Source organism: Lathyrus oleraceus, chromosome 6 (genome assembly GCF_024323335.1).
Source record: "Lathyrus oleraceus cultivar Zhongwan6 chromosome 6, CAAS_Psat_ZW6_1.0, whole genome shotgun sequence".
Taxonomy (NCBI): domain Eukaryota; kingdom Viridiplantae; phylum Streptophyta; class Magnoliopsida; order Fabales; family Fabaceae; genus Lathyrus; species Lathyrus oleraceus.
The window spans coordinates 212,933,276-213,005,364 of NC_066584.1; the positions used below are offsets into that span (position 1 = coordinate 212,933,276).

The window sequence follows — 72,089 nt, forward strand, 5'->3', positions numbered from 1 at the left end:
CAAACCACCAAGTTCCTTTGATTACCATATCCTGATTATGGCTTTGGAGGCCAAGATGAGGCCTAGGGAATCTCCAAGATATTCTGCCTTGAGAAATTAGGGTTTTGAATGCCCCAGTTTGTCTGGTCACAACTTTGTTGAAGTCAAACATTCACCATCATCATTAGGGTTTCACATGTTGTGCTGATGATGTGACCAACCCATGCCTTTGGATCCTTGATACCTGTGTGAAACCTGGCTTCCTGGGCCCAAGTTCCTTTTGAAGTCACGAGGAATGATGCATGTGGATGAGTTATGGATGTATGCAAGTCATCTCTTGGTCAAGTGATTAGATACATAGGTGAGAAAGGGGAGGGCAAATTTAGGGGTACAACAGCTGCCCCTATTTAATCTTCTTGGACCTGAATACAAGAATTGCGGCAGCTTTTCAGGTATTCAAGGTAAAAGAGGATTAAATACTTACGTGCCCGAAATTTGCCGGACCAAATGATTGGCTTTATTACCAGTGTGGAGGATATGTTTTATGCTATGCATGGGGTATGCTTATTTTTTATGATGCATGCTTTTGTAGGGGTGAGTATTTATTATGGTCGGGGTTTCGACTCGTCATTAAGAATTAGAACATGATAGCCGAGGAGTTTCAATTGGTGCCAACGTTGCCATCACGGAACCCCCTGCCTGTCAGGGAACAATGAAAGGATGGAATCCCCAGGGTGCCCCAGTCAATTGGATGTAACATGCACTCAAGCAACACTATTGTTGAGTCACCAATCACCTATCAGGTTTATCGGATCTAAATGATAATGCAGATTGTTTCTCTTTTAGCGTAGCTTTTTATTATTCCCTAGAATTTTAAGGCATTATGTGATTAAGACAAGTCAGTTATTTGCATACAAAACATAGAACAACACATTGGATGGAATAACTGAATTTTATTGATATGGAATCTGTACAATATGTTGAGTACAAAGGATGCAAACGCCCTTAATGAGGACGTTGCAAAAAGTTGAAAAAATAATTGAAATGGCAATGGGAAATATTTTGTATGATTTTCTCCATTGATTACAACATCGGCCTTAATCTACCATATAATCGGAACCCCAAGGCCTTGCTTCGGCTGACGGTGATTGGATCGGTCTTTGACCCTCTGATAGCTAGCTTGTAGCGTGTATACTCAAGAATCACAGTCAATGCCTTTATCCCTAACTTTTGCCTGGATTTTTCAATTCTTTTTGTCCACCGAGATGCTCCTTTTTTGCCTAAGCCTCCCTTTCGGGTTTTCGACTTAGCGAGCCTCAAATATATTCCCTAACTTTTGCATGGATAAATCATTTTTTGGTCCATCGGGATAGCCATTTTTGCCTAGCTTTACCTTGTGGATATTAACCTAGCGAGCTTTTCATCATTTCTTTTTAGGCATAATATTTTTTGACTATGTCTGCATTCACTGGCGAGGGCAAATCTTCCCCATCCATTGTTGTGAGGATTAGAGACCCACCTGAGAAGGCCTTTTTGACTATGAAAGGTCCATCATATCTGGGAGTCGATTTGCCTCGCGGGTCTGAGTGAATGGCGAAATATCTTTTGAGCACGAGGTCTCCAGCATGGTACGACCGAGGAAGAACCTTCTTATCAAAAGCTTGTTTGAGACGCCTTTGGTACAACTAACCATGACAAACGGCCATCAAACGCTTCTCTTCAATTAATTCAGCTGGTCATACCGAGATTGAACCCATTTAGCTTCATCAATATTGGCTTCCATGATGACCCTGAGTGAAGGAATCTCAACTTCGATTGGTAGGAAAACCTCAATCCCATAAACCAGAGAGTACGGAGTTGCCCCAATGGATGTGCGGACCAAAGTTCTGTAACCGTGCAAAGCGAAAGGTAACATCTCATGCCAGTTCTTGTATGTCTTGACCATCTTCTGGACGATTCTCTTGATATTCTTGTTAGCTGCTTCTACGGCGTCATTCATCTTGGGCCGATTTGGTGAAGAGTTGTGGTGCTGGATCTTAAATTCTTCGCACAACTCCCTCATCATAGTGTTGTTGAGATTACTAACGTTATCAGTGATGATCTTGCTAGTGTAGGGGGTATTCGTTACCATTAGAGATATTGACTAAATCCAAGGTAAACCATACAAGTCGAGTCGCCACCTCACTTCTATTTATCCAAAGGAATGGTTAGAAAGCAAACAAAAACCTAAAAGTTTTATCGAATCAAAAACTAGTAAAAAATGTCAAAGATCTGGGTAAGGGGGTTGGTTATGCAATGGGAAGGTTTTAAGCACCAAAAACATCATAGGTACTCCTAGGGAGCCCTTTTCATACTTGTTGTAAGGTTGGTATTTTGTGAAAATTTGTTTGTGCAAACATGATTGGAGAGAGGAGAAGAGAATATACAAGTTATTTACATTTTGTGTTTGGATGGATAAACCATTGCCTACGTACCATCTTAAAAAAATATTAGGATCAAAACCTCGTAGTTCGGGCTAAAAATCTCAAAACAAGTGGGTGAATTGATTGGTCCAAAAGCCTTAAGGTCTTTTGTTATCCAAGGGAGAAAACTCAACCTAAAACCACAAATCCACCATGTGAGGATAGCTTTAACATACTAGTGAGGGGTTATCCCTATAATAAGCATGGAAGACTCATTGTCCATCACTAAGGATATAGGTGAGTTTTACATCTACCTCAAGGATAACTCAAACCTAATAGCTAGAGGTTATGAAAAGTTTTAATAAGAAAGGTGGCCATTGAAACCACAAAACATTTGAATGAGTTGTATTTACCAATGAAAAGTGTTTACAAAATATGGTCAAAGTTGACTTAAAGATTCAATTCAAAATAAGTGTTATGAAAAGAAAGTTTGAAAATCAAAAGCATAAGGCTTAGGTTTCTAATGTTGAAAAAAAATGTTAAATGTTTGCACAAAAGTTTTGGCTTGGGTTAGAGTGGAGGGAAGAAGAAGAATGGCTAAAGTCCTAATCATACAAGAGATGAAGGATAAGAAACAAGACCACAAATGGAGTTCCTCTCTTGAGATCACATTGATGATCCAAGTAGCTCCCATCCTTTGGAAAAATATGCAAGCAAAATAAGTGTAAGCTCAAGCAATCAACATAATCAAACAAACTCTTAGAAGATCCTCAATGTCCCTTGCATCTTTCACTTTGGATGAACATGGCAATGGTTCTTCACTTTGTCTCACATAGGATTTCCTAGCATAAAAGCACACACATTAAAAAGTTCCAAGAAGTAAATCAAGCATGGACAAGAGTGAGTTTAGAGGTTTGGTCCTTCTAATCCATCTTCAACATTAAGGTCCTTTTACTCCAATTTTGCATAGGGAATGTCCTAGAAACTAAGTCCATTTGTCCATTTTTTGCATTTGATCCACAACAATCAAAACAAAACACAAGCACAATAATATATACACAATTATGTGCTCAAGTGAGCAAAAGGCAAATTGCATTAACATAAACATGTACTCAAGTGAGCCAAGAGCAAAACAAATGAATAATATGTACAAGAATAGTAAATTGCATAATTGTAAAGAGCAAGAATTAAATGTTAATGGTTAATGGTTAGTGTTAGAGTTAGTGTGCCCTAAGGCAAATTTAGCGCTATGTTAAGTTTAATACCCCAAAATTTACCCTACAATTTTTCTTGGAAGCATGAGATTTTGTTTCACACTTCATTGGCATCATACTAGGTCATACTCATTGCATACTGCATTAGTGACTTGGGAATCAGGTTTTGATTGATCACTCATTAACAGAAGGAGCCCACACAAAGAAAGATTGATAATTGGACTTCATTCTCTAGTATACAAGTCTCAAGGGTCTCAGGGGGCTCCAGGTATCTTATTATGGTCCTCAGTTCATCAGTGAAGGATTCAGAGCCATCAGAGTGTTCATCTGGATTTAATCAGGAAATTAGGGTTTCATGGCTACCTGCAACAGGCAATGTTTGGTTGGAAGTAGAGGAGCTCATCTGTGTCATGATTGGAGAGGCATCTTGGCCTAGGAAGATTCACAATTATCTCAGAAAGATCCATTGGCAAGCAGTGCAATCAGTTCCCGATCAATTTTGCCCTAAAATTCGGGTTTGGTATAAAATCAGTCTATTTCTGATTCTTTGGGTGAAACTCTTTTCCACGGCCCTCCATATGTCCACAAGGGTCTACATACAAAAAATCAGTTTTTTATTTGAGCCAAAAGTGCTTCAATTGATCACTGGAATCGAGAATCAGACAGTTTGGGAAGAGTCAACTATGGGGCCAGAAAAGTCAACTCCTGACTTTTTGAGAGTGGAATCTCAAAATTCATGCCTAGGGGGGCCTACATGTGAAATTTGATCAAGGTTGGATCATGGATTCATCATTTAATCAGGAATTGGAAAAGTTACTTAATTTGGAAGTGGTTGACTTTCCATTTAGGGCAAGTTTTTATGATGTTTGCACTCACTTTAAACCCATTTTCCATCAGGATAAGAGCTCCATTTGAAAATTTCTCCAACATGAAAGTTGTTCCTCTTGTTCCAAGATTTCTAGAAATATAAAGTTTGCTCCATTTGGATAAAAATTGAGAAAGTTATGCTTAGTCAAAGTGGGGCATATTTTTAGGACACTTAGAAAAATTTCTAAGTCTCAAAATCTTCAAAGCTTGTCAAGACTTCTTGGCCAGTTTTCTTGCACTTCAAGGCATCAATTGAAAATATTTTCTTCACAACAGTTATACCTTTCCATGTCCTCTTTCACCTCCTTTTGAAATCATCTCATTTGGATCCATGGTTTGAGAGATACATTCACCTAAAGTGGGCACCATGACTTGAATCTCTAGGCAGATTTTATGCCTAACTTGCCCAACCAGTTTTGCATGGTGTGATCTGAACTTGAGGCCCATTTTTCACCTTCTTCCACTCATTATTTCTACTCATTCCCAACATGAAACATGCTATGCTCCATGAGATCTTTCTATTGTTTGCATTATCTCATCAATTGATGGCTTGTTCATCAAGTTATAAAGCCACAAAGTCACCATCTTGGACTGATTTCATGTTGCACAAGCCAAGCCATGCATGCTGCACAAACCAACCCATGTTTTACTTTCCTCATTTGGCCATGCATTGTATTTCCACTCACTTAAGTTTTGCCCAAAATAACAAAAACTCTCACGTGCCCTTTTCCTTTTCTAACACCACCTCACCAAATGCACATTTTATTCTCATGGACAGATCATTTGTAAGCCCATTGTAGCGGGGTATTCGTTACCATTAGAGATATTGACTAAATCCAAGGTAAATCATACAAGTCGAGTCACCACCGCACTTCTATTTATCCAAAGGAATGGTTAGAAAGCGAACAAAAACCTAAAAGTTTTATCGAATCAAAAACTAGTAAAAATATCAGAGATCTGGGTAAGGGGGTTGGTTATGAAATGGGAAGGTATTAGGCACCCAAAGCATCCTAGGTACTCCTAGGGAGCCCTTTTCACATTTGTTGCAAAGGTTGTTGTTTTTTTTTGAAAATTTATTTGTGCAAACATGATTGAAGGGATGAGAAAAGCGTGTATGTTTATCTAATGTACTACTTACTAAAAGAAGGGTCAAAAGAAAATGACTCGCACGGACGTCGCATCCACTGCATACGTATCTCATCTGAATCTGAGAATCAGAGTCTTCGTAGCTCGGCTACCTATGGGTTAAAGAGGAGTGTGCTCGCTAAGACATCGCGTCTTATGCCTACGTATCTCATCTGGTATGAAAATCAGAGCAAAACGTAGTTCGACCACCTATGGGGTAAGGGTTGTGTTTTGGGGTGAACGACGTTACTACGCAATCTACCGGATGCTCGACCTTTGGAGACTTACTTGCCTGTAGTAGAAGGAGATAATGTTTTCTTAGGAGAAGAAAAATCAATGAGTTTGGGGTGTTTAGGGATGCTCATGCAAAAAGGCAGTCCTAGATGAAGGAACCGCGCTACCTTAAATGACATGCCACGAGAGGCTATACAAAACCTAAGAAATCGGTAACATGCAAATGCGATGTTATGATGCCATGAGGGATCTTAGGGTCAAAATTGGGGTCTTACAGATGCCCCTATTTAAGGTCATTCTAGCCGGAGAAGTGAAGGTTAAAATCTTCGTCTCGACGGGGTAGAATGGGCTTAAATAATAACAAAGAGACGAATTTTGGTCCCTAAGAGACCTCATGATGCAAATGTAGGTATGAAAAATGGTAGCACTCTGTGGAGATATGTGTCCACAAAAGCAAAGAAAACAGAAGCCACTGATAATCCATATGAGCAATTCACTCCATGGGACCAAGACCTTGGGAACTCTCCTGGGGATAGAAAAGGGATAAAAATGCGCGAGCAGGTCAGGACTCAAAGCGTGGGGAACAGAATTCCAAAGGGAAAGATCCAACGGAAAGACTCGAGCTGACTCGAAGATGCATGTATTGGGGAATATGCCAATACAGCAAAAAACTATCCACAGCGGATACTTCGGATAAAATTCGGATGAAAACAATCCACTAAGGGACTTCGCTGGGGATGTCCATAAGGACACTCCTGGGGAAGCAGCGGAACGAGGTATTACCGGTTACTGGGCAATAAGCTCAAGGAGACATGTGATCTGAACGCCAGGTATGAGGCTGAGAGATATAACATGCTCAGGAAGAGATGAATATCCAAGACCGGTATAAGGGTGAGAGATATCAAAACTTCAAAACGTCTGAGGAAAACCTAAAAGGTATACTTCAACTCAGGGATTCTGACTCCACAGGGGACAAAAAGACATAATAGGGAGCAGAGAGGAAGGAACACCAGGGATACCGGTTACTGGGTATATAATAGGTGACCAACCAAGGCGTGAATTGGGGAATATTCCCAAAACACTCATCATCCAAAAGAGGGCTAAAAGCAAACTCGATTACAGGATGGATATTCGACTCCACAAAGGGGATACGAATCTTACTCAACTGGGGAAGAACAAAAGGCTTCAGACCCGAGAGTGCATGAGATATACTATCTATTACCGTCAGAACATAGATAATATACTCGCATGGACGATTATCCACAACCGGTTACTGGGTTAATAAAGGATAAATCGACCGAAAAGAAAAGGCATCGGGATACCGAAACTAGGTATATAATGATGACCAATTCAGGGGAGAAACAATCGTTACCAACAACAACAAGGTAGACGAGAGATGACCCGCTGGGGATAAATTGCGTAATCAGGGCAATTATCCAAGCAGATGAGGGGATATCATCACCGAATATTGGATGAAGATAACTGTCACCAATTAAAGATGAGCAAAAATAGTTACTCTGCAAAAAGGGAAGAAATAGGGTTTACAACTACCGGTATGAGGGTAGAGAAACACAGACTCCGCCGGGGATAATAATTACTAATTATTAAGCCATTATTCATTTACCACGTGGAAACAGGAAAAGAGTCTCAAGAGACCGATCTAGGATCAAACTAGATAGGCACACCAAATCAAGACTTGTTCCGGTGAGGATATAACTCAATGGGGAAAACCATCCCAGTATATGTTTTGGGAAGGAACAAAAACAATCAACATCCACGAGGATATAACCCGGTGGGAAATATGGAAGAAAGGATAGACGCTTTCTGCCTATGGAGCTGACTCTATATGGAGAGATCAGACACACACGTCTGCTTGGGGAAGTATATCACCAAATAGCAGGAGACAGCAAACAACGATATATGGAAAAGAATGCAACATGAATATCTGAATGTTATAATTATGCATGTATATGCGTGGTTTATGTATGAGGTATGCTGACAAACAGACATATTTAACACAACCAGGTCCAGGAATCAACCACCCGGTACTACATCTCGAGAGAGAAAGCCAAGTTCACTGGAGAGTATCCAATCTGCTGGGGATCAGAGATACCAGGAAGCAAAGAACTCTGCAGGGGATGAATCATCAATCATTCCAGCTGGGGACGAGAGTTATCACAGACAAGGTCCACCACACCAACAACTCTACTGGAGAATCTATCCGAGGAGATAAAGGATTTATCGGGATCAACCACCAAATACCGTTCTTGCCCAAAGAGATCCAAGCTGCTGAGGAAGAAAGATTGCTACTCTGCTAAAGGGAAGAGAGGTGACTCTCAACAAGCAATCCACTTGGTAGGATAAACCACAAGGGGTTCCGGAGGGAGGAGATACAGTCATGCCAGGAATATGGACAAAAATCTTACCATGTTGGGGATCGTACCACCCTTGGGAGAGCACTGAGGATCTCTTAAGTATCCTTTCGTCATTGTGAATGTTCACTTTGTTTAAAAACAAATTATAAAAAATTTGATCGTTTAAAACAATGATATTTTCTTAATCAAAACATGCAAAACATTTGTTGAATAGAAACAGATAAGAGTGCCAATAATTTGATAAAAGGCTCAAATTTATTTGATAGAATGGTAGTCTGCGAATTGCAAGACTCCATAGATCTTTACAAATTTGAATTTGGTGATATATATTGGAAAAGGGCTACATTAAACATAATGACCATTTCTCCACCAATTCTGAATCCGATGTATTTGAAGCTTTGGCTGATAATGAGCAAGGATCTCTGACGGACGACAGTTGTAGAACAAAGTCTTGTCAGGATGCAGTTACTTGCCAAATCCCTAATTTTTGCCTAGATTGCCCCAGGATGAGGTACTCAATCTAGCGGGATACATATATCATTATTATATATTTTTTGTGTCTCTAACTTTTGCCTAGATCGCCCTTTCGGGTTTTCAATCCACCGAGACGCTCATTTTTGCCTAAGCCGCCCTTTCGGGTTTTCAACTTAGCTAGCTATTTAGTTTTTATTTTTTTAGGCGAAGTATTTCTTAACTGCATCTGAATTCACAGGACGAGTGGAATCCTCCCCATCCATAGTTGTAAGTATCAAAGCACCGCCTGAAAAGGCTCTCTTAACAACATATGGACCCTCATAGTTCGGAGTCCACTTGCCCCTGGAATCGGGCGCGAAAGACAAAACTTTCTTGAGCACAAGGTCACCTTCTCGGAACACACGAGGCTTGACCTTCTTATAAAAAGCTTTCTTCATCCTCTGCTGATATAACTGACCGTGGCACATGGCAGTCAATCTCTTTTCTTCTATCAAGTTCAGCTGGTCATAACGACTCTGAACCCATTCAGCATCAGTCAACTTGGCCTCCATCAAGACTCTCATTGATGGGATCTCCACCTCTAGTGGGAGTACAGCTTCCGATCTTGACTTAGCGATCATATCATCAACATATACCTCAATCTCCTTGTGCATCATATCATGAAACAAGGTGGTCATAGCTCGTTGATACGTGGCTCCGGCGTTCTTCCAACCGAAGGGCATCACTCAATAACAGAATGTTCCCCAAGGTGTGATGAATGTTGTCTTCTCCATATCCTCGGGTGCCATCTTAATCTGATTATATCCGGAAAATACGTCCATAAACGAGAAGACATTGAATTTAGTTGTATTGTCTACCAACATATCAATATGTGGTAGAGGGAAATCATCTTTCGGACTAGCTTTATTCAAGTCTCTATAGTCCACACACATCCGGACTTTTCCATCTTTCTTAGGCACGGGCACAATATTGGCCACCCATTGAGGATATATAGAAGTCACCAGAAACCCCGCATCAATTTGCTTCTGAACTTCCTCTTTGATCTTCACTTCCATATCAGGATGAGTTTTTCTGAGCTTCTGCTTTACAGGCATGCACTCAGGCTTTAGAGGTAGGAAATGTTTCACAATATTAGTATCTAGACCAGGCATGTCTTCATACGACCAAGCAAAGACGTCGACATATTCTCATAGCAACTTAATCAACCCCTTCTTAACAGATTCTTCCAGAAGTGCCCTAATCTTTACCTCTCGCACACAATCTTCAAACCCTAAGTTGACTGTTTCCAGATTCTCAAGATGCGGCTAAATGATCTTCTCTTCATGCTCAAGTAGTCGGGTGATCTCATCAGGAATCTCTTCAACATCATCTTCCTCTGCCTCAAATATAGGAAATTCAAAATTGGGAGATGGTGTTAGGTCATTATATTCAATGGGTTTAGAAATCAACGTTGACTTATGGACATCTGTTGGAATATCCACAGCGACCCAATTGTTGCAGACCCCTCCAGGGATGATGAAATTGCCAGAATCCTCTGCATCTTCTTCTAAAACGGCAGCAGCCTCCTCATCTAGACCAGTGTGGATGAAACCTCCACTCTTGAATAACCCTTGCTTGTTGAAAGTACCAGAAGAAAAACCTATGCCAGCCCGGGACTCGTTATCTTCTAACTCAATCATTTTCCTAAACCAGTGGTTGCACCATGCTCAATGGCCAGCTTTGCATCTTTGTAGGAAGCAAATGAAGGAGTTCTCTTCTCAATAGGCTCAGAAATAGATAAAGCTTGGAAAGGAGTTCCAACTTCAACCTCATCATCTATATAAGAGAAGGAAGACAAATGGCTAACCAGGAGAGCCCTTTCTCCCCCTATCACCACCAGCTTCTTGTTTTTCACGAATTTCAATTTCTGGTGTAGGGTGGACGTCACGGCGCCTGCCTCGTGAATCCATGGTCTTGAAATGTTGGCTCTAGCGTAGTACCGGTGAGTCAGCTTGTCTTCAAAATAAATGAAGGACACAGAGTTAGACCACAGGGCAAGGGACCGGAAACAGAACCTGCTTATGCATATGATGCATGCAATGCTTGTGCATATGATTTGTTTTTTTATTTCAAAGGAACTTTAGAGTTTTATTTGCAAATTCTGGAAATATTAAGCATTTTATCACATATGGAAATATCTCATCAAATAATATCAGGGAAAGAAGTGCAGCATCGTCAATCATGTACAAGAGAAAAGGAAAATAATCGTCTTATGGATCCCTAGAAACAATCATCTAAAGCTCGGGACACAGGAAGATAAGATGCGCGAAGCCTCTTCACCTCCCTCTCGTAGGCTGCCTCCATATCGGCCTTCTCTTTGGCGAGTCGATCATACCTCCTCTTCCAGAACTTAGAAGACTGAGGAAGTAGAGAAGTCCATACATCAACAGGGTCATCAATAACCTGATGCTCAAGAAACTCAATCAACGCATCCTTCTCCTTAATCTGCTGAAGCAACTCTTCACGTTCACGGATCCAGGCACGTGAACGGTCTTCGTCTCTCAACTCCTCTGCTCCTTGATTAGGGAGGGTTGAAGACCCAGCCATAATCATAGGTGTAGGTCTCGGATACTCGTAAAGCATGAGATACTCAGACGCCCTCTTCCTAACCCAAACAGTTAAGGCTCCAAAGCGATGCAATTCTTAGGACCCAACTCTTTCCTTCCTTTCCTATGAATCTTGCGCCAAGCGCGGACCATCCTAGCTTTCAAGCCTTGTGGATCTTTACCGTCCTGAAAGAATACACCCTCTAACAGAATGTTATTGGGTTTATCCTTTAAGGGGAACCCAAGCTGCCGACGTGCCAAAACAGGATTGTAGTTAATCCCACCACATGTACCAAGAAGAGGTACATTGGAGAATTCGCCACAAGAGTCAATAATCTGCACACCATCATACACATGGTTATACCAAGAGATATCATCATTAGTGAGAGACATAAGTCTCGTGGACCACCGTAGACATTCCTTGTTCTCCTTGAAAGCGACTGTCTGAGGTAAGTGAGAAATAAACCACTTATACAACAGAAGCAAACAACACACAATGGCGCTACCACCCTTTGCATTCCTCATATGCAAAGAGAAGTAGGTATCTCCCAACAGAGTCGGAACGGGATTAAGAGTAGAGAAGATCCTAATAGCATTCACATCCACAAACTTGTCGATGTTGGGGAATAATACTAGCCCATAGATGAGAAGTACAAATATGGCCTCAAAGGCGTCCTCACTCATGGCCTTCCCATACATAGTAGCTTGAGCAATGAGGAACTCAGAAGGGAGACCTTGAATTCCTCATTTGGTAGTCATATGAGCATCAACCAGAGATTCATCTATGTGTAACATGTCAGCTATCTCTTGAGAAGTAGGAATACTCTCCAAGCCACTGAACGACAAATGGTCTAGAATAGGTATACCCACATGGTAAGCATACTCCTCAAGGGTAGGCAAAAGCTGGAAATCCGGAAACGTGAATCAACGGTACAAGGGATCATAAAACTACACCAATACACTCACCAATCCTTCATCCACCTGAGTAGTCAGAAGAGGAAGAAGCTTCCCAAAACGAGCCTTGAAACCCAAAGGATCTAATACATAGGATGTCAGATTCCTTAACTCTTTCAAATCTGGTTGCCTGAAGCTGTACTTCTTTGTATTCCTTCTTTGTCTTTCCATGTCTGACAATTTTGCAAATAAACCCCTTAAGTTCCTTGAAAATTTTCTTATTATTTTGATGATATGAATGCAAATGGGTGCATGAATGCATGAATGCAACAATCACACTCAAGGATCAAGCAAAGCACACCAAACATAGGTCATGGGATGGATCATGTTATCCTTAATATTAATCATCCATTTTGGTGGATTATGGTTTACACCTTATCAACACCCAAGTTCCATTGATATTAAGGATTCATGAACGGATCAACCATGAATCAAGGGCTTGTTGTAAGTCACGAGCATGGAGTTAGGTTAAGAACCACCCAAAAGGGAGTGTACTAGGGTTTAAACCTGCCAAACATGTTCTACAAGAGGTTCCCATAGTCATCATCCCATCTTTCGAATATTATTAGAGAAACGACTACTCGTATTCCGAAAATATTCTCAAGAGAGACTCTTATGAGTGTAGTATCGCGTAACAATCGTATCAAATCTTACACTTGAACGACTTTCGCACTACATCCTAAGAATAGGCCAAGATGGGCTTGGTAAACTAAGGTCCTTGGCTTCTAAGGTCTATATTGGAAAGAGTAATGTCTAACCACAACTTACTTGTGTGACATTATTGATCCCAACATAACCCCCACCAAGTGAATGGACTTGCAAGTCAACTTGCTAAGGAATAACTCCACACAAGTCGACAAGACTATGCCATTCTCCTATCCTAAGTGCACTCGAGTTCGGGTATAGAACTCATCTCACAAAGATCACCAAGCATACAAGGAATTAATATTCAAACAATTCAATCATTACATACAATACAGTAATCCCAAATTGCACAAAAATATGTCACACAAAAAAATATACAATACAGTACAACAAATATGAAAAGTAGGCAAAACCCACTAGGATGTTTCGATCCCCAGCAGAGTCGCCATTTTTCTGTAGCGGGGTATTCGTTACCATTAGAGATATTGACTAAATCCAAGGTAAATCATACAAGTCGAGTCGCCACCGCACTTCTATTTATCCAAAGGAATGGTTAGAAAGCCAACAAAAACCTAAAAGTTTTATCGAATCAAAAACTAGTAAAAATGTCAGAGATCTGGGTAAGGGGGTTGGTTATGCAATGGGAAGGTATTAGGCACCCAAAGCATCCTAGGTACTCCTAGGGAGCCCTTTTCACATTTGTTTCAAAGGTTGTGGTTTTTTTTTGAAAATTTATTTGTGCAAACATGATTGAAGGGATGAGAAAAGTGTGTATGTTTATCTAATGTACTACTTACTAAAAGAAGGGTCAAAAGAAAATGACTCGCACGGACGTCGCATCCACTGCATACGTATCTCATCTGAATCTGAGAATCAGAGTCTTCGTAGCTCGGCTACCTATAGGTTAAAGAGGAGTGTGCTCGCTAAGACATCGCGTCATGCCTACGTATCTCATCTGGGATGAAAATCAGAGCAAAACGTAGTTCGACCACCTATGGGGTAAGGGTTGTGTTTTGGGGTGAACGACGTTACTACGCAATCTACCGGATGCTCGACCTTTGGAGACTTACTCGCCTGTAGTAGAAGGAGATAACGTGTTCTTAGGAGAAGAAAAATCAATGAGTTTGGGGTGTTTAGGGATGCTCATGCAAAAAGGCAGTCCTAGATGAAGGAACCGCGCTACCTTAAATGACATGCCACGAGAGACTATACAAAACCTAAGAAATCGGTAACATGCGGGAAAAGTAAAGGGATCGAGAGATCTACCGTACGAATAAAGATCCGAAGTAACAACAATTAGATAAATAAGAAACCCAAAGACTCTTCCAAGCTAAACACCATCAAAGAAAGTGAGCCAGTACAGGTAATCGGAATAAACCTCCAGGTGGTATCCCACAAATAAAGTGGAACACCAGGCAAGCCATCTCTGTAAGAGTCATATGAGCCCTCACAAAACAAAACTCAACAAACAGGTTAGAGAAACAAGATAGGGTAATCAAGAGTTGCCCCAAAATCAAAATGTAACCACATGAATCATGCCATTAAAATTCACAAAAAGCTCACAAAAAGAAACCAAGGGTAGGAGGCCTAAACCTCTTGTCAAACACATGCATCAAAAGGGTATCAAATTCACCCATAATACCTCATACATTCAGAGCATTCAAATTAAAAGCATAAAGTAATGGGAATAAGGCAAACCTGACTGGAGAGATCGAATGAAATTGAATTGCCCGGTTGGGTTTGCAAAGAAATATGAGGGTTTATATGAGAGGGAATTGGTTCTTTGCCGATGAGTTCCCTTTAGTCTCTGGAGGTTGCTTTGAACTCTGTTAGCTCTTCTCTCACTATCTTTTTCCCTGCCAGGGTAATAGGAATAGAATTCTTTTGTTTCACTGAAACTCTGAATTTATAACCAGATTTTTATGGACCTGTGGGCTCAAATGAGAGAGGCCCAAGTCCAAAAATTTTCTGTTATATTTTATTTATTTATTTATTTATTTATTTATTTATTTATTTATTATTTTATTTTATTTTCATTTTTTTTTTCATTTTTTGTTTCGTTTTTCGTTTTTTTTAAACACGTGGGCTTCGCCTAGCGAGCATGACAGTTCAAGAAATTCCTCTGAGCGTAGGTGATTCTAGTGGCTTTTCTTGGGACTCGCTAAGCGACCCATTCTGCTCGCCAACCGAGCATGACAGCTCATGAACAAACTTTTGCTCCTTCAAGATTAACGTTTTGACTGACGAATAAACCCCATTTGAACCTGTTGGAAGTATCTCAAGTCATTCCCTTGTGTTGACTAATCATATAAATAGAACCCACAAAACGTCTTGGATGATACTCAAGCTTCAAACAAAAGATGTTAGTGACACATTTTTGTGCTTTTGGTTAGTAAACAAAAGTAAGAGAAACAATTATGTATAGTTCAAGCATGCTTGGTGATCTCAAACCAATCACAAGGAGTCCCACCCAAAGGCAAAGGGAACCAAGATGCTAAAGATCCTTGAGGCTATGCAAATGTGTTGTTATTTTTTGCTCATATCCGTGTCCATATTGACATCTTGTTGACAACTTTTCTCCATGATTAAGCTACTGTTTCACTTAAACAAAGATACCATGTTAATCCTTGCATTTCATACTTGAGATCTGGGCTTTATTTCGTGTGTTTTGATGCACTATGGTGGTCGCATTTTGGTGTTGAAGTTTGAAGAAAACCACTGCATTTTCTGCGTTTTTGTTGCATGGCATGGCTAGGGTTTGGTTTAATGAAGAAGACGACCACGTGTCATCTTGAGAACCATCGGATCCGTCGCGTATGTTTTAATCCTGGTCATCTATTTGTTTTTTGTCCTGTAGTGACTTAAGTGAGCGTGACCTATTGATAACATGTTCACATAGTTTTTATTATTAAAATGTTCATTTAATAGTTGTCACGCCTGACTTAAATAATTATTGTGGATCATGGGCCCTTCGCCAGTCGCTTTTCACACCCCACGTTTCATGGCCCATTAGCACCATTCACTTTCCAGTCCATTTAAAATACCAATACACCCCCTTTTTCATATCCTTTTTTAATTTCCATTTTTTAATTTCTGTTTTGATTTTAATTATTTTAAAATATTTGCTATGTTCATAAAAATACCCAAAAATATTTTCCATGTTTCTTGATGCCTTATTTAATTTTATTTTATTTTTATTTTCGCATTTATTTAATATTAATATTTTATTTTAATTATTCATTCCAAGTGGTTCATTTTAGCATACATTTTTTTATTGATTTTATTTTCATAGCTTAAAATTATTTTTAGCTTTTGATTTTTGGGATGAAGGTTAACCACTGTCCCATGGTCAACCTGACCATTTTCTTGAATTTTTATTTCACATTTTCAATTTATTCTTGATTTATTTTTAACCTAGTGTTAGATGCTCAAGTTTGCTTATTTGAGCTATCAAATGTGGGCATCTTTCACTCCTTTTTGTCGAAAAAGTGTTCAAAACCGCCCTTGTTTTTGTTGATTTGCAATACTATGTGAAATGATCTTGGTACCTTTAATTTGTGTGTTATTGTGCAGGAATTAGGCATGAAAGAGTAGAAAACTAAGGCGCAAGAAAGATGGCAAAGGAACCAAGAAAGAAAGTAAACATAAGCAAGCTCGCTAGGCGAGTGAGGTAGCGAATTATTCGCTAGGCGAGCACGCAGCGAGATGCCAGCGAACACTCCCAGACTTGGACAGAACCAAAAAGATCAAAACTCGCTGTGGCGAGGGAAGTAGCGAAGTATTCGCTAGGAGAGCATCCAGCGAGCAAGTAGCGAACAATTCCAGTACCAAAAACATCAAGACTCGCTGGAGCGAATGAGAGAAGTGAGGGCTTCGCCTAGCGAAGGATTGTTCGCCTAGCGAACAGATGCAAACTTGTCTAGGATGATTCCTCTGGACGCAGGCTCTTCTGGTGACATGTTTTGGGGCTCGCTAGGCGAACCATTCTGCTCGCCTAGCGAGCATGACAGCTCAGCAACCATTTCTATAAGTAGTATGGGCTACTTTTTGGAACATAACTTTTTTTTGATCATCTTTTTACTTGTTTTTTGCTAGGAGGTGATTTTTGTGCCCTAGAAACCCCATTTCTCATTCTTCTTCTTCTCTTGACAATATTTTACAAAAAGAAGGTGGATTCCCATCCAATCTCAATTCTTCGACTCGGATGTTGATCAACCTTCTTCCGAAACTTGTTGTTCAAGCTACCATGAAAATGAGTAGCTAAGTCTTTCATTTTGTCAAGGTTAGATGTAGATGATCATAAGCTTTGTATGTATATGGATTGATCTTCATTTTTAAACTCTTTGATGATGAATGTATGGTGAAAACCTTGTTTCATTGATAACTCTTTGTGTTGGTTTATTATTGAAAGGTGTTTTCCAACTCTTGACCTAGGTTTTCATCCATCCTTGTTCTTTAGCTAGAGATAGTTTTGAATGAGTTTGTTCACTAAAAAGTTAAACCTAAAAGTTGTCATTTTGATAGATTGTGTGAGAAATCAACAATTGATCAAAATGGGAAAACCCACAATGTGTGTTAGAAATAAACACATTGGAAGGATTTTATGAATGTGTTTATCATCTAATGGAGTTTATGAGTTTTGTTTGATCGAACATATGCATGCAAAGTGATCGTCGAACCCTAACTTTGACAATCTTTCTCAAATCGTAAAACCAAAACTTTTACCGCAATTTCTTACTTTTTATGCAAGCTACCGTAACCGAAAACTAAAACCCCCTTGTTACTATAAGTTAAGAACTTAAAAACTGTCGAACGGCGGCAATATCACATAATCCCTGTGGAGACGATAACAAATCCCGATACTCTATCCCTGTTCTAACACCTAGCCTTGTTGATTGACTTTTGGTTTGACTTTTATTTTATTTTAATTAATTCATGTACCAATTTTCATTATTTTTAAAATCTTTTTGGGGGATGATGATGTCCTGACCCCACCTTACTTAGTTTAATTTCTCATAATTTTCTTGATTAATTTTCTATTTATTCTTTATTTATTTTTAACCTAGTTTGGTTGGTTGACTTTTGGTTTGACCTATGTTTTACTTTAATTAATTCATGTACCAATTTTCATTATTTTTAAAATATTTTTGGGGGATGATGATGTCCTAACCCCACCTTAGTTAGTTTAATTTTTCATAATTTTCTTGATTAATTTGCTATTTATTTGATAATTATTAAGTTGGCTCGAATTTTCAGTTGACTTCTTTATGATCGATGTTTGACTTAGGGATTGCTTATGGCAATTGAAGAGATCTTTTGATCCTCCCTTGTTCATCTCATATGCCATATATTAGAGGCCTTTTATCTTGATTTTATTTGATCTTTGCCTCATTTCTTGATTTAATTGTTCAGTGGACCCTTCTTGTGCATCTTTTCATCTGTCTGACTCATCTGTCATTTGTTACACTTGTTTCTTTCATCCATGCTTTCTATTGATCGATTGTTTAACATGTTCATACTTCCCATGCCTTGTTTAATGCTCCCTTATTTCATTCGTTGATTCTTTGATTTGACTATATACCTGTTTACTTATCTGATTTGATTGATAACTGTTGCCTACTTGTATGATGATTGAGGCATATATTCTTATTGTTTGGTTGCCATGAACCATCCCCATTCATAACAAATGTACCCCTCTCCCATGAAGTGTATAATATTTATTCTTTCATTCTTTATTCATCTGTTAATACAAGAATTAAAACGAACATCCGATAATCATTTCAAAACAAGATTAAAAGCTCGATCCAACGTCGAGTAATCATTTTCAAAACTTAATAGAACCAGCACGTATTCATCCATCCTCTTGTAAGTCGATTGCTTCAGGCATCACCATTTACCTGTAAGTCGATTGCCTCAGGCATCGCCATCTACCCTTATCCGTGGCTCCTATCCTTGCTCCATCCGTCGACTCTTGTTCCGTTTAGGTAGCACCCATTAGGTAGAACCCTTTGTATGATAACATAGGTAGAATTCCCTTATTCTTTGCATGCTAACATTAGGTAGATGTTCCCCTATGTAAATCCTAACACATAGGTCCATATTGCATGACAATTCTAGGGTAGAGCTTCCCCACTTTTAGACCTTCCGTGCATCTCTGATCTTGTGGCATGTCAGTCCGTTCTATTGCAAAGAGGTAACTGCCTAAGACTCGATTCAGCGAGCTGCGACACCTACTGCTAGGATGTTGAACACATTGCCCACCTTCCTTTGACACAGCTGGTGTCTTCTTTTGTAAGTCCATGTTCAGATGGCAATCCTTAACCCCTAGGTAGCCGAACTACGACAACTCTGATTCTCATGTTCAGATGCGATACGTAGGCACGAGATGCGATGTCTTGCCGAGTTTTGACTGACGACTAACAATTAATCCTTGCCTGCTTTCGCCTTTGTTGCGATTCTATTCTCTCGCCCCCGTTGCGATCGAGACCTTCCCTTTCTCTTGCCCTAGTTGCAATCGAGGCCCTTGTTCCCGTAGTTAGCTGAACTACGTGTTGCTCTGATTCTCATTCCAGATGAGATACGTAGGCATAAGACACGATGTCTTATCGAGCACACTTCTCTTTAACCCATAGGTAGCTGAGCTACAAAGACTCTGATTCTCATACTCATATGAGATATGTAGGCAGTGGATGCGGCATCCTTGCGAGTCTTTTTCTTTTGACTTTCTTTTAGTAAATAGTACCTTAGATATACCTACACCCTTTAAACTAGAACAACAAGAGTGGATCCCGTAGAGTACTACGAATGCGTAGGGGTGCTAATACCTTCCCTTCGCATAATCGACTCCCGAACCCTAGATTTGGTTATGAGACCTTATCTTTTCCTCTCTTCAGGTTTTCTTCAATCGTTTCCTTTCCCTCCTTTGGGATAAATAACGAACGGTGGCGACTCTTCTGTTGTTCTTTCCTCTCAAGTGAGCAAAAGGCAAATTGCATTAACATAAACATGTACTCAAGTGAGCAAAGAGCAAAACAAATGAATAATATGTAAAAGAATAGTAAATTGCATAAACGTAAAGAGCAAGAATTAAATGTTAATGGTTAATGGTTAGTGTTAGAGTTAGTGTGCCCTAAGGCAAATTTGGCGCTATGTTAAGCAATCATAATTGGACTTATGTAGAATTCACAACTATCTGAGGCCGGTCAATAATAATGTAGGCAACAACACAAGTTAGAGGTCTTGATTAGTGAATCAAACTCCAACAACTTGCCATGCCAAAAAGAAGATGAGAAATGATCTTGTATTGATTTAGGTTCTTTGCATGATTTAGGAAGCAACCTATCCTTAATGCAAAGCCATTCACTTGATCCATGATCAAGATGAATTAGATTTGAATCAAGGAAGATTAAACCTCCATGTCTCAATGCTAACCACCAATCCTTAACTCATTGATCAAAAGAAAAAAAAAGAAGAAGAAGATGAAGAATTAAAGTGCATTAATGGAAATGGAATGAGATAATCAACAAGTATTGACCAAAGATAGAGAAGATCAAGGTCAAACAATAGAAAACAAAAGCAAAATGAAGATTAGAAGTCATGAAACAAATAAAATATTTTTGGTATTTTTTAATATTAAAATAAAACTTGAATTAAAATAATAAAGAAAGGTCAAACTTCAAACTTAATTCAAATCAACATTGAAAAGTCCAAGTAAATTATCCCAAGTTCAAAAAGGTCAAACAAAGTTTGACAAAAATTTTCAGCATTTTTAGAAGTCAGAAACTATTTTAAATCAATTAAAAATGCATAAAAATAACCTAATTGAACTAAAATCTCAAATAAATCTCAAATCAATTAATAAATTGATGAGAATATTTTTCATAGATCTATCATCATTCAAAGAGGTTGGAAACAATATTTTTGTATTTTTTGGATATCAAAAACTATTTTAAATGAATTAAAAATAAACAGAAAAGAGAAAATTAGTAAAAAATATCAAATGATAAAATAAAAAATATTAAAAATCATATTTAGAAAGTAAAATTAAAAGGAGAAGAATGAAATTGGTCCCATGATTTTTGGACCAATAATAAGAGAGATATCAATTTTTAAAAAGAAAGGGAATTAAAATAATAAAATGAAAATAAAAATCAGAAAATAGAAATTGGAAAAAGCATGAGCCGTCTGATGGTGATTCATTAATTGACGTGGATCATCACACGGCTAAGAAGCGCGTGTTCACCAAATGCCTTGGTCAACTGAGTAACACATGGCCATTAATAAAGTCATAACAAAGGACGCGTGAGATTGAATCTGGAAACATGAATGGACGGTTCTGATTAAATCTGGAGATCAGACGGTGACCAGCGCCACCGTCTTCTCCGACCAGCTTCCGACCAAGTCCAAAATTGCAGAAATTAAAATGGTAACCAAAAGGCACGATCCAGACATCAATCGAGAGCTGGGGTGATGTACATCACCCCTGTACCACTCAAATCCATTCTAGATCTCTATATTGAGAAAATCAGAAGTGGAAGATCTGTGGTGTTCATATGAACTTCATGATTTTCAAAAATTGAAGGCACAACAATGTTGTCTGTATGCAGAGGACTTCAGATCACACAACAACAATGAGAATTAAGCACTATGCAAGTAGATTCAAAGAAAATAACAGTTGGTGTGAACCTTTGATTTGCAAGGCTTTGAGTCACTATTCTTGGATGCTATTGCTTACAGTTGACACTATAGATCAAAGAGAAGATGGTTTAGGAACTTTAAGATCTAAAAATTGATCAATGAAATCAAAGTTCAAATCTGAAAAAATTGAAGAAAATGAGCTAGTTCCTTTAGTGATGGCTGAGGTTTCAGTTTAGCAGCAATTGGGGCGTCTTAAGGTTGAAGAAATGAAGAGCATTGGCCTTGTATTTATAATAGAAGCAAGCTGAAATGCATGATCAAAATGCTTGCATGAATGGAAAGGGCCTCCATGCATGGGCCTGTACAGGCGCATGAAGGGCCCAATTCCACTTGGAATTGAAAGCTGATGCATGATGAAAGCAAAATGGACGTGCAGATTGGACTGTATTAGCTCATGCAAGGCAAATGAAATGATTTTCCAAAATTGCACTATTATGTTCAAGCTTTCGAAAATGCTACGCCAAAAATGAAAACACCACCTTATGAATAATGGTTGGAAAGCTTATTGCATAAGGATCATTTGTTATGTTGATCAAAACTCCATTTGGGCCTTGAAAATTGATAAAAATTGGACATGAAGTGTAGGGTGCAAAACATGCATATGTGAGATTTTCAAAATTAGCCAAAGTTCAAGCCCTTCTATCTCAATGATGCAAGTACCAAATGACAAAATCTTCAACGTGAAAGTTGTAGATCTTTTCAAGACAATCAATTTGGACTTAAATTTTGCATCATTTGGATTTTGTATGAAGAAGTTATGGGCACTTGAAGTTGGACTTTTTCACATTTCAATGCATTTGGTCCAAAGTGACCTATAATGTTTTGCATTATCACATGTATTTATTTTGAGATTTTGAAATTTTTCTTAACATAAATTTTGAAGTAGACATCTTAAGCTTTCCAATTCATTTGATCTCACCTTAAAATCATGAAAAATGAAGGAGTTATGTCCTTGGGAAGTTGACCCAAAATTAGGGTTTCAGTCAAAATGACCTATAATGTTTTGGAATGGATGATGACCTTCCAAGCTTCAAATCTATTTTTTTACGTAAATGAAAGTTGTTCATATGGTTCTTAAGAACAGTTTTTCTCTTGGGGTCATATCCATTTGACAAACACATAAAAAGTTAGGTCTCAGTGTATTTTAAAATAGTCAGATGAATTGACTGATCAACTTCTAAAGTCCAAACCTCATATCTTGATGAATTGATGATTGAGGACACTCAAATAAGTTCAAATATGCATGAAATGATGAATTAAGTAACTACCCTTGATTGTATTTGACCATGGATTGAGGTTGCTTCATGAGCAAGGCACAATTGATGAACAGATGAATTAGGGTTTCCTTGGGAAACAAGCCTCAAGCCTCTTGATTTGCTTTGATCGAAATGATGAATTGAGATACTTGGGAGGCATATTTGATGGATGAGAGCCTTGGGAACCATTTCCATGCTTGCTTTCATCTTCTCTTGGCCATATCCATGCACATAGGATCTCCTAGAAGCTTTAGACCTTGTGACTGCTCAAGCTACAAACAAGAGATGTTAGTGACATATTTTTTGTGCTTTTGGTTAGTAAATAAAATGAGAAAAGCAATAATATATAATTCAAGCATGCTTGGTGACCTCAAACCAACTCACAAGAGATCCCACCCAAAGGTAAAGGAGCCAAGAAGCTTATGATCCTTGAGGCAATGCAAATGCAATGTTATGATGCCATGAGGGATCTTAGGGTCAAAATTGGGGTCTTACAGCTAGGTACCCCATAGCGGCAGATTATCTCTTTCTTGATAAACCGGGTAACCACTTATCGAGTGACATTAGCATATGAAGCAACCTCGACCCATTTCATAAAGTAATCGATAGCGACTAGGATGAATCGATGTCCATTGGAAGCCTTGGGTTCGATCATCCTAATCATATCGATGCCCCACATAGAAAAAGGCCACGGAGAAGTTAGAACATTCAACAGAGTTGGTGGTATAAAGATCTTATCACCATATATCTGGAACTTATGGCATCTTTTCACAAAGTTGTAGCAGTCAACCTCCATCGTTGTCCAATTCCACTAAGGAGAGAATGATTAATGTGCGATAGTGTTTCACTATTGAAGTGTTGAATGATTGATGCTTGCTTGAAGAAGACTTGTCAATTATATGATTGAAATTGTAATAAAGTCTATGAACAAAGGCAAATAACTTGAGCAACTAGGTCATTCGTCCCGTACCCAAAAATATTCTAGACAAGGATAAGAATGATCCACTCTCACCATTCTTTGTTACTTAAGGCTCATGGCATACAACTTGAATCAGAATTGACAGGTTGCTGATAAAAGATCATGATGATAGGTCTTGATTATACAATGCTACTTATTATAGAAGAAGACTTGACAATCATTTGATTCGAATTATGCTAAAGTCTATGAATAAAGGTGAATACGATGATCAACTGAGTCATTCGTCTCGTACCCAAAGATATTTAAAATGAGTTAATAGAATTCTCCACTCTCATTCATTCTCTATTTCTTAAGGCTTGTACCACACAATCTGAATTATGATTGACAAGTGTTGATACATTTGTTGTGCTTGAGAAGTAGTCCATTTTGTTAGCTATGTTTGATTGGTATTGACTTTGAAGTCTGGATCTTGCATTTGAACCTTGAGGTCTTGAGCTCTTGAGATTCAGCATATCTAATACAGCTTGAGTGCAATTGACTTGCCCTATCAAGTGATCAATGGTCTTTTGATCACTTGAATAGGCTTGGGGATTACAACATAATACAAAGGATTTGATTGACCAAAGTGACCTTTGGTCAACACTAATCAGTAGGATTGAAAATAACAGTTGAATTAGGTGCACAATAAACCTAATGAATTAATCAACTAAATGGAATCAGATATTTCTAAGTAAAGCCCTAAGCTAAGGGATCATGCACTAAAAATCAGAATTTCTACCTAGGGACAAAATGGTCAATATGCCAAAAATATATTAATTTTGGAAAATAGTTTCTAAAATCATCATTAATCAAAAAACTAATTAAGCCTAATTATCTAATTATTCAAAAAACCCTAATTAGTCTAATTATTCTAATTAAATCTAAACATAACCTAATAAATATTTACAATTTAATTAAATTCTACAAAAACTTAGTTTTAGAATTCTAATTTCTAACCTAATTAAATCTCAATTTCTAATCTCATTAACCTAATCTGGTTCTAAAAATTCAATTAATCCTTAATTAATTTTAATTATCTAAATCCACATAAATTTTTAATCTAATCCAAATCTAAACAAAATCTAAAACCTTATTAATATATTAAATAACAATTAAAAACTATGAAAACAAATATGAAATAGGCAGTGAGGCGCAGGCCCATAGGCCAGGCCCTAACTGGGTTTGGTGTTCAAACCGGTGGTAAGGACAAGTGGGGGGTGTGCGGGCTAAGAAGGCAGGCAATCCGTTTGGGCCTTGGGCCCAAACCGAATCCAAACCTACACCAACAAGAACAACGCCCAAGCCAAAATTGAGAAGAAATGAAATCGCTCATGTGAAGCACGTTCACCCTTGAAAATACCTTCGAACAAAAACTGGATCGCGTTCTTCAATCAAATCAGCTCGCGTCTCCACATCCACCTCACCGCGATTTTGGAATCAAAAACATGATGACGCCTCTTAGCTTTTCCTGTTTTATCACGAAAGCTCGCGTCTCATCGGTATCGCGCTCGGCGTAGCATCACATTCTAGATTCTCCTTCGATTCAAGGCATCAACATCGTCGCGTTTCAGAATTTCATGGATTGGCATCCGAGTTCAAGGCGTTCATCCGTCATCTCAGGACTTATATGGATTTGCGTTTGGGATTCTTGACGTCACGTTCGCGTATCAACTCAAATGACTCAAACACAAACAATTGCGAACTGCTGCGAGAGAGAGGACTTACCGGTGGCAGAAACAGGTACTGATTGTATTCAATTCTCTTCCTCTTCTCCCTTACTTTTCTTCTTCTTCTTCAATTCCTATTTCTTACGAGCTTCTTGTTGATGCTATCCGTGATGGATTTGATGCGTGCTTATTGTTGCTTCTGCGTTGTTTATTGAGATTTATGGATGGATGAAGATGAGGCTGAGAGAGAGTGAAAAAATGGAATCCCATGATGTGGTGAGTGATTAGCATATATAGGAGCTGGATTTAACCGAGATTAGTTTTGTTAAATCTTTGTTAGTTCAAATCAGTTAGAAGATTAACTTCTGTATGTTATCTGTTAGAATTCGCTTAATATGTTAGTTATAGTTAAACTTCTGTTAAATGAGTTAGTTGAGTTTTGTTACCTCTGTTATGTCATTTGGTCTGAACAAAACAAATTCAATTTTCTGAACTGCTGTGAGTTTGTTAAATGTTAATTTTTTGGAGTTAGTGATTGTAGTTAGTTAGTGTTTGAAGAGTGAATATGTGTTTTACTCTGTTAAGTGATATGCAAATTGAACCCTATTATTCATTTGAAAATAATGTAGGATGTGGAGTTTGTTAACTATGATAAAAATCTGGAAATGTAACTGAGTCAGTACATCCTGTTAAACTGTATTAAATTTTGTTAAGTGATGGACTGTCTTGGGGTTTAAATTACTATGAAATGGTGACTATAAAATTCTGCTACCTCAGTGAGGTTAATGGAACTGTTATGCTGCACAAAAACTCAAAGTTGAGTTAATTGGCTTTGAATGTATTGAGGATTATTAGTCAATGTTATGTTGCTTTTCTAACTGAATTTACACTATATGATTGGCTATGCATTTGCTGAGTTTGAAGTTTGGTTTTTATGCTTATGCATGTTAAGATTTCTTGGCGCAGCCTTGGTGGATGAATGGACAAGTCATTGTTGGCTAGCTTAAGAAGTTTGAAGAAAATTGAAGTGATCGTAAAAAAAAAAAGGATTTAGGATTTAGACATTGAAAATGTTAGAAGTTTTAATTTGTAAATTGAATTGACATTATGGCATGGAATTTGAATGAAAAGCCAAACATCTTTCTCCAAGGAATTAGGATTTCTACTAACCACAAGGTAACAAGTCAAGCCACAAGGCATAATAAGATCATACCTTCCTTGAACAGGGTTTTGAGCCCAAAGCAAGATCAACAAATGAATCACTCGCGATGAGCAACCTCAATTAGGGTTCTATGGATCAAAAGATCCATTTAGGACAAGAGCCAAGCACACTAGGATTTAGGCATGAAAGATCAAGATGCAATCCCACAAGGTCAATTAAACCAAGTTATGTTATTCACAAGCTTTGAATATATGATGTTTGTGAGAATGTGTTAATATGAACGCATGATGCATATGAATGAATGCAGATGAATATCAAGTCATAGGTTGGATAAAATATGAAAAGGGAAGGGGAAATTTTGGGGTATGACACATACCATACGCGGAAAACCCTTCAATAGCCTTGATACTATCATCTAGCAACTGATATTCAGCAGGCTTGGTTTGACTTGCACCAGGGATATTCTGATTGATAATCGGACCTTGCATATAAGCTTGAGAATTAGGAAACTGAGTAGCTTGTGGAGTAGTTTGAGCAGATGCTTAAGGATAAGCAGATTTGGGAAACATCTGAGTAGGATACATTACACTAGAATTAACAATCAGACCATGTTGGACCCCATACAGAGCATAAGGTGCATGATAAGAAAACGAAGGTACAACAGTAGAAGGCGCCCTAAGATGGGCAAGAGGCATTCCATATTGAAAGCCTTGATACGAATATTGAGTAGTAGGCTGAGCAACTTGGGAATGAATTTGAACATGAATGTGAGGACCTCTGTATTCAGACTCATTTTCATCAGGTGCCTCAGCAGTTACATGCACTAGAGTTTGTCGAGGTTGTTCCTCATGATTGTCAATGTCCACTAATTGAGGAGATAGAATGAGAGGCACTCCCCATGGATGAATAGTAGAATTCCCATTGACCAGATGCACAAGCATTGGCTGATAAGGAATGAAGGCACCCCCATTAGTAGTTGGAGGAACAAAATTCCGAGGAATGCCCCAAGGATATATAGCAGGATGCACACTGGGCCCCGGAACAGAGCCTGGTCTGTAACAACCCAATTTTAGTATTTATTTCTTATATTATTATACTATTTTATTTTATTTATTTGGGGTGTTAATTAATTAATTGATTGTTAGGTAATATAATAATTGATTATATTAATTAACTTGGTGTGTTAATCAATTATTTAGTTGATATGAGATATAATGAATAATTGAATTAATTGACTTGGTGTGTATATTGTGTTGGTTTAATTTATTTGAACTAAATAGAGATATTATAATACTATGTCTTATTGAGCCTAATAATTAAATTAGAGGTATCATTTCTTAAGCCCAAATATAATACTCGGATAGTAAGAGGTGAGGAGAGTGAGAAGTAGCACTCACTTGTTCACTTCACGGCAACAGAGAAAGAAAAGAGGAAAAAATAAGGAGAAGAGGGGAAGAACAAGGGGGAAACTAGGGTTTCCAGAAAATTGAAGAGGTAAGGGGGAGAATCCTTATTATTATTGGTTAGTATAATTGGGTCAATGGGTAGAAATATGTTTAGGTTGAAATCCCTAATTTTTATGGTTTTTGAAATTGTTAGGTTTTGATGAGTAATCTTTGATTTATGATGATTAATTGTGTTTGTAATTGATATATGGGTGAAATTGAGGGATAGATTGAGAATCCAATTTGATATTTTTTTTATACGGTAGCGTCACTACTTGTTTTTCTTTTCTCATTATATACTATATAGCACCACTTTTCCATGCCACTTAGTTTATTAAATAGTTGTTTTCCTTTTGAGAAACAGAACAATATAATACTTTTGGTGAGTGGTCATAAGTGTTGTTTGGTTAAAGTCATTTTTTCTATAAAATGTCTCACGAGCTGTTCCATTTAATTTCATAGTATCCTTTCTTATACTACTATTTTTATTACTTAGTTGTTTTAATTAGTAGAAACAGACAGTATAACTATATTATATTTTCTGGTGCACTGTAGCTAAATAATAAAGGTAGTGCTATAGTTTAGACAATGGGAAGATAATGTAATTCAAAACAGTCCTGTTTGACCGAATTAGCTGAATTAAACGGTATAATTAGTTGTCCGGAATTTGATGAAAATTTACGTGTTAGCTAAGTTTAATTAGTAGATTAACGTGGTGGTGTTATTTTGTTGAAATTGTGATATTTTACGAATCGATCGAAATTGTGTTTGATTTTAATATTCTTTATAAATAAATGTTGATTTTGTGATGGAAATTGACACACATTTTAGGAATAGAATATAAGTGAATTAAATTAATATAGTTTGATGTTGATTGGTTAATTAAATTAGTAGTTGAATTAATTTCAATAATTCTAATTGATTGGAAAATACTTGGACTTGGATAAATTATTTGGTGTGTCGGTAAATTACGGTATCTCGAGAATTTGACCGTAATTGTATTTTGTCATGAAATCTAGTGATTAATTGTTTGATTGTGAAAGTGTGTATTCATATATATTTGGTAAATTGTGAATTAACATGAGATAGTATAGTTACTAGTGTTGATTGGAAATTGTGTGCGTATTTGATAATTAGCCTAAATATGTGAATAGTATATTTGTTATAAATGTGTATACGTATAATTGGTGGATAATTCATAGAGTTGAATTATGGTGATATGTGGAATGTTAAGATGGTAGAGATGATCTTAATTGCATATGTTATTGGTATTTGTACATTCATTCATGACATGGTCGGCTTTCTGGTGGAAGCGGTGAAACTGTGGGTTCACATGGTAATAGACGTTGATCCTTGAATGGAAATAGGCGTAGAAGACGTTGATCCTTAATTGGAAATAGGCGTAGTGGCTTTGATCTTGTCCGGATCGAAAGTGTGGTTTGGATTCTAGATATTGAATCGGAAAGTGGTGAAACGTTGGGTTCACATTGCGGTACCACATGCATAGAGTTACATGTCTTGTATTGAGTCACATTAGAGTTATGTGATAATTGAATATATGCATTGATGTGATTGTTATGTGTGTATGAGATATGATAATTGAATTTGGTGATGTTTGGATGCATAACTTGGTAAAATATGTGATTATGTGATAATTATAGTTATGTGTATATTTGGGAATATAGCATTGGATTTAAATATTATACTCCTTGAGTTTTGATGTATGCTTGAAACATGTGAAATAAATATTGGTTAGTATTATTTACATGGTTATACAAGGTGTGATGAATTCCTTTAACTGTTGATTTAATCATTGTGCTTTATTATACTTTCTTCATAATGATTTGAATTCTCACCCTTCTGTTTTAATGTTGCCCTCGTTTGGCGACATGCAGGTTCTGACGCTTAGTAGTTCACTCGAGATTTAGCCGGAGAGCTTCCGTGTTTTGTTTGGAGACTAGGTAGTGAGTCAATGCTCTGGTCATGTAACACTGGGTAGATTAGTAATACTGAACTCATGTCTTGTTTGGATATGTATTATGTTATTACTTGTGAACATGTTTATTTGCAATTTGCTGTTTGAGAGGCCATAGTGCCAAATATTCTGGATATGATTTTATTTTATCTTGAGGAGATTATTGAGAGATGATCATGGTATGGGACATGAATCATTTTATGAAATACCTGAGTATTCATTATTTTCCGCTGCGAACACATATTCTTGATGATTCATGATATTTGAAATGTGTTATTTTAAATTACCAGGTGTATTGTATATTGATGATGAATGATGTTGGTTTTTAAAAGCTTTTAGTTTTTGAAAACGTCGATGTGACGCCCTTTTGTTTATATGCGTGCTTATTCACTCTGATTATATGTTAAGTATTTTGGGGTATAAAAAGGGGTGTTACATTAGTGGTATCAGAGCATGGTCGATCAGTTGGTCAATAGTCGTTAATGTTTTCTAATCCTGTTGTATTTGATTGGTGTATTTGACACGATCGATACTGTGTGTCTGAATTGTCCGTTGAGTATCTTTGGTAGGGATTTTGGAATTGATTTAGTTTGTATTCCTTTAGAGCAGTTTGATGTGATTTTGGGCATGAATTGGTTAGAATTTAATCGGGTGTATATCAACTGTTTTGAGAAGACGGTTATTTTTCCTGAGGTTGGTGCTAAGGAAGATTGATTTGTGTCTGCTAAGCAAGTTGATGAATCGGTGCAAGATGTAACACCCCAATTAAAATAAGATAATTATTTAATTTAAATTAATATTTTATTTATTAATTTAATTGAATAATTGGAAGTTTGGATTATTATCATTATTTTGGAATAATAATTATTGGGTTATTATTTTGTTGGAATAAAATAAGTTGGAATAATAAAAAGTCCTAATTTTTGGAAAAGGGTTTTCACGTGAAAAAGGAAAAGAGAAGCGGCTGAAAGAGAAAAGGCAAAGAGGCAGAGCAAGAGAAGAGGAAAAGCTTGAAGCTAACGGAATTTGCCGGATTGACTCAGGTAAGGGGGGTTTATCGTCGATTAACGGGTATTATGGGATGATATGTACTGGGTAGTAATAAACTATTGTTTTACCTCTGATTAGATTGATGTATGCTGAAAATGGTGAAATATTGGATGAGCGAAATTGGGATTTTTAATCGAAGGAATTCGTGGAAATTATATGTAGTGATGTTAGGATTTGTGAAATCGAATAGGGGATGATTCGGGTTAGATGATATGAGTAATATTGTGTAAAATTTGGACTGTGGAAGGGTGCATTGGATAGATCTCGTAGCAGAGAAAGCCATTGCAGATCTGAGAGTTCTGGTTTCTGGTCATACGCGTATGGCACTAGGCAATACGCGTATGAGATGGCTGGTACGCGTATGGCACTAGGCAATACGCGTATGGATGAGGAAGATGATGTTTTGAACGTGTTTTGGTCTCTGTTGGTACGCGTATGGGAATGTGATACGCGTAGCATACGCGTATGGGCGTAGGCATTACGCGTATGGATTTGGTCAGGCGTGGGCAATACGCGTATGGGCATAGGCAATACGCGTATGGACAGAATTGTGATTTTTCTGTGCTGTGGTTATGCAGTTTTTTGGTTGTTTAGGCTGAGTGATGTACTTAGCTGATGTATGATGTAGCAGGGATCATTTCCCGTTGTTTTGAGTGGTATAGGTATTAGTAGAGTGTGCTAATACTGTATTTGATTATGTGATATGCTTTCGTGATAAAATGTATTAATGATGTGTGATGATATGCATGATGCCGTGAATGTATCAGTTATGTATGCATTTGTGAATAGACTGTTTTATGGCGTAGAGTGTGGGCTTATGTCTATTCTTGAATTGTTGCTGTTGTTGTTGCATTGCTAGGTGATTAGCATGCATATTCTAGCCTTTGGGGCTGTAGCTAATTCCCATGGTGAGGAATTAGTGAGTGAATCATTGTAGATTTGTTGTTGATGTTTGCATGCTAGATGATTAGTGTGCATAGTCTAGCCTTCGGGGCTGTAGCTAATTCCCACGGTGAGGAATTGGTGAGTGAGTCATTAGATCTCAAATGAGTGGGACTAGTGAGCTTAGTAGCCGTATCTGGATTTGATCGGTGATCTTGAACTATATGTTCGAGAATAGTCGGTACCGCATGTGTGGAGTCTCATTGCATAAAGAATGTATGGCATATAATATGAATGGATGTATTCCAGTATTATATGAATGTTGTGTGTTGTGTTGTTGATATTGAGTATGGTTGAGATTATACATATGCTATATGTTACTGTTGAATATGATGTTTGAACGGATATTGCCGTTGCTGAGTGCGTAGTCTGATTAGGGTGAATTGATGTGTTATTTACTTAGCATTACATGTTATTCTATAATGCTTATTATATTGATTGAGGAACTCACCCTTACATCTATTTTTCAGGTAACGAGCAGTGAGTTGAGTAGAAGCTAGTGCTATGGAGTCTAGTGTCGTCCTTAGTGGGTCATGCTCTGGTAGATGTAACATCGGGAGGGAATGTTTGACTATGTTTTAATTTAGTTGTTGATTCAACTTTACATGTAATGTAGTACATGATTTGAATGTCGATGTTTTGTACCCGCTGCGAGTTATGCAAAAGAGTCTTATTTTGATTTAATAAATGAGCATGACAGGATGTTTTGATAAATGTTGTGAAATGATTGTGTGACACCCTTCGGGGCATAATTACTCTGATTGATATGTTATTATTTTAATTAAATATTTTGGGGTATTTAGAAGGGTGTTACACAAGATGGTGCCGAGTTGTTTATGTTGTTGGCAACTTTGGATATTCGTGAGAAGAGGACGATTGAAAAATTGCCAATAGTTTGTGAGTTTGCGGAGGTATTTTCTGAAGATATAAGTGATTTACCGCCGGAACGTGAGGTTGAGTTTTCGATTGATTTAGTTCCTGGAACTAGTCCTGTATCGATGGCTTCCTATAGAATGTCTGCTTCTGAGTTGAAAGAGTTGAAGAGTCAACTTGAAGACTTGCTTGAGAAGAGGTTTATTCGTCCTAGTGTGTCGTTGTGGGGTGCACCTGTTCTGTTGGTCAAGAAGAAAGAAGGTTCTATAAGATTATGTGTTGATTATAGACAACTGAACAAAGTGACGATTAAGAACAAGTATCCACTTCCGAGGATTGACGATCTGATGGATCAGCTGGTTGGAGCTTGTGTGTTTAGCAAGATTGATTTGAGGTCTGGGTATCATCAGATTCGTGTAAAGGCTGAGGATATTCAAAAGACTGCTTTTCGGACAAGGTATGGTCACTACGAGTACTCCGTGATGCCTTTTGGTGTGACTAATGCACCTGGTATATTTATGGAGTATATGAATAGAATTTTTCATGATTATCTGGATAAGTTTGTTGTTGTGTTCATCGATGATATATTGATTTATTCTAAGAGTGAAGAGGATCATGCCGAGCATTTGAAGGTTGTGTTATCGGTGTTGAAAGAGAAGAAATTGTTTGCTAAACTCTCTAAATGTGAGTTTTGGTTGAGTGAAGTAAGTTTTCTTGGGCATGTGATTTCGAGTGGTGGTATTTCTGTGGATCCTACGAAGATTGAAGTTGTATCTCAATGGGAAGCTCCTAAGTCTGTTGCTGAGATTAGAAGTTTCCTTGGTTTGGTTGGTTATTATAGGAAGTTCATTGAAGGATTTTCTAAGTTGTCGTTACCGTTGACGCAGTTTACTAGGAAAGGTCAAGCTTTCATTTGGACTTCGCAGTGTGAATCGAATTTTCAAGAGCTTAAGAGAAGATTGACTACGGCTCCTATTTTGATTTTACCGGATCCGTTAGAACCTTTCGTTGTGTATTGTGATGCTTCTTTGTTGGGTTTGGGAGGTGTTTTGATGCAAAAAGGGAAAGTGGTAGCTTATGCTTCAAGGCAACTTAAAGTTCATGAGAGGAATTATCCAACACATGATTTAGAGTTGGCCACCGTTGTGTTTGTGTTGAAGCTTTGGAGACATTATTTGTTTGGATCGAGATTTGATGTGTTTAGTGATCACAAGAGTTTGAAGTACTTGTTCGATCAGAAAGAATTGAATATGAGGCAAAGAAGATGGTTGGAATTCTTGAAAGATTATGATTTTGGTTTGAATTACCATCCGGGAAAGGCGAATGTTGTAGCCGATGCATTGAGTAGGAAGTCATTGCACATGTCTATGTTGATGATTCGAGAGTTTGAATTGTTGGAGCAATTTAGAGATTTGAGTTTGGTTTGTGAAGCGACGTCTTCGTGTGTTAAGCTTGGTATGTTGAAGCTTACGTGTGGCATTCTTGACGATATTAGAGAAGGTCAGAAGTCAGATTTGAAATTAGTCGATGTTATGACATTGATTAATCAAGGCAAAGGTGGTGACTTTCGGATTGATGAGAATGGTATCATGAGGTGTCGTGATCGAGTTTGTGTTCCGGATGTTGCGGATTTGAGAAAGAGGATTCTTGAGGAAGGACATAGAAGTGGTCTGATTATTCATCCTGGTGCTACTAAAATGTATCAAGACTTGAGGAAGATGTTTTGGTGGCAAGGTATGAAGAAGGATGTAGCGGAATTTGTGTATTCATGTTTGACTTGTCAAAAGTCAAAGATTGAACATCAAAAGTCGTCTGGTTTGATGCAATCGTTATCTATTCCCGAGTGGAAGTGGGATAGTATCTCTATGGATTTTGTTTCGGGTTTGTTGAGAACATCGAGTAATTGTGAGGCGATTTGGGTTGTTGTGGACAGGTTGACGAAATGTGCTCATTTTATTCCGATGAGGATGGATTATTCGATGGAGAGACTTGCTAAGTTGTACATCGAGAGGATTGTGTGTTTGCATGGTATTCCGTCGAGCATTGTTTCGGATAGAGATCTGAGGCTCACTTCGAGATTTTGGGAAGGTTTGCAAAGTGCTTTGGGTACGAAGTTGCGTTTAAGTTCGGCATATCATCCGCAAACTGATGGTCAAACGGAGAGGACTATTCAGTCACTTGAAGATCTTTTGAGGTCTTGTGTTTTGGAACAAGGAGGAAATTGGGATAGTTTCTTGCCTTTGATCGAGTTTACGTATAACAACAGTTTCCATTCGAGTATTGGAATGGCACCTTTTGAGGCTCTTTATGGTAGAAGGTGTAGAACTCCTTTGTGTTGGTACGAATCGGGAGAGAGTGTTGTGGTTGGACCCGAGTTGATTCAAAAGACTACGGATAAGATTAAGATGATTCAAGAGAAGATGAAGGCTTCTCAGAGTCGTCAAAAGAGTTATCATGATAAGAGGAGGAAGGCTCTTGAGTTTGAGAAAGATGAGCATGTGTTTCTTCGAGTTACGCCAATAACGGGTGTTGGTAGAGCTTTGAAGTCGCGTAAGTTGACGCCGCGTTTCATTGGTCCTTATCAGATTTCCGAGAGGGTAGGTGAAGTGGCATATCGGATTGCATTGCCACCGTCTCTTTCTAATCTTCATGATGTGTTCCATGTGTCTCAATTGAGGAGGTATGTAACAACCCAATTTTAGTAATTATTTCTTATATTATTATTACTAAATTTTATTTTATTTATTTGGAGTGGTAATTAATTAATTGGTTGTTAGGTAGTATAATAATCGATTATATTAATTAATTTGGTGTGTTAATTAATTATTTAGTTGATATGAGATATAATGAATAATTGAATTAATTAACTTGGTGTGCATATTGAGTTGGTTTAATTGATTTGAATTAAATAGAGATATTATAATACTAGGTCTTATTGGGCCTAATAATTAAATTAGAGGTATCATTCTCTAATCCCAAATATAATACTAGTATATAAGAGGTGAGGAGAGTGAGAAGTGGGATTCATTTGATCATTTGACGGCAATAGAGAAAGAGAAGAGGAAAAGTAAGGAGAAGAGGGGAAGAACAAGAGAGAAGCTAGGGTTTCCAGAAAATTGAAGAGGTAAGGGGGAGAATCCTTATTATTATGGGTTAGTATGATTGGGTCAATGGGTAGAAATATGTTTAGGTTGAAATCCCTAATTTTTATGATTTTTGGAATTGTTAGGTTTTGATGTATATTCTTGATTGTGGTGATTTAATTGTGTTAAAACTGAAAATTAACGTTATATACTTAGGGTATTGTATGAGTTATAATTTTCTGAACGTTTGGCTTTTTACGGAATCGAAATCGGAGGTCCAAAACTCCTCCAACGATGAAAAACGCAGAAAATTCTGCATTCTGTTTTATGCTAACCGGTTACCCACCGAGCGTTAACCAGTTACTTGCTTGAAAATCTGCGCAGGAAACTGATTCTGTTTTATGTTAACCGGTTACCCACTGAGCATTACCCGGTTACTTGCTTGAAAATTTACGCAGGAAATTGATTCTGTTTTATGTTAACCGGTTACTCACCGAGCGTTAATCGGTTACTTGCTGTGAAAAATGAAAATTTTAGATTTTAAAAGTTGTAATCATCTTGGAATGAAATCTAATTGTGCGTACTTGATAATTAGTTTATATATGGTGATATGTGGAATGTTAAGATAGTAGAGATGATCTTAATTGCATATTTGTGAATGATATATTGTTATGAATGTGTATATGTATCATTGGTGGATAATTCATAGAGTTGAATTATGGTGATATGTGGAATGTTAAGATGGTAGAGATGATCTTAATTGAATATGTGTTGGTATTTGTACATTCATTCATGGCATGGTCGGCTTCATGGTGGAAGCGGTGAAACTGTGGGTTCACATGGTATTAGACGTTGATCCTTGAATGGAAATAGGCGTAGCAGACGTTGATCCTTAATTGGAAATAGACGTAGTGGCTTGGATTCTAGATATTGAATCGGAAAGCGGTGGAATGTTGGGTCCATATAGACGTTGATCCTTAATTGGAAATAGGCGTAGTGGCTTTGATCTTGTCCGGATCGGAAGCGTGGCTTGGATTCTAGATATTGAATCGGAAAGCGGTGAAACTGTGGGTTCACATTGCGGTACCACATGCATAGAGTCACATGTCTTGCATTGAGTCACATTAGAGTTATGTGATAATGGAGTGTATGCATTGTTGTAATTGTGATGTGTGTATGAGATATGGTAATTGAATTTGATGATGTTTGGATACATAACTTGGTAAAATATGTGATTATGTGATGATTGTAGTTATGTGTATTTTTGAGAATATAGTATTGGATTTTAATATTGTACTCCTTGAGTTTTGATGGATGTTGGAAACATGTGAAATAAATGTTGGTTAGTATTATTTACATGGTTATACGAAGTGTGATGAATTCCTTTAATTGTTGATTTAATCATTGTGCCTTATTATACTTCTTCATAATGATTTGAATTCTCACCCTTCTGTTGGAATGATGCTTTACATGGGCATCATGGAGATACTCAGGAGTAGTATTGCTGAAGTAAGTGGAAGGTAGCTCATTCGAGATTTAGCCGGAGAGCTTTCGTATTTTAGTTTGGAGACTAAGTAGTGAGTCAATCCTCTGGTCATGTAACACGGTGTAGATTAGTAGTATTGAACTCATATCTGATTTGGATACGTATTATGTTATGACTTGGGAACATGTTTATTTGAAATTCGTTGTTTGAGAGGCCACAGTGCCAAATATCCTGGATATGGTTTTAGTTTATCTTGAAGAGATTATTGAGAGATGATCATGGTATGGGACATGAATCATTTTATGAAATGCATGAGTATTCATTATTTTCCGCTGTGAACGCATATTCTTGAATATTCATGATAATTGAAATGTGTTATTTTAAATGACCTGGTGTATTGTATATTGATGATGAATGATGTTTGGTTTTTGAAAGCTTTTAGTTTTTGAAAACGTTGATGTGACGCCCTTTTGTTTATATGCGTGCTTATTTACTCTGCTTATATGTTAAGTATTTTGGGGTAGAGAAAGGGGTGTTACAAGGTACATTGCGGATCCATCGCATGTTGTTCCATTAGATGATGTTCAAGTGAGGGATAATTTGACGGTTGATACATCACCTATGCGAATTGAAGATCGAGAAGTGAAGAAGCTTCGTGGTAAGGAGATTGCTTTGGTGAAAGTGATATGGGGCGGAGCCGCCAATGGAAATATCACTTGGGAACTCGATGATAAGATGAAGGAATCGTATCCGGAGTTGTTCGTTTGAGGTAATTTTCGAGGCCGAAAATCTTTTAAGTGGGGGAGAGTTGTAACAACCCAATTTTAGTATTTATTTCTTATATTATTATACTATTTTATTTTATTTATTTGGGGTGTTAATTAATTAATTGATTGTTAGGTAGTATAATAATTGATTATATTAATTAACTTGGTGTGTTAATCAATTATTTAGTTGATATGAGATATAATGAATAATTGAATTAATTGACTTGGTGTGTATATTGTGTTGGTTAATTTATTTGAACTAAATAGAGATATTATAATACTATGTCTTATTGGGCCTAATAATTAAATTAGAGGTATCATTTCTTAAGCCCAAATATAATACTAGGATAGTAAGAGGTGAGGAGAGTGAGAAGTAGCACTCACTTGGTCACTTCACGGCAACAAAGAAAGAAAAGAGGAAAAAATAAGGAAAAAAGGGGAAGAAAAAGGGAGAAGCTAGGGTTTCCAGAAAATTGAAGAGTTAAGGGGGAGAATCCTTATTATTATGGGTTAGTATAATTGGGTCAATGGGTAGAAATATGTTTAGGTTGAAATCCCTAATTTTTATGCGTTTTGAAATTGTTAGGTTTTGATGAGTAATCTTTGATTTGTGATGATTAATTGTGTTTGGAATTGATATATGGGTGAAATTGAGGGATAGATTGAGAATCCAATTTGATATTTTTTTTATATTGTAGCGTCACTACTTGTTTTTCTTTTCTCACTATATACTATATAGCACCACTTCTCCATGCCACTTAGTTTATTAAAGTTTATTAATTAGTTGTTTTCCTTTTGAGAAACAGAACAATATAATACTTTTGGTGAGTGGTCATAAGTGTTGTTTGGTTAAAGTCATATTTTCTATAAAATGTCTCACGAGTTGTTCCATTTAATTTCATAGTATCCCTTCTTATACTACTATTTTTATTACTTAATTGTTTTAATTGGTAGAAACAGACAGTATAGCTATATTATATTTTCTGGTGCACTGTAGCTAAATAATAAAGGTATTGCTATAGTTTAGACAATGGGAAGATAATGTAATTCAAAACAGTCCCGTTTGACCGAATTAGCTGAATTAAACGGTATAATTAGTTGTTCGGAATTTGATGAAAATTTACGTGTTAGCTAAGTTTAATTAGTAGATTAATGTGGTGGTGTTATTTTGTTGAAATTGTGATATTTTACGAATCGACCGAAATTGTGTTTGATTTTAATATTCTTTATAAATAAATGTTGATTTTGTGATGGAAATTGACACACATTTTTGGAATAGAATATAAGTGAATTAAATTAATATAGTTTGATGTTAATTTGTTAATTAAATTAGTAGTTGAATTAATTTCAATAATTCTAATTGATTGGAAAATACTTGGACTTGGATAAATTATTTGGTGTGTCGGTAAATTACGGTATCTCGAGAATTTGACTGTAATTGTATTTTTGCATGAAATATAGTGATTAATTGTTTGATTGTGAAAGTGTGTATTCATATATATTTGGCAGATTGTGAATTAACATGAGATAGTATAGTTACTAGTGTTGATTGGAAATTATGTGCGTATTTGATAATTAGCCTATATATGTGAATAGTATATTTGTTATGAATGTGTATACGTACAATTGGTGGATAATTCATATAGATGAATTATGATGATATGTGGAATGTTGCATATATTATTGGTATTTGTATATTCATTCATGGCATGTTCGGCTTTATGGTGGAAGCGGTGAAACTGTGGGTTCACATGGTAATAGACGTTGATCCTTGAATGGAAATAGGCGTAGAAGACGTTGATCCTTAATTAGAAATAGGCGTAGTGGCTTTGATCTTGTCCGGATCGGAAGTGTGGCTTGGATTCTAGATATTGAATCGGAAAGCGGTGAAACATTGGGTTCACATTACGATACCACATGCATAGAGTCACATGTCTTGCATTGAGTCACATTAGAGTTATGTGATAATTGAATATATGCATTGATGTGATTGTTATGTGTGTATGAGATATGGTAATTGAATTTGGTGATGTTTGGATGCATAACTTGGTAAAATATGTGATTATGTGATAATTATAGTTATGTGTATATTTGGGAATATAACATTGGATTTTAATATTATACTCCTTGAGTTTTGATGTATGCTTGAAACATGTGAAATAAATATTGGTTAGTATTATTTACATGGTTATACAAGGTGTGATGAATTCCTTTAATTGTTGATTTAATCATTGTGCTTTATTATACTTTCTTCATAATGATTTGAATTCTCACCCTTTTGTTTTAATGTTGCCCTCGTTTGCGACATGCAGGTTCTGACGCTTAGTAGTTCACTCGAGATTTAGCCGGAGAGCTTCCGTGTTTTGTTTGGAGACTAGGTAGTGAGTCAATGCTCTGGTCATGTAACACTGGATAGATTAGTAGTACTGAACTCATGTCTTATTTGGATATGTATTATGTTATTACTTGTGAACATGTTTATTTGCAATTTGCTGTTTGAGAGGCCATAGTGCCAAATATTCTGGATATGGTTTTATTTTATCTTGAGGAGATTATTGAGAGATGATCATGGTATGGGACATGAATCATTTTATGAAATACCCGAGTATTCGTTATTTTCCGCTGCGAACGCATATTCTTGATGATTCATGATATTTGAAATGTCTTATTTTAAATGACCAGGTGTATTGTATATTGATGATGAATGATGTTGGTTTTTGAAAGCTTTTAGTTTTTGAAAACGTCGATGTGACGCCGTTTTGTTTATATGCGTGCTTATTCACTCTGATTATATGTTAAGTATTTTGGGGTATAAAAAGGGGTGTTACATGGTCGATTTGAGATAAGTTGAGCAGCATTCTCGGCAGGAGTCTCAATGACAGCATTGTTGGTGTAAGCCCTAGAGGCCAATACTTTTGGTACTTGTATCAAGTTATTTATTAATAATAAAAGGCATTTTCTTTATTATGGTTGATTAATAAAGTCCCTGGAATAGATAGTCCGTTTAATGTATTAAGTATGACTTAATCATGAGAGCACATTAAATATAAGGACACTATTCTTAAAGTATCCGTAGTCGAGCTTTATTGTGAAGTGGGATAATATTAAAGCATTAAGACTATTATGTTTGTAGACTGATGATCACATCTCATGGATCATGGATAAAGAGTTATCAAGTCTTAAACATAGGTATGAATATTAGGAGTAATATTTATACCGGATTGACCCGCTATGAGAATACTATATAGAAAGTTATTCAAAGTGTCATAAGTTATTCTCATGGTGATAATAGTGTATACCACTCTTCGACCTGAAACCACTATGGATCCTAGATGTAGAGTCGAGTGCTTTATTGCTGATCCAACGTTGTCCGTAACTGGATAACCATAAAGACAGTTGATGGGTACTCCACAAAGCATGCTGAGGGACATGAGTGTCCTAGATGGAATTTGCCCATCCTGCGTAACAGGATAAATGTCTATGGGCCCAATATTGAACTGGACAAGGATGACACGGTCTATACCTTATGTTCAATATTGACATAAGGGCAAAGGGGTAATTATACACATAATTATTATCACATGAGGTTTTGTCAGATCACATGACATTTTCGTGACTTGGGTAGCAGTGATGTGTTGCTAGATACCGCTCAATGTTTATTATGTTAAATGCGTGATTTAATATAATTGCCAACGCCATGAAAACCTATAGGGTCACACACAAAGGACGGATTGATGAGAGATAGAGTAACTAAGGAACATTGTAAGGTACGGTGTGCTTAAGTAGAATACGAAATATGGTAAGGTACCAAATACTTAAGTGATTTTGGCATATTATGAGATATGGGCCAAAATACACTTAAGTGGGCTTTTTGGCTTGAAGCCCACACAAGTGGTTTTATAAATAGAACTCTTGTGCAGAAGCATTGTATGGGAATACAACACAACTGAAGAGTTGGAATTTCGTATCTCTCTTTCTCTCACTCAAAGCCTTCATTCATAACAGCTAGCACTGCGATTGAAGGAATCCGTTTGTGTGGACTGAGTAGAGACGTTGTCATCGTTCAACGTTCGTGATTGCCCCATGGATTTGTATCCAAGGTTTTGATCGTTACAAGAGATTTGCACCAAAGGTTTGAATCGCCACAAGAGGTAACGATTCTATCACTGATCATGCCCATTCGTAAGGATCACTAAATGGAGAAATTTTTAAATTCCGATGCGCCTTGGATGGCAATTCTCCTTCAAGCATAAGTGGTAGCCTCTTTTTGGGTACGAAGGTACTCCATGATGGCGTTCATGTTTCCTTGAAATTGGTCCATTTCCCCTGGAGTTGGGCCAAAGTCTCTTTGTAAGTAGCATTCTCTTGTTCAAGATCAACCATGAATTTTCGTTTGTTAGATCTTGTGAAGTATTTGTGGTGAGTCATCGTCTTTTGTACAAGGAGGAACATGGTATAAGAATTTTGTGTTTGGATAAAAAAATGCACGAATACATGAATGAATGAGTGTATACAAATAGATTTTTTATTTTAACTTTCTTTTTCTTTCTCTTTTTTCTTCTTTTTTTCTTTTTAAAGAATTTTTTTCCAAAGGAATCCTTGAATTTTAGTTCATTGTCACGAGTAATCATAAATCATAGAAGTAAAGGCAGAAGATAAAGCCATTAACAAAGAATACTCATTTTATTCATATCGAGAAAAAGGAGTACAATTCATTACAAATCAAAGATTTTCCCGATGGGTTACAATAAGCTCAGCCTTAAGCCTCTCAAATACCACCCTACAAACATATATCAAGTGAAAAACAACCCAAGGAACATTGTGCAGAAACATGACAACAAAAGCTTCCTTCAATAAACCCGGGAGATCTCCCATAGTATGGTCAAGACATTTGGTCAGGCGTGCATGCATTTCCCTCCAATATCGCATATCCTTGATAAGGTTGTGTAATAGGGTATGATTAGACCCATTTAGGAGATCTTACAGAAAGGCTTCCTTCTGATCCAAGAGGACTTAAAGATGACGGTTGTGTCTTTCCCAATGAATGATCTCTTGCTTGAGTTGATTGACATGTTGTAGGATTTTGCGCGCTTGACTATTAAGGTCTAGGATTTCTTCAAACCTCTTGTCGAGTTCACACTGACGTTGAGAGAGAGAAAAACTTCCATCTGTTTAGCACGACCATGTTCTTCCTCTAACTCCTTCTTGAAACCTTCCCAATGGTCTTGAAGTCTTATAAGCTGGGATTTACATTTTATCTCCATCTTGTTGGATTAATATTAAGCCTCGACGAGCTATTTCTTCTTGGAATAGAGGCTATCATAGGTTCCTTTCAGAGCTTCATCCATTTTCCTTCTCTTATTTTGTTTGTCCTGAGCAACTTCAACCATTTTGAGCATGTGCTCCCTTTTCTAATTGAGGTTAAACTTCAAGATTTCCTTCTCTAGCGTGTGTTTACCAATGTCAGATCGAAGATCAAAATTATCATTTTTCAACACTTTGATAACTTCCTTAAGTTTACCAACTTCATAGGTAGGGACAAAAACAAGTTCAGAAGGCTTGAGGCTCATTGAAGGTTCAGGTGGAAATGGCAACAAAACTTCCTTTACTATTTCTTTGACCCAATGTGTGTGGGCTTCTTTTACTATATAATTCCTTTTCCCTAATTCATCCATTTCTTGACGACAAATCTATCCCCAAGCTCTATTAATCTTGTTCAGCAACTCTGGATTGTCAAACCCTTTATTTAAGACAAATTCTTCCAATTGCTCGGAGTCTGGTTTGTCAAGCATCGGGTAGCCCAACTGACACAATGCCAGACTCGAATTGTAGTTAATTCCTCATTTTGTACTGTAGCGGTGCATTCGTGACCATCGAGCTATGGATAAACCCGACGTCAATTGAAAAAATCAGAGTCGCCACCGCGCCTTATTTGTTTTCAAAGGAAAAGGGAAAAGTACGAACAAAACCCAAAGATAAGAATTTTTCAAATTAAAACTAATAAAATGTTAGAGATTACAGGTAAGGGGTTGGTTACACAGAGGGAAGGTATTAGCATCCAAAGTGTCCTAGGTACTCCTAGGGAGCCCTTTTTTGTGTGGAAGTGTTTTAGTTGATAAGATGTTTGATAAAAATAGAATGGGGAGATGAGAAAAAAATTCATTAATTATATTTTTGTGTTTTACAAGACCTTCGGTCTTATGCCTATGTACCAACATAAAAATGAGGGATCAAAACCCCGTAGTTCGTGGTAAAATTTTCAAAGAAGTTAGTGAATTGATTTTAACAAAAGTTCTAATAGAAAGGGCACAAAATGTCCAAAATACTTGAATGAAGTTGTTAGTTCTTTTTGTATTTTTGAAATTAAAGTCAATATGATTAAGTTCATTCACAAGTTTGATTTAAGAAAAGTTTAAAAAAATCCAATGGCATAAGGCCAAAGTTTCTAATTATTAAAACATGAATGAGTTTGAAATCACAAGCAAAAAAGATTTTTGAAAAGAGGGAGAGATTTTGAAATTAAAGAAGTGGGAGGAGATGAAGAGGCTACTCTAGACAAAAATTAAAAGTTAAGAGTTGAAAAGATCTGACCAATGGGATGCAATCCACAAGACAAGAATGTCAGATAGAAACTCATTTCCTTTGGACTTTTGAGTAGACAACAAGCATAAGCAATATCCAAGCAATTATATGAAGGCACATGCATCAAATAAAGATATACATAATATCCAAGCAAACACTCCAATAGCAAGCAGTCTTCAATGTCTTCAAATGTATCAGATGAAATATTTCCTTGGTAAACTCACAGAAATAATCATCAGACATAATCACTAATAATAAGAAAATAATCAAGCATAGAGACAAAGTTACAGATGAACCAATGGTACTCAAGGCTTGCATCAGATGAAAGCTACTGTCAAAGATGGTTCAGTCTTAAAATGAATGCATTGGCCAAGTCCTTTAGAGCATAAGGATGTTGCCTACTTCTAAGTCTCAGAGTTCAGATCAAGTCCAACAGTCCACCAAGATATTTTTTAGATTTTTTATTGTTATTAAGTATTTTAGGGTCCTAAGACCACAAACAGAAGCAAAATCAAAAGCACACAATAAATACAATTACAAATGATATGGCTCAAATGAGCAAAGTAAAAATGTAAATGGCAATAAATGATAAAAGTACTTAAATTTAAATTGCATTAAGTAAATGACTTGAAAGTAAAGCAAGGTTAATAAGAGGTTAACGAAGTGTTAGCTAGAGAGTTTTAATTGTTTAAGTCATTCTTTGGAGAACACTCAACCATTCATTCACAAGTATGAATACATGAACCAATACATCATCCATGAGAAGGGCTCCAACTTGGATAAATTAACAAGTATGCCACTAGCTCTAATGAATGGAAAAAAGGTCAAGTCTTCCTACAATGCCATGAAGAATGGGAGACTTACAATCTCACTTACTAGAATGTTATGCCTTACGGGACAAATTTAGCTCTATGTTAAGTAATCGTAATTGGACTTATGTAGAAGTCACAACTATCTGAGGCCAGGAAATAAAGATATTGGTGTTAATTCATATTAGAGGCTGGTACAAAGAACCAATATCCTAAAACATACCACACACTATAATAAAGATGGGATGGACATATCTCAATCCAGCTCATGTTGATTCATCTGACACAAGGTCATTGATGAATAAACTAGCATTTGGACATTAGAGAAATCATTGATCAATGATGGATTGGGAAAGAATAGGAATGAAGATGAAGAGGAGAGGGGAAATAGAAACCCAAATTGATCACAGGAGGAAGTTCATCTGATCAATACTATCCATTCATCTTGAGGGATGAAATGTACATTTCATCAACCCCCTAAATTCAATAGTATTGACCAAATAAAAGTTCAAATCAACCATGATCAAGGCCAAACAGAAAGTCAAACATCACAAGGTCAATCAAATGGCTCAACAATATTTTTAAACAATTAAACAAATAAAAACTCAATTTTATAATGAATTAAATGCATTTTTAAATGGACAAAACCTCAAATCCCTTCAAATCACCAAATAAATGGTCGAGGGATTTATCCTAGATTAAATAAGGTCAAAGGTCCTTAGACAATTTTTTAAAGAATTTTTGGAAAGTCATAAGTATTTAAAAATATTTAAAAACAAGTCCAAAATCAATTAATTCACAAAAAATATCAAAATTAATCCAAAAAATGATTTTAATTCAAAATATGAAAGAGGAAAATATTTAAAGATTTTTGGTAAAAGTCTCATATTTTTGTTGTTGAATACTTTTCCATTTGGAGTTTGGATCATGATGAATTTTGAGGTGGAAGTTGGAGGAATCAAACGTAGTTGAATATTTTCTAAGTTAAAAGTCAAATGACCACTTTTTCCATATTGAATAACTTTTCCTATGAGCTTCAAATGAAAATGGTTCCTTCTTCAAAGTTGTATATCTTTCATTACTCTTCAATTTGGTCACAAATTTGGCACCATTTGGATCTTTCATAAGGGAGTTATGGATTTTAGAAGTTGAGGAAAATTTCTTGTTCAATGATGATGACCCAAAATGACCTATAACGTTTCCTCTTGGTACATGCCCTTGCAGGTTGAATTTGACATTTCTCAAAGAATAAAAATTGGAGAATACATCATGGATTTGATCATGAAACTTAGATTGTCTTCATATGATCAAAAGTGAGCAAGTTATGGTCTTCAGAAGTTGACCTCCTAACTAGGGCACAGACAAAATGACTTATAATCTTTCACCATGAAAAATGACTTTCCAAGCAAAACTAGCTCTTGATGTCAACGTGAAAGTTGTTTGTAATGTCATAAAGAGTAACTTTTCTCTTATAATAATTTTCACATGACAAAAATTGTAGGAGATAGGGTCTAGGGTACCCTAGATTTGACTAGTTGACTTTCTCTGGTCAACCTCTTTGAACCAACTTGCAAACTTGAAGTTCTTCTGATCTTTGGGGCTCATGGAGGATCATATATGCATAAGATGATGTATCATTAAGTATACCTTGAAATATTTGACCGATTTGAAGAAACTTGTTGAGGAAGTCACACAAGATACCCAAATGAATAAGGGTTTCCAATACAAACAAGCTTTAAACTCTTGATGAAATCTTGATCAAAATAACAAATAATGAACATGGGGATCCATATATGATGCTTGGAAATATTATGAACCTTTCTGTGTATGATCTCTTCCACCGAGGGTCTCAAACCCTCGATATGAACTTGGTAGGGGCACAGATGGACACACACACACCTACCAAAGAGACAAAGCTATATATAGACATATTTTTGGTATTTTGGTTAGTAAATAAAAGAAAATAAAGTATGATACAATCAAATGTGCTTGGTGATCTCTCTCAATGCAAACCCAATGAATGAGGGGTGAAGAAAATACCAAGATGTGATCCCAAAGCCAATGCAAATGATGAGATAGCATGAGAGATCTTAGGGTCAAAATGAAGGTCTTACATGTACCTATGAATGGTACATTAGAGAAATTACAACAGTTACGAATGATCTTGACATCGTCGTAGCTTGAAGAGTATCACACGATATCTTCAGCAATAAGAGACATGATCCTCTGGGACCATTTAAGATTGCCTTTATTCTCAACGAAAGGACTCTTGTTGGGTAGATGAGACATGAACCATCTGTATAATAAAGGAACACAGACACAATAGTTACCTTCTTCTTCTGATTCTGCACATGAATAGAATAATAGGTATCAGCCAGCAGAGTAAGAATATGATTCTTGTTCATGAAGATATGAATAAAGGCAAAATCCACAAAATCTTCCATGTTAGGAAACAACACAATCACATATATAAGTAAAGCAAGAATAGTGTTGAAAGCATTCCAGCTTCCATCATCAGCAAAATTAGTGGCTTTGTCTACCAGAAACTTTAGGGTAAAGCCAAGAATTCCACCCTTGAGTTTGAGTTAAGCTTCACTTCCTTCTTCTCTAAATGGATTGCTTCTGCTATTTGATGAAATTTGGGAAGCTCCTTTGTGTTGACAAAGAGAACCTGATCCTTAATTCTAACCCCTAAGATATGTGAATATTCTTCTAGAGTTGGAGCCAACTGATATCCTTAGAAATTAAAGTGTCTCATTGGAGGATCATAGAATTTCACACGTGTATGGATAGTCATTGTGTTAACTTCAGTGTTGAGGATACCCAGGAGATTACCATAACTCTTCTTGAAATTTTCCTTGTTATCAAGAACCAAACGGGTCCCTAATCCTCTCAAAGTTTTCAACTGAGGCTCCACAAACTTGTAACTGCAAATGCCTCTTCTACCATAATTCATTCTTTCCTTGAATACCCAACAATAAACTAAGCTCTTGGATTTCATGGAAACGCATATGCAAAAACAATTTTAATATCATGTGATGATATGCAACACCATAAATTCAAAGGTTCAACACATTCTGGATAATATGTATATTCAGCTTGATGTAGGTTCAAAAGTTCGACTTATACATGAGAAATAAGGTATGTAGAGTCTTGGTTTCCTGCAAAAACCCAATATCCCCTCACAGGTAGGAACTAGTCTCCAAAGGTGGTCCCTAAAAGGTCTCCTATAGTCATCAATCCAAATGAAAATACCTTGCTGTAGCGAATTCTTGAAGGACAAAAGTACTTCCAAGTGAATCTAGTCTGGGTGTGGATCTCGTGCCAACCCAACATGTGAAACACGGGTTGACATGACTATCCACAAGTCTATCATGTGTGTATACTCAAGCTCGGGTATAAAGCTTCTCTCATGTAACATCATCCCAACCAAACAATAGAGAATATATAATAGATATTCCGAGTGTACATAATATGAACATTTAAAGAAATAAATAATGTGATAAATAAACTAAAGGTAAATCAAGTAAAGCATAAAGATAAACATCCAAATAAACAAAGAAACAAACAAAACTAGGCTTAAATAGCTTATGGACTCCCCAGCAGAGTTGCCACTTGTCGTGCCATGAAAAATATATGAGCACATCGCACACTCGAAGATATAACAGAGTCACCATCGAACTTTATTTATTCCCGAAAGAAAGGGAAAATATCAATAAAACCCAGGGGGAAGAGAAAAAGGGTAAGGAAATCGGTTATGCAAGGGGAATGTATTAGCGCCCCTCACATCTGTTGTACTCAATGGGAACCGTTTTGATTGTTCTTTGCTTGAATGAGTATTATTATCTAAGGGTTACTTGAAAAAAAAGGGAAAAAGGGTAAAAAAGGTATAATAATTAGGGTGATCGCCAAGGATTCGAACCCTCGTGCCTACGTATTCTCATAGTGCAATGAGAAAATCAGAGCCCCGTAGTTCGTGGAACTAAGGATGATAAAAAAAGGTGGTTGAAAAATGAAAGATTTGGTGAAATGGTGTTTAAACCAAATAAAAGATAAGGGTAATGTAACTGAAAGCAATGGTGTTTAAACCAGGCAGGAGATAGAGGTGTGGTGTTTTTAACATAAAATAAAATAGAAGTAATTGAAGTGATGTTTAAAACAGGAACAAGAATGAAAGGTTAAAATGGTGTTTAAACCGAAGAAATAAAGTAGTTGAATTGAAAGAGTGTTTAAACCGACAAAAAAGATAAAGGTGGTGTTTAAACCAAAGAAAGAGATAAAAATGGTATTTAAACCAAAGAGTGATAGGAAATTGATTGAAGTGGTGTTTAAACTGAATAATGGTGTTTAAACCAAAGCAGAAAAGAAAGTGGTGTTTCAATCGTAGAAGGATAAAAGTGGTGTTTAAACCAACAAGAACAAAAAAGTAACAGAAAGTAGTGTTTAAACCAAGAACAATAATACAAGTGGTGTTTAAACCGGATAAGAGGTAACAAATTGATGTTTTGACCAAAGGAGTAAAGAAAGTGGTGTTTAAACCAAGAGAGAAATGAAAGTGTAAAGTGATAGAAAATTGATTGAAGTGATGTTTAAACCGGATAATGGTGCTTAAACTGAAACTGAAAAGAAAGTGGTGTTTAAACCAAGGAGTAATAGGAAGGTGGTGTTTAAGCCAAATGAAAATAAGAGTGGTGTTTAAACCTAAAAGTGGTGTTTAAACCAAAGAAAAATAAAGTGGTGTTTAAACCAAGAAAAGGAAAATGGTGTTTAAACTGGAGAAGTGGTGTTTAAACCAAAGGGGTGTAACCATGGTGTTTAAACTAAGAGAAAGAAGTGTGGTTTATAAGTGATTAATGGATTTGTGATTATAGTGTTGGGGCGTTGAAGAAGAAGACTTGTCAATTAGTTGATTTGAATTGCATTAAAGTCTATGAGTAGAGGCGAATACTATGAGCAACTGGGTCATTCATCCCGTACCCAAAGATATTCAGAATGAGGATAGGAATTATCCCTCTCATCCATTCTCTACTACTTAAGGCTCGTGGTGTGTAATCCTTATCATAACTGATATGTTGTTGAAGAAAATTCTTTTTGTTGCTCCTCATGATGAAATGCTTCTTGTGAAGAAGGAGACTTGACAATCATTTGATTCGAATTTCACTAAAGTCTATGAGTAGAGGTTAATACTCTGAGCAGCTGGGTCATTTGTCCCGTACCCAAAGATATTCAAAATAAGGATAGGAATTCTCCCTCTCATTCCTTCTCTACTACTTAAGCATAGTGGCGTACGATCCTCATCATAATTGACAAATGTTGAAGATGAACCTTTTTTGTGCTTGAAAAGTAGTCTGATGCAATGTTCTGTCTGTCTTGTATTGACTTGAATGTGAAGGTCTTGAATTGAGGTGAGATCTAATGCAACTCCAACACAGGGGACTAGTCTTATCAAGTGATCAAAAGGCTTTTGATCACTTGACTAGACTGTGGGAATAAGCACATGTAAAAGGATTTATTTGATCAAAGAAGACTTTGATCAACTTAATTACACATGGTAAAAATCTAATTGTAATCTGACATAAGGATATTTTAATCACAAGAAAACCCTAAGGAAAATCAGAGTAACACCAAGCTTCTAATTCTAAGATAGCCTAGGATCTGGGGGAGCATGGTTAATACATTGATTAAAAATTAGCTAAAAAGTTAAACCTAAAAATTAGATTAAATTTCTAACTAAATCACTAATTTGATTATTTTCTCAAAAACATGTTAGTAAAGGAGATTAAACAACAAAAGCCAAAAAATCACATTATTTATTTTCCTAATTCATGACAAAATAAATCAAAAGCATGAATTAAAAATCACATCAAAATTAATAATAAGGAAAAGAAAAATGAAGAAAAGATAATAATAATAATAATAATAATAATAATAATAATAATAATAATAATAATAATAATAAGGCATGGGGGTGCATGGTGAACAAAGGGAGTATACTAAGCAAAACGTTGGGCCTATGATGCATATGGCCTAACATTACTGAACTACCCATTGTTGAGTCCAATAGGGGGTGTGGAGAGTGTTTGAGGTGTGATCAAGTAAAGGCCATGGGCCTGAGGCCCAACACCTCAAATGTAAGAAACCCAAATGAGAGGGGTTCAACAAAAACCATCGCTTACCATGTTCAACTTATTCGTTCTTCAATACTCTGGCCTGAGTTCCTGACTCCGCCGCTCTGGAAATCGCCTTTGGTGGAGGTGGAGGTTCAAACCACACACATTATACACCAATATCTCCGTCTCACTCTCCTCTTCTAATATTCAACCATGATTTTTGCTAATTCCAACATTAACCCCCAAATCGAGTCCAAAACAACTAGAACCCTAACTTTCTATTTCCAAAATTAAACGAGAAAAAAGAGGAACCATAGCCCAATGAGTGAGGGTGTTTCTTCATCATGCATCTTACTACATGATGGCAATTGAATTTGAGCAAAAATATAAGACAAAATAGGATTTCTTACCTACAAGGAGGATCTGTTCCTTGGTAAGTGTTGAATTCAAAGGTGAAGACGAAGGAGGGGCGCAAATCCTCAGGTACACACTTTGAATTCCACCTTCCGTTGCTCAATTCCTTTCTTTGTACTTCTTCTACAATTTCTTGTAGTCTTGTGGGAAGTGTTTCTTGCTGCGTTATTGTATTTCTTGTTCATGCATGAGTGCATAGAGATTGTGAGTATTGATGCAGTGTTGTGGAAAGATTGAGAGGTTTAGCTCAACTATTAGAGCTTCTAATGTTAAAGCTCTACAACTATGGTGATGAGCGTATAGTGAGGGTGAGGAAGATGAGAGTGATGATTTAGAGAGTGTAGTGAGGGAGATGAAGATGATTGAGCAATGGTGCTGTGGAATTGGTGAAAAAATGCCATTGATCCCCTTTGGTGCAAATTCGGTGACAAGTCATCAAGGTGTTAAATCTCAGTTAGAGTTGGTTTAGAAATATGTTGAATTATGTTAGGATGTTAGTTGTTAGTATTTGAGTTTGAATTTTTGTTAGTGAATTTTTGTTAAAACCAGTTAGAAATTGCTGAACCAATTAGTTTCTGTTAGCTGTGAATCAGTTGGTTAGAAAGTGTTAATTGCAAATTGAGTAGTTAGTTGAATTTAAGTTAGTTCAGTTGAAATGATGTTAGCGAGTTGAACTCAAAGTTAGTCCGTTCACCCTTTGTATTTGGTTATTTTATCTTATTTCAATTATTTTCTGTGGAGTTGTTTTTTATCAATATGTTAAATTGCTTAATATGTTAGCTTGGATTTGTTAGTTGAATTATTACATGTGTGGCGTTAGTGTAGTTAGACTGACCGTTGGTTTAAATTATGAGAAAGTGGCTGCTAAAAATGAGGTGTTAGCATAATTAGTGTATCAAACTTAAAATAGTTAGTTGTCTGTTATAAGTATTTAATGACTGTTATGATTGCAATTAGAATGAATGTAATGCTTGGATTGGTGAATGTTAGTATTGTTAGCAATGAGTAGTTAATTAATGCATGTTAATTGATATGTTATTGACTGTGGAATATTTATGGACTTTGTTGAATATTGAACTGTTATGTTAGTATGTTAGGACTATTAGTGGTTAAAGTTTTGGAATCAACTAAAATCTGATTGTTAGAGATGTTAGCTTAAAAATGATTTTACAAACTTATTAGTGCATTGCATTAGTAATTGAATTTCCAAAAGAAACACTAGCTAAGTTAGGATTGATCAGTTGAAGCAAAAAGGAAAACTGGTGCTAATTTTAGGAGTTAGCATTTGGAGTTTTAATTGAATGGTTAGGTCACTTTAAAGTTAACTTGTTATGTTAACTGCACTTCCAGTTAAATTGAACTTGAAAAGCAATTAGGAAAAGGTGTTAGAATTAGGGGAACTCAAGTGGTTGAGTCATGATAGTGAGTATGTTAGTTAATGTTATTGTTGTTATGCTAATCAATTTGGATTTAAAGTTAGGGACTGCTTGATTAATACTTGTGTAGAGAGTACTTGGAATGCTAGTGCATGTGTGTGTATGTATTGAATGAGTGCATTATATTGAATCAAAGTGAATTGACTTCATCATGTAACTATGTCTTATGCACAAGTTGAAATTCGAATGTGTCTTGTGTATAATGTCTCCTTCCTATTGGTGCAGATTTATTGTTAATGTGATAGAAATGAACTTGACTTGGCTTGAAATCAATATTGTCATGGCATCATGGTTTATGAAGGTTCGATCAAGGCATGAACCAAGGTTCCTTCATGAAGAAATTTTGGGCACAATAATGGAATATTTGTGGGAATGAATACCAAAGTAGACTTAGGAATCAATTTGACTTTGGTCAAATGTAGGTTTTTGTTATATAATTTTGATTTTGGCTCTCTTTGTAATGAAATGGATATTTGTAATGATAATGGCCTTTGGAAAACGAATTGTGAATTTTGTGAAGGAGAATAGCGATTCAAAATGCAGCGGAAATTAAAATTTTCTCCTTTAGTGATCCTTACGAATTGGCATGATCAGTGATAGAATCGTTACCTCTTATGGCGATTGAAATCTTTGATGCAGATCTAAGGAGTGATCACGAACGTTGAATGGTGACAACGCCTCTACTCAGTCCACACGAACGAATTCTTTCAATCTCAGTGCTAGCTGATACGAATGAAGGCTTTGAGAGAGAGAGAGAGAGAGAGAGAAACGAAATTTTTCAACTGAACAAATGTTTCTGCACAAGGGTTCTGTTTATAGAACCACTTGTGTGGGTTGCAAGCTAAAAAGCCCACTTAAGTGTATATGGCCCATATCTTATGATATGCCAAAATCAATTAAGCGTGTGGCACCTTACCATATTTCGTATTCTATTTAAGTACACTGTACCTTACGATGTTCTACAATTCACTTAAGTGCGTCATACCTTACAGTGTTCCTTATTTACTCTATCTCTCATCAATTCGTCCTTTTGTGTGTGACCATGTAGGTTTTCGCGACATTAACAATTATATTAAATCACGTATTTAACATAATAAACAGTGAGTGGTATTTAGCAACACATCACTGCTACCCAAGACATGAAAAGTGTCATGTGATCTGACAAATTCTTTTGTGATAATACTTATGTATATAATTACCCTTTTACCCCTATGTCTATATTGAACACAAGGAATAGACCGTGTCATCTTTGTCCAGTTCAATATTGGGCCCGTAGATATTTATCCTATTACGCAGGATGAGAAAATTCTATCTAGGTCACTCATGTCCCTTAGCATGCTTTGTGGAGTACCCATCAACTGTCTTTATGGTCATCCAGTTACGGACAATGTTTGATCAACAATAAAGCTCTCGACTCTATATCTAGGGTCCATAGTGGTTTCAGGTCGAAGGGTGGTATACACCACTATCACCATGATAATAACTTATGACACTTTGCATAACATTCTAAATGGTATTCTCATAGCGGGTCAATCCAGTATAAATATTACTCATAATATTCATACTTATGTTTAAGACTTGATAACTCCTTATCCATGATCCATGAGATGTGATCATCAGTCTATATACATAATAGTCTTAATGCTTTAAGGTTATCCCATTTTACAACAAAGCTCGACTACGAATACTTTAAGAATAATGTCGTTATGTTTAATGGGATCTCTTGATTAAGCCACACTTGATACATTAAACAGACTATCTATTCTAGGGACGTTATTAAACAAACATAATAAAGAAAAAGTCTTTAATTATTAATAAATAATTCTATACAAGTACCAAAAGTATTGGCCTATAGGGCTTACACAAAGAATCTCCCACTAGCACTAGAGCCAATCAGGCATACCCCTAATGCCCATAGATCTAGTATGACCATCATGCTTTTGTTGTGCAAGAAGCTTTATCAGTGGGTTAACAATATTGTCAAGGGTAGGTACTCTGCATATTTTCACATCTCCTCTATCTATTATCTCTCGAATGAGGTGATAACGCCTAAGTATGTGTTTGGATCGTTGGTGAGATCTAGGCTCCTCAGCTTGTGCGATAACACCATTGTTATCACAATAGAAACCAATGGGATCCACAATGCTAGGAACTATGCCAAGTTCACTAATGAACTTTTTGATCCAAACAACTTCCTTTGTTGCACTTGAGGCAGGAATATACTCGGCATCAGTTGTAGAATCAACAACTGAATCTTGCTTTGAACTTTTCCAGCTCACAGCGCCACCGTTTAATCAAAACACATAACCAGATTACGATCTAACGTCATCCTTATCTGTCTGGAAGTTAGCATCGGTGTATCCAATTACAACAAGCTCTTCTTGACCTCCATATATCAAGAATGAGTCCTTAGTCCTTCTCAAATACTTAAGGATATTCTTGACAGCTACCCAATGAGCATCACCGGGATCAAATTGGTACCTACTCGTTGCACTTAAAACATACGAGACATCTGGTCGAGTACATAACATGACATACATGATATATCCTATTGCAAATGCATATAAAATCTTATTCATGTGATCCATTTCTTCCTTAGTTGAAGGGAATTGTGTTTTTGATAGACACGGGTCATGTTGTATAGGTTTGAATCCTTTCTTGGAATCATGCATATTAAAACGTCTCAAACACTTTGCCTATGTATGTACTCTGACTTAGGCCAAGCTGTTTTTGTGATCTATCTCTATAGATCATGATTCCTAATATATAGGCTGCTTCACCTAGGTCCTTCATAGAAAAGTATTTCCCCAACCAAGACTTTACTTGTTGCAGGGTAGGGACACCGTTTCCAATCAGTAATATGTCATCTACATATAATATCAGGAAGACGATCATGCTCCCACTAACCTTCTTGTAGACACAAGGCTCATCTTCATTCTTGATGAATCCATATTGTTTTATTGTTTCATCAAAATGAAGATTCCAACTTCTGGAAGCTTGCTTCAATCCATAGATTGATCTTTGTAACTTACATATCTTTTGGGCTTTTTCCAGTATGTCAAATCCTTCAGGCCATGTCATGTACACATCCTCAAGAAGATTCCCATTAAGGAAAGCAATTTTGACATCCATCTGCCATATTTCATAATCATGATATGCAACGATATCAAGTAAAATCCGAACAGATTTAAGCATTGCTACTGGTGAAAAGGTTTCATCATAGTCAACCCCATGAATTTATTTATATCCTTTTGCAATTAGTCTTGCCTTATAGGTATGTACCTTACCATCCATGACAGTCTTCTTTTTAAAGACCCACTTGCATTGCAATCAGTCTTGCCTTATAGGTATGTACCTTACCATCCATGACAGTCTTCTTTTTAAAGACCCACTTGCATCCTATAGGGTTAACTCCTACAGGAGGCTCTACCAAGGTCCAAACCTGGTTTGTGTACATGGAATCCATTTCAAATTTCATGGCTTCTAGCCACTTCTCAGACTCGGGACCAGTTATGGCCTCTTGGTAGGTCACAAACTCATCTTGATCCATGAGTAATACGTCACCTTGATCAGTTATGAGATATCCATATCTCTCAGGTAGGTGACGTATCCTGCTTGACCTACGCTGGTCTTGTTCTACTTGAGCAGGTTGCTCTTCCACAACTACTTGTGCTTCCTACGTTAATTCCTCCATATGTGTATCAATGCTTTGTGATTCTTGAATTTCTTTAAGCTCTACTTTCCTCCCACTGATTCCTTTGGAAATAAAATCCCTTTCTAGGAAAACTCCAGTTCGAGCGACAAACATTTTTCCCTCAGAAGGATTGTAGAAGTAATACCCTCTTATTTCTTTAGGATACCCCACCAATAAGCATTTGTCAGATTTGGGCTCAAGCTTAGTTGAAATTTGTCGTTTCACATAAACTTCGCAACCCCAAATCTTCATGTAAGACATATGTGGTTTCTTACCACTCCATATCTCATATGGTGTCTTCTCAACCTTTTTGGGTGAAACACGGTTAAGTGTGTAAGCTGTTATCAATAGTGCATGTCCCCAAAAGGAGTTTGGAAGATCGGCGTGACTCATCATGGATCGGACCATGTCTAACAAGGTTCAATTTCTTCTCTCAAATACACCGTTCCATTGGGGTGTTCCAGGAGGAGCAAGTTGGGATAGAATCCCACACTCTTTCAGATGGTCATCAAACTCTAGGCTTAAATACTCACCACCTCGATCTGATCGAAGAGTTTTAATATTCTTACCTATTTGGTTGTGTACTTCATTCTTGAATTCCTTAAACTTTTCAAAGGACTCTGATTTGTGTTTCATTAAATACACATAACCATATCTAGTGAAATCATCAGTAAATATGATGAAATACTGAAAACCTCCTCTGGTTGGTATGTTCAATGGTCCACATACATTAGTATGTATGAGGGCCAAAAGATCATTAGCTCTTTCACATTTTCCTGTGAATGGAGACTTTGTCATCGTTCCAATTAAACAAGACCTGCATGTCTCATATGATTCATAATCAAAAGAGTCCAATAGTCCATCTTTATGGAGTTTGGAAATGCATTTCTCATTTATGTGGCCTAATCGACAATGCCAAAGGTAAGTTGGATTTAACTCATTAGGTTTCATCATTTTAGTATTAATTTTATAAATAGGCATTTTAAGATCAAGGACATATAGTCCATTGTGAAGGAGAATTGCGACCCAAAGCGCAGCGGAAATTAAAAAATTTCTCCTTTAGAGATCCTTACGAATGGTCATGATCAGTGATATAATATTTACCTCTTGTGACGGTTGAAACCTTTGGTGCAGATCTCTTGTGACGATCAAAACCTTTGATGCAAATCCACGAAGCGATCACGAACGTTGAACGATGACAACGTCTCTACTCAGTCCACACGAACGGGTTCCTTCAATCTCAGTGCTAGCTGGTACGAATGAAGGCTTTGAGTGAGAGAGGGAGAGAGTGATAGAAAACGAAAATAATGCAACCGCCAACCTTTTGCTTCTGCACAAGGGTTCTATTTATAGAACCACTTGTGTGGGCTTCAAGCTAAAAAGCCCACTTAAGTGTATTTTGGCCCATATCTTATAATATGCCCAAAATCACTTAAGCCCATGGTACCTTACCATATTTCGTATTCTACTCAAGTACACCGTACCTTACGATGTTCTATAATTCACTTAAGGGTACCGTACCTTACGATATTCCTTAGTTACTCTATCTCTCATCAATCCGTCCTTTGTGTGTGACCCTGTAGGTTTTCGCGGCGTTGGCAATTATATTAAATCATGTATTTAACATAATAAACAGTGAGCGGTATCTAGCAACACATCACTGCTACCCAAGACACGAAAATGTCATGTGATCTGACAAAACCATCTGTGATAATAATTATGTGTATAATTACCCTTTTGCCCTTATGTCTATATTGAACACAAGGCATAGACCGTGTCATCCTTGTCCAGTTCAATATTGGGCCCATAGACATTTATCCTGTTATGCAGGATGGGCAAATTCCATCTAGGTCACTCATGTCCCTCAGCATGCTTCGTGGAGTACCCATCAACTGTCTTTATGGTTATCCAGTTACGGACAACGTTGGATCAACAATAAAGCACTCGACTCTACATCTAGGATCCATAGTGGTTTCAGGTCGAAGAGTGGAATACACTATTATCACCATGAGAATAACTTATGACACCTTGCATAACTTTCTATATAGTATTCTCATAGCGGGTCAATCCGGTATAAATATTACTCCTAATATTCATACCTATGTTTAAGACTTGATAACTCTTTATCCATGATCCATGAGATGTGATCATCAGTCTACAAACATAATAGTCTTAATGCTTTAATGTTATCCCACTTCACACTAAAGCTCGACTACGGATACTTTAGGAATATTGTCCTTATGTTTAATGTGTTCTCATGATTAAGTCACACTTAATACATTAAACGGACTATCTATTCCAGGGACTTTATTAATCAACCATAATAAAGAGAATGCCTTTTATTATTCGATACAAGTACCAAAATGTATTGGCCTCTAGGGCTTACACCAACAATCTCCCACTAGCACTAGAGCCAATCAGGCATACCCCGTATGCCCATTGATCTAGTATGGCCATCATGCTTCTGCTGCGCAAGAGGCTTTGTCAGTGGGTCAACTATATTGTCAAGTGTAGGTACTTTACATATTTTCACATCTCCTCTATCTATTATCTCTCGAATGAGCTGATAACGCCTAAGTATGTGTTTGGATCGTTGGTGAGATCTAGGCTCCTTGGCTTGTGCGATAGCACCATTGTTATCATAATAGAGACCAATGGGATCCACAATGCTAGGGACTATGCCAAGTTCACTAATGAACTTTTTGATCCAAACAACTCCCTTTTCTGCATTTGAGGCAGCAATATACTCGGCCTCGGTTGTAGAATCAGCAATTGTATCTTGCTTTGAACTTTTCAAGCTCACAGCGCCACCATTTCAGCAAAACACATAACCATTAGAATCATTCATATTAAAGCGTCTCAGCACCTTGTCTATGTACTCTGACTTAGGCCAAGCATTTTATGATCTATCTCTATAGATTCTGATTCCTAATATATAGGCTGCTTCACCTAGGTCCTTCATAGATAAGCATTTCCCCACCCAAGACTTTGCTTGTTGCAGGGTAGGGATATCGTTTCCAATAAGTAATATGTCATCTACATATAATACCAGGAATACGATCATGCTCCCACTAACCTTCTTGTAGACACAAGGCTCATCTTCGTTCTTGATGAATCCATACAGTTTTACTGTTTCATCAAGGCGAAGATTCCATGAGTAGGTCACAGGCTCATCTTGATCCATGAGTAATACATCACCTTGATCAGATATCCATATATCTCAGGTAGGTGACGTATCCTGCCTGACCTACGCTGGTCTTGTTCTACTTGAGCAGGTTGCTCTTACACAACCACTTGTGTTTCCTGCTCTAATTCCTCCATAGGTGTATCGATAATTTGTGATTCTTGAATTTCTTCAAGTTCTACTTTCCTCCCACTGATTCCTTTGGAAATAAAATCCTTTTCTAGGAAAACTCCAGTTCGAGCGACAAACACTTTGCCCTCAGAAGGATTGTAGAAGTAATACCCTTCTTTTTCTTTAGGATACTCCACAAATAAGCATTTGTCAGATTTGGGCTCAAACTTAGTTGAAACTTGTCATTTCACATAAACTTCGCAACCCCAAATCTTCATGTAAGACATATGTGGTTTCTTACCACTCCATATCTCATATGGTGTCTTCTCAACCTTTTTGGATGGAACACGGTTAAGTGTGTAAGCTGCTGTCAATAGTGCATGTCCCCAAATGGAGTTTGGAAGATCGGCGTGACTCATCATGGATCGGACCATGTCTAACAGGGTTCGATTTCTTCTCTCAGATACACCATTCCATTGTGGTGTTCCAGGAGGAGTAAGTTGGGATAGGATCCCACACTCTTTCAGATGGTCATCAAACTTTAGGCTTGAATACTCACCGCCTCGATCTGATCGAAGAGTTTTAATATTCTTACCTAGTTGGTTTTGTACTTCATTCTTGAATTCCTTGAACTTTTCAAAGGACTTTGATTTGTGTTTCATTAAATACACACAACTGTATCTACTGAAATCATCGATAAATGAAGTACTGAAAACCTCCTTTGGCTGGAATGTTCAGTGGTCCACATACATCAGTATGTATGAGGGCCAAAAGATCATTAGCTCTTTCACCTTTTCCTGTGAATGGAGATTTTGTCATCTTCCAAGTACTTTGGGCAGTTTCTCTTCCAGTGTCCGGTCTTACCGCAATGGAAGCAGGTGCCTGCCTTTGTTATGCCTCCACTAGGCCTCAAAACAGTAACAGTGGGTCTGGGTTTGGCAACTTCCTTGCCCTTCCCTTTATCACCCTGCTTGGTGGGCCTTTTGTTCTGTCTCTTTCCATTTCCGATCATCAGAATGGACTTCCCTTTTGACTTCATATTCTGCTCGGCAGTTCTTAACATGGCGAGCAGCTCAGGAAGAGATTTGTCCATATCAATCATATTGAAATTTAGGACAAATTGACTGAAACTATCTGGCAACGATTGCAAGATCAAATCAGTCGCAAGTTCCTTTTCGAGGGGAAAACTCAACCTTTCAAGCTTTTCCATATACCCAATCATCTTGAGCACATGGGGACTTATAGGGGCTCCCTCAGCTAACTTGCCTTAAAAAGAGGGTTTTTGAAACTTCAAACCTCTCATGCCTTGCTTGCTCTTGATAGAGCATCTTCATGTGTTCGATCATATCGAACGCTGTCATGTTCTCATGTTGCTTTTGCAAATCTGAGTTCATGACATCCAGCATGAGACAAGCAGTTTCATTGGCATCATCGACATGCTTCTTATCTCTTTCTGCCTTAGATGCAGAACTAGGAGGTTCCTCTTCAGGAACAGGTGTCTCCAAGACATACAGCTTTCTATTATGTTTGAGGACAATCCTCAGGTTTCGGTGTCAATCCAGAAAATTTGTCCCAGACAATTTTTCCTTATCAAGGATTGATCGTAAAATATTGTTTAGAGGTGTTTGCTGTCATGGTAGTCTACATAAGGATTAATGAAAATATAAGTATCATTGACATATTTAATTAGGCCTTTAATCAAATATGCTCCCACTATTTTACTCAAAACAAATGACCCTCATCATTTGATTCGGAAAACCCCGTTGGAAGATTTTCTAGTGGGTCGAGATCCATATTTCACTTCGTTCTAAGTCCGCGTAGGCGGATTACACAAAACTAAGTTATTTAGGTAGGAACTCCTTCCAATTGTATCTCATACAACTCTCGAAAAATTTCAGTTGGGTGAATAACTCCTTATTCCAATCCATCATATGGATCATTCCCAACTCTTGCTTCTAAACATATATATAATCTTATTATAATTTGTTTAGTTAAGTTTGACCCATTGTTTTAACAGTTGGATATTACAATTATCCCATCGCACCTTACTAATATATAGATCATGCACCTCGCGTAGGCGAAACCTACATTATCCATTACTAGTCTTGATGAGTGTTAAAACTTGGAAAGCATAAACTTAATATTTTAGTTTGAGGGAATTGCAATTGTTATGATCTCACCGGCTTGTTTATCATATAAATCGTCTCTCACATGCATCAACATACATTCACATGCATCAACATACATACAAACAAAATGAAACAGTTATGGCCCCTAGCGCAATTGTTCTCCCAAGCCAATGAGAGAACCTAAGCTAACCTACAACGATCTAAGCTTCTCCAAGCAAGATCTTCAAGGTTGCCCTCCTTTGATCTTCAAGGTTGTCCTCCTTTGATCTTCAAGGTTGTCCTCCTTTGATATTGAAATCTTCTCTTTCTTCATAACATTGTCTTCTTCTCTTTCTTCATAACATTACATTCCAGAAAACTCGTTTTACATACGAGGGTTTGAGATGAGAAAAGAAGTTACATTAAGAGATCAAAAGGAGAGGCACGACACGCAGGTCGTATTTAAAAACCCAAAACAAAATAAAGGACAACTAAGGCCATAACTGATCACCATAAGGCAATAATAATAAACACATTGTTATTATTAAATTTTAATTCCTTTAATTAATTAAAACCAAATTAAATTTCGGCGACCGATCACACTACGCAGAGTTAGCCGGGGGTTCCGCTGCCCGGTCAAACATTTTTCCCTCAGAAGGATTGTAGAAGTAATACCCTCTTATTTCTTTAGGATACCCCACCAATAAGCATTTGTCAGATTTGGGCTCAAGCTTAGTTGAAATTTGTCGTTTCACATAAACTTCGCAACCCCAAATCTTCATGTAAGACATATGTGGTTTCTTACCACTCCATATCTCATATGGTGTCTTCTCAACCTTTTTGGGTGAAACACGGTTAAGTGTGTAAGCTGTTATCAATAGTGCATGTCCCCAAAAGGAGTTTGGAAGATCGGCGTGACTCATCATGGATCGGACCATGTCTAACAAGGTTCAATTTCTTCTCTCAAATACACCGTTCCATTGGGGTGTTCCAGGAGGAGCAAGTTGGGATAGAATCCCACACTCTTTCAGATGGTCATCAAACTCTAGGCTTAAATACTCACCACCTCGATCTGATCGAAGAGTTTTAATATTCTTACCTATTTGGTTGTGTACTTCATTCTTGAATTCCTTAAACTTTTCAAAGGACTCTGATTTGTGTTTCATTAAATACACATAACCATATCTAGTGAAATCATCAGTAAATATGATGAAATACTGAAAACCTCCTCTGGTTGGTATGTTCAATGGTCCACATACATTAGTATGTATGAGGGCCAAAAGATCATTAGCTCTTTCACATTTTCCTGTGAATGGAGACTTTGTCATCGTTCCAATTAAACAAGACCTGCATGTCTCATATGATTCATAATCAAAAGAGTCCAATAGTCCATCTTTATGGAGTTTGGAAATGCATTTCTCATTTATGTGGCCTAATCGACAATGCCAAAGGTAAGTTGGATTTAACTCATTAGGTTTCATCATTTTAGTATTAATTTTATAAATAGGCATTTTAAGATCAAGGACATATAGTCCATTGTGAAGGAGAATTGCGACCCAAAGCGCAGCGGAAATTAAAAAATTTCTCCTTTAGAGATCCTTACGAATGGTCATGATCAGTGATAGAATATTTACCTCTTGTGACGGTTGAAACCTTTGGTGCAGATCTCTTGTGACGATCAAAACCTTTGATGCAAATCCACGAAGCGATCACGAACGTTGAACGATGACAACGTCTCTACTCAGTCCACACGAACGGGTTCCTTCAATCTCAGTGCTAGCTGGTACGAATGAAGGCTTTGAGTGAGAGAGGGAGAGAGTGATAGAAAACGAAAATAATGCAACCGCCAACCTTTTGCTTCTGCACAAGGGTTCTATTTATAGAACCACTTGTGTGGGCTTCAAGCTAAAAAGCCCACTTAAGTGTATTTTGGCCCATATCTTATAATATGCCCAAAATCACTTAAGCCCATGGTACCTTACCATATTTCGTATTCTACTCAAGTACACCGTACCTTACGATGTTCTATAATTCACTTAAGGGTACCGTACCTTACGATATTCCTTAGTTACTCTATCTCTCATCAATCCGTCCTTTGTGTGTGACCCTGTAGGTTTTCGCGGCGTTGGCAATTATATTAAATCATGTATTTAACATAATAAACAGTGAGCGGTATCTAGCAACACATCACTGCTACCCAAGACACGAAAATGTCATGTGATCTGACAAAACCATCTGTGATAATAATTATGTGTATAATTACCCTTTTGCCCTTATGTCTATATTGAACACAAGGCATAGACCGTGTCATCCTTGTCCAGTTCAATATTGGGCCCATAGACATTTATCCTGTTATGCAGGATGGGCAAATTCCATCTAGGTCACTCATGTCCCTCAGCATGCTTCGTGGAGTACCCATCAACTGTCTTTATGGTTATCCAGTTACGGACAACGTTGGATCAACAATAAAGCACTCGACTCTACATCTAGGATCCATAGTGGTTTCAGGTCGAAGAGTGGAATACACTATTATCACCATGAGAATAACTTATGACACCTTGCATAACTTTCTATATAGTATTCTCATAGCGGGTCAATCCGGTATAAATATTACTCCTAATATTCATACCTATGTTTAAGACTTGATAACTCTTTATCCATGATCCATGAGATGTGATCATCAGTCTACAAACATAATAGTCTTAATGCTTTAATGTTATCCCACTTCACACTAAAGCTCGACTACGGATACTTTAGGAATATTGTCCTTATGTTTAATGTGTTCTCATGATTAAGTCACACTTAATACATTAAACGGACTATCTATTCCAGGGACTTTATTAATCAACCATAATAAAGAGAATGCCTTTTATTATTCGATACAAGTACCAAAATGTATTGGCCTCTAGGGCTTACACCAACACATTGTTCATTTGTGCAATAACATAGAATATATCATTCAAATAAATGGAGCAACAATTGTTCTTTATTATAAATGAAAAAACAAACTTGTCCAAACAAGAAACGGAAATAACATTCCTGCTAATTGTAGGTACATAATAATAATTCTCTAACTGAATTATTAAACCATTAGGTAAAGTCAATACATAAGTTCCTACGGCTAAAGCAACAACCTTTGCTCCATTGCCAACTCGTAGGTCAACTTCACTTTTTGCCAAATCTCTACTCCTTTTTAGCCCCTGCACATTGGTACAAATGTGAGAACCGCATCCAGTATCTAATACCCATGATGCAGAAGTAGATAAATTAATTTCAATAACAAAAATATCTTAAGTTGAAGTCTCTACTCCATTCTTCTTATCTTCCAGGTACTTTGGGCAGTTTCTCTTCCAGTGTTCGGTCTTACCGCAATTGAAGCAGGTGCATTCCTTTGTTATGCCTCCACTAGGCTTCAAAGCAGGAGCAGTGGGTTTGGGTTTGGCAACTTCCTTGCCTTTCCCTTTATCACCCTGCTTGGTGGGTCTTTTGTTCTATCTCTTTCCATTTCCGATCATCAGAATGGACTTCCCTTTTGACTTCAGATTCTGCTCAGTAGTTCTTAACATGGGTAGTGTAACACCTCAAAATTTGCCCTCTCCTCTCTTGGGACTAGCATTAATATATTGCATTACATTTTTAGGTCATTAGGCATTGCATATTGCATATCATGTGGTTACATTGTGCAAGCCATTCTCCCAAGTCTTGATCAGAAGATGAGGAAGTCAAGGTGCAAGCCTAGGGTTTATTGACTGATCATTGGCCATCTGAGGATTGGGCAGTGAATTAGGGTTTCATGATTCTCCAAGGATATTGGATTTCATCTTGATTGCAATGATACATCATCATCATCATGGTTTGATATCATCAGAAGATTGAAGCAGATTCCTTGAGATTAGGGTTTTGACCACTGGTCAATCCTAATCAGTTGCATTGGGCCAATCAGGGCATAATCAGGAGATGAGGTTTATGATGGTTATGGGGTTCATTCTATGATTATATTGTGCTTATTGAGGCTAGGGTTTCACCCTTGAGCCATTTCAGTTGGAGATTGGAGCTCAGATTGATCTATGCATTGCCTGATTTATCTGTCAGATGAAAAGTCAACTGTGGTCAACTGTACATGGTCTGATGGATTTGGAGGTGGAAATGAGTTGGATACACTTCATTCATGTTGGAACAAGTGTTAAATGACATCTCAGAGCTTAAGAATGAAGAAAATCAAGTCAGGACAAAAACTGCCAAAAATAGAAAGTGACTTGTAATTGAAGTTTCCAAAAATGGAAAGTTTTTGACCTCAAGACCACGTGTCCAAGGAAGCTTCAAATGAAAATTTGTTCAACATGAAAGTTGTAGATCTTGTTCTCACCTTTCCAAAAAGTCCAAGAACTTGAAAATCCCATGTATGGTTGGAAAGTTATGGCTCAGTGAAATTCAAAAATGACCCATAATCAAGAGGCCATAATTTCCACATGGTTTGTCCAAATTGCAAGTTCTTTATATGCACAAACTCCATTTGACATGTACTTTCATGGTGCATAATTGGATTTTTCCAAAAGTGGTCAATGCAAAAAGTCAATTTTCAACTGGACAGTTAAAATGGACCAGGGGCAAAATTGTCCAACTTGCAAAATAATTGGAATTTTTGAGTGGGGATTTTTGCTACACCTCATGAATGGCATTTGAAATGTGTTGGAATCATCATTTCATGGCTAGGCTTCATAATTTGAGAATTGGCTTGAAAGATGGAAGTTGTAAAATGGACAAAATGCAAATACATGGTGAAATTGAGAATGGCTTATCCAATGAGCATGAGACAAATGGAGACAGCTCACACATGGCATTTGGAAGGTGTGTGAGCTGTCAAACAGGTGGCATTGAGCTGTCCTATGAAATTCCACTTTTGCCCTCACTTTGAAAGTTAACCATTTCACTTAACAATTGCATTTTGGTTAATGACATGATTAAGCTTGGTTTAAACACACATATATATTCTTAATCACTCCCTAAGCATAACAGAAAATCACTTTTACCAAGATTGGATCTCAAACTTTCCAAATTCTCAAGTTTTCTCTCAAGAACATTGAACTTCAAATCCACAATTCTTCATCAAATCTCAACCAATTTTCGAGATTCTTTTTGCATTCATCTCCTCTCATCATCATCTCCAGCTGTTTGTGAAGATTGGACTGCAAGGAGTGTGGATTCTCGACTGTTCCAAGAAGCATCATCCATGGTGAATCGGAGCTTTGAGCATTAGGAGCAACATTGACCGGATCCAAGCATTCTACTCACCTTCCACAAGCCTCTAGTGCAACTGTTCGAGATCAAAGCACGCGAATATCATCCATAACAGTTCTGCATATCAGGTACACCAAAAATTCGACCATCACGACTTGATTTATTGTTATGTGCGTTTGGTAGTTCATGTCACGTAGAGTATGGTGATGGCTTTGGATTTGCAAATGGTAGACCGTAGGCTGCGCAATCTGGATTCGAATTTTTGTGACAAAACCCTAACCTCTTCGATTCGCATGATATAGGAATTGTTAGGTTACAATAGGTTGATATTCGTATTCCACGTGTTAGGACGGTTCTAACGGTTATCTATTCGCTCGTTTTGGTGATGATTTGAGAAATCCGTGTTCTTGCGTGTTCATGAGTTTGCTGGGTTGAAGATGATGAAGAACGATGTTTGATCTGAATTTCGTTTTGAATTTTTAAAAATAGTGTTTACCGCCCGCGCCATCTGTAATTACAAGAATGCCACTGAATATTCTATTTAATTTAAATAATTCATAAAAATTCATTAACACCTTAAAAAATTTACCAAAAATCATAGAAAAATCAGAAAAATATGGAAATTGTTGTGTTGACTTTGTTGTTGAGTGTAGAATTTGTTTGACCTATTGGTCAAAGTTGTGCATGGCAAAAATATTGTTTGACCTAGGCTTGTTTCACATGTGTCCATTTTTGATACCTTGCACCATTTGGTTCATGAAATACTCATAGTGTTAAATAAATTCTTGAAAATTTTTGTGATGATTCTTGACTGATTAATGCTCATTTCCATGTAAATTTCATGAGTTTTTGATACCTGGCCATGGAGTTATGAATTTTGGAACTTAGGTGTGACAATTTGTGTCACACCTCATTGTGTCAATTTGCTGGATTTAATTGAGTGGTCTATACTTGTTAGAATGAAATGAAATTTTGCATGGTGAATCATTAACATGTTGAGATGTTGTATGAATTTTTGTGGAATTTTACATTGCATTTTCAAATTGATTGTGATTTTTCATCTCTGTTGGTCAAATATGCAAGTCCATGTGGTACATGTTTGTAATTTTGATGTGAAATGCTCATATGGTATTGGATAATCATGAAATTTGGCATGCTTGTAATAGACACATTGTGTGACATCCCTGTTTTGGTCTCATCCATTTCTTTTTTGTTTTCATTGAGTTATGAATTTTTGAAGTGGATGTATGTGTTGATGTTGTGATTTGGAGCATATAATTGTGTCTGTTTTTGTTGATTTTCATTGACATGGTTCCATTTGCCCAATTAAGCTGAAATTTGGTGTGCCATACCTGGATTAGGTCCTGTTTAGGTGTAATTTATTTGAGAATTTTTGGATTTGTTTTGATGTGGATTTGAATGCAATAGTTCTGTTTGCATGTTTGGTGCTTCATTTGAACTAGTTTGGATTGTTTTGTGCATGAAATGAGTATAATGAATGATATGGACATGGGATTAATTGTGTTGGCTTTTGTTTGACATTAATTTGACTTTGGTTGGTGAATACCTTGCTGTTTAGGAATTTTTCTTGCCTTTGGACCCTAGGCTTAGCCTAGTGGTCTTGTTGCTAATATTTGCTTGATTTTTCAGGATCAAAAGCATAATGCACATGGAGAATGAATCAAGTTAAATGCAATTGATGTTGTTTGATGTTTGTACACTAACATAACATTGTTTTGTAGGTTGTGAAGTTTGGGATTGAACTTTGAACTTGCTTTGTTGTGCATTGATCTGTATAGATTAACTGATTAAACTTTTGCTGTTTAGTTTTGTCTGTCTGAATACTAACTGTGTTTGACTGTTTCCAGGTACTTTTAGGTTCTCAGTTCCTTGTGAACTTTTGCTTTGCTTTGCTTAAGCAACTTGCATTGAGGTAGGTCCTCTTAACTTCATGTAGTCTGGAGACCCGGCTGTTACCGGGCCGGGCAAATAAATGTCTGAAGTCCTCCTTAAGAGGCGATGATTGTGATTGTTTAATTTTGTGCCTAAACAGGTAAAGTCCTTAATCAAGGCAATTGGTGGAAGGTAGGGATAAGCAATCTATCCCCCACTATTCTATGAGTCTTCTCCTTGCTCCCATTACATGGTTGTAGCATTGAGATTACAAGCCCAAGATCCTGTGCAGTGCACATGGTGTCAGAGTCTCTGAGTATAGAAGGGTTCCCCTATTCTGGACCCATGCTCATTTGTCAGAAGCTCTCCCTGGTTAGGGATAAGAGCTGTGAGGTCTGATCCTCACTTCACCTTTCATCTGCTTCACCTTAGCCTCGTAATGGCAAGGTTAAGAGCAAACACAGCCTGTACAGATGACTTGCTTAGGCAGTCAAACCTATTGATTGAGCCCCTTGTTTGGTTATAGTGTGTGCTCTGTGGATATCTGATTGACATGCTTGTTTGAGATGCTTGTTCTCATTTGATGTATGCTTGTATGCTTGCTTCTTTCCTGGATAGGAGTAGTTTGCTTATGCAAGTAGGATAGAAAACCGAACTTAGGGTAAACGATGCATGACAACACTAGGCTCGAGTCCAGCTCCCTAGTAGTGTGTCTTTCCCCGGTTTCTGGTTAGCAATTCAGTCCCTTTCAGGGGAACTACATCGCCCTCATCCTCGTTCCAGACGAGGTATGTAGGCAGGGGGTCGTGCGAGACCTCTCCGGGCAACCTTTTTCTTTTTTGGGTGTGTTTGTTTGTTACCTGACTGTGCGTTTTGGTTCGGATGCCGACGTAAGCCCAGTGATTGGCAGTCGGGCTCCCCGTTTGCCCTTTTGAGTGTGTTTTGGTTCGGATGCCGACGTAATTCCATCCAGTGGTTGTCGGGCTCCATGTTTGCCACCCTTGCTTGTTTGTATGTTTTGTGTTGTTTGGCGTGCGTAAGCCGAACTACAGTGGCTCTGATTCTTGTTCCAGACAAGATATGTAGGCATAAGGTGCGATACCTTATCGAGCTCGTTCCTCTTAACCCCACCTGCGTTCCCTGTGTGTGTGTGATGTTTTAGCAACCTATTCTTTATTCTAGGACGTGGATCCCGTCGAGTACGACGGACGTGAGGGGTGCTAATACCTTCCCCTCGCGTAACCGACTCCCTTACCCTGTCTCTTTGGTCGCAAGGCCATTTCCTTTCCAGGTTTCTCTGAGCGTTTCCTTTCCCTATCTTGGGATAAATAACGCGCAGTGGCGGCTCTGGGTGTGTTTTTATTTGAGTCTCGCCGGTTGATTTTTCGCAGGATGCGACAGCTGGCGACTCTGCTGGGGATTATCGGATGTAGACCTGTGCTGGTCCATCTTCCCTAAGCAAGTCTCTCCTAGCGTTCTAGGATTAGTTTAGGTTGCTTGTTGTGTGATTTATTGCATTTATTATTCTAACCAGTGTGTATCTATATTTGCATTAATGTCTGCATGCATCATACTATCATGTTGCCGTCCTCTGTACAGGTGGTTCCACTGTTTGGGGTGGGGGTTACTCGAGGTAAAAGGCCCAATACCCAGGCTATGAGTGAAATCTAGGAAACCTAGGAATAGAGTGATTCATGGGAAGCGGGTGGTATGCGCCACTTAGCGGAACATTGACATCACGAGCAGTTCAGACCCTGGTAGGATATTATCGTTACATACTTCGGGTGTGTATATGATGGTATTCTGCGAAAGGTTATTTATGCTGCGTTTCTCTCGACCTTACCCTGGCCTAGATGACACCCGTGAGTGGGGAGGGAATGATCTTTATTTCAGGTACAGATGGTGACTCAGGTGGTGACTAATGGTTCCGTTGATCAGAGTCCTATTTATAAGTCGGATTTATGGTCATTTATTACGGTGACGCCGGAGTGCTGTCCGTGATATTTATCAGTGGGGATCCGTTTATTTCGGGATTCCCCGGGCCGAGATATTTATCAGTGGGGATCCGTTTATTTCAGGATTCCCCGGGCCGATTCAGAGGGTTGATAATGTCTGTTCAGAGATGGTTTGGTGATGATGGTTATGATGATGATGTATCTGTCTTCCGTTTATTTCGGAACCCTTGAGATGGATTGGTGGTTACAGATTCCTCAGATGGTTGTGATCAGTTCAGAGATCAGGGCTGTGATTCAGAGCAACAAATGATCAGATGACTTGGAGGATGGCCCAGTGCAT

The 72,089-nt window shown here is 37.3% G+C and overlaps 2 long non-coding RNA genes across 2 annotated transcripts; both read left to right on the top strand.

The window, feature by feature from the left end:
* Nucleotides 1-24,988: 24,988 nt before the first annotated feature.
* LOC127096756 (uncharacterized) lies at nt 24,989-32,689 on the top strand. The gene is made up of 3 exons (XR_007792800.1): nt 24,989-25,505; nt 29,935-31,057; nt 32,477-32,689. It is a non-coding gene; the product is annotated as an uncharacterized LOC127096756 (long non-coding RNA).
* Nucleotides 32,690-51,771: 19,082 nt separating this feature from the next.
* Nucleotides 51,772-54,133, top strand: LOC127097437 (uncharacterized). The gene is made up of 2 exons (XR_007793029.1): nt 51,772-52,199; nt 53,792-54,133. It is a non-coding gene; the product is annotated as an uncharacterized LOC127097437 (long non-coding RNA).
* The last annotated feature ends 17,956 nt before the right edge of the window (nt 54,134-72,089 follow it).